We start from the raw sequence: 72,089 nt of genomic DNA on the forward strand, positions 1-72,089 counted from the left end.
TCTCGGGAGCGCGCACGTCGGGCTGCAGCGAGCGACAGGGAAAGAGCCGGCGGCCATCTTGGGGAAACTTTTATAAGTTGCTGAAACGCTGGAACGGTAAGTACGAACCAGCTAGGAAAGTCATTTACAGGGGTAATTAGTAATGTATGTTTAATTAGGGGGACTGGGCAAAAAAAAAAAATCACTGCTTCCTCGAGACATCTCCTTTAAATTACTGCCTATGGTTCTTCAATATGGTGCTTTGACATGTAACGTACGCCAATCGACAAGAATGTTGATTGGCGCTCATTTCATTTCTTTTTACAACAGGCTGAAAATCTGCTTATGGGGATGAGAGAGAGAGAATAAAAAAAAGCTTGGCACGTCAAATACAAAAATGCTCGGGTGCTCGTTATTGGAGTCGAGCTGTGCGTAATCCGCAGCGGATCCAGCCCAGGCAGCAGCGTCCGTGCTTTCTTTTTCTTCTTTCTGTATTGCGGATGGTTCACACGACTTGCCGTTGGACATGTGCAGTACGGATCTTTTTTTTAACTCCTGCTTTTCCCACGGAATACGCTGACAGGACGCAGGTCGGACAGCTTCCATAGACTTCAATGGAAGCCGTCCGTGCGGACACCGCAGGAGAATGGAGCACGCTGCATTTTTTCATCCGCAAATGGAAACCGCAATAGGAATCCAATGGTTCTAATGGCCAAGTGTTTTTTAAGCGTGTGATTTTTGAGCATGTAGCTCCCTGTGTGAAGCCACCCATGGTATGACCGCAATAATCGTGCAACAGCCATTCCAGCGACTATTGCTTCTATGGTTTCACACATGAGCAAGAGTCTATCAAAGAATGGTGCCTTCTCCCTCCATTCACTGCAAACAGGCTCAAAGATTAAGCCAAGAGAGAGAAGCCACTTAGTAATCATTCCACTTCAAAGAGTTGAAACGAGACGACTAGCGACTACTGATTGACTTCTTGCTCAGTGCCCTGTAGGGGGTACAGTCGCTCAAAATCATGATTATTCGGGCAACTATAGGCCCTAGTAAAGGTACCTTATCTTGCAAAAGCATCTAACTAGTGATTACGTGCCTACTGCAGTTACTTTGCATTATGGTAACAGCTCAGCTCCATTGTTGTATTCTTACTAACAGGTAAGAAGATGCAAATGCCTGTAACCTCACACAAAGTATCCCTTCTTTATAAGGTGAGGTGATAATATACAAATATTTCTTATCGGTTAATACACCTTTTGTCCCATTTATCCTTATAATGGTCATTTGCATAGAGCCATTGGTAATAGTGTGCTTTCACTTATCAGCTTGAATGTTCCAGCTGGATTGTGAGGTCATATAAAAAGTGATAAAAAAGGTTTATTAATATCTCTTATTAAAAGTCCACATACGTTATCATGTAACATTTGATATCCACATAAAAAGTTAACAACCTGTAATAATACTGAATGCCATGCAATAAATATCTTAATCAAGGGCGGACATACTGCCTGTGCACAGGGGCCCAAGTAATGAGAGGGCCGGGTTGTTGAGTTCAACATGGCAGCCAAGCCCCGAAGTTTAATTTTTCTAGTGGGAGAAGGATAAAATAAAACAACTACCACTTCTCACTTCCGTCGCTACCCTCTCTGCCGCAGGAAGCCCATGCTGCTCTGCTCACTTCCAGGTAGTGTGGGGCATGTGTTGCTATGGCCAATCACCAGCATCAGCCAATGCTGAGGGCGGAAATTGGCTGTAGCAATCACAAGCTCATTATGTGATCAGCTACCTAGAAGTGAGCGAGGGAGCAAGTGTGGTGAGTGCAGGTAGTTCTTTATATTTTACAGCACATAAAGGGCATTTTCACTAACTGTGGAAAATGGGAGGTATTATTAGAGATTGTGCCAAAAGGGGGCACTTTGGCTTTGAGGGGGGTTAACCCCTTTAGGATCAGACAGCTTTGGTCCTAAAAGACCAGACACTTTTTAGGGATTTTACCCATGTGGTGGTTTTACTGCCCTTCTTTTTTTTCCTTCGGCTACCAAAATGAACATATTGGGCTATCAATAGTCACTGACAGCGCTGATCTGGGTCTTCTAGGACCCTGAAGCTCTGCTCTACCAGGGGGCACCTGGCGGTCACATGATCGCCATGTCGCATAGTGGAAGTAATACTTCCACTTTCACTCTTTAAAGCTATGTACCTGGGAAAGGAGAAGGCAGAAGTGTTAGGAGGAAACTTACCAGCAGCACAGTCGGGTCTCGGCAGCATGCCAGTCCAGCTGCAGGGGTCCAGGCACGACGTTCTTCCTTCCGGGTCCGGTTCCCTTAGGGCGGCAGCGCGGCTCTGAGAGCCTTTTCTGATGTGAGTGGGTGGGTCTTCTTCCTCCACCCACCAGCATGTCATTGTCTCCGCCCCCTTGCTAGGGATAAAAGGCAGCAGCTGGCTAGGTTCATTGCCAGTGTTTGTTTGTACCTAGTGAGGTTAACTAGGTCTCCCTGGTCCTCTTACCCTTGCGTCAAACCCTTGCGTCAAACCCTTGCGTCAAACCCATGCGTCAAACCCATGCGTCAAACCCATGCGTCAAACCCATGCGTCAAACCCATGCGTCAAACCCTTGCTGTAGGTTTTTTCAGCCTCGAGTTTCTCTCAGTTTTTGTGCTTCTTTTCCCCTTTAGGATCTGGGTTCCCTAGACAGTATAGGGACCGCTGACCAGTTGTCCCCCTGGGTTTAGCCAGGGCGAGGCAAGTAGGTAGGGTCAGAGGGGTGGTTGGTTTTTAGGGACTCCCAGTCTTCTTATGTATCCACCTAACAGAAACACTGGCCATATAAAAAAAAACAAAAAACAGGAGGAACCTCCCCCCCCCCTCTCCCCAGCGCTCAGCGCTCCAGTTTTTGTTTTGCATGGATGCGCTTACCACTCTTGCTGAGCAGGTTAGAAACCTAACTGGTGTGGTACAAGAATTGTCCAGCAGAGTTGTTTTCCAAGAACAGACCATCTCTACGATGCCCCGTCCGCTTTCTGAACCCAAGATTCAGTTGCCGGACATTTTTTTCTGGGGATTGGCGAACCTTTTTTTCGTTTCAGGAAGGGTGCAAATTGTACTTTAAGTTGCAGCCCCATTCTTCAGGTACTGAAGCACAGAGAGTAGGTCTCGTTATTTCTAGGTTAAGAGGGGGTCCCAAGAATTGGGCTTTTTCCTTGCCGGCCGATTCTCCTGCGCTATTGTCGGTTGATAGTTTTTTTAGAGACCTCGGTCACATTTATGATGAGCCTGATCATGCCGGTTTTGCCGTCAGCAAACCTTTAGAATTGCGTCAGGATAGACGTTCTGCAGATGACTATTGTTCTCTGTTTAGACAATATTCGGTGGAATCTGGGTGGAATGACCACGCTCTTAAAGATCTGTTTCTCATTGGATTGTCAGATTCACTAAAAGATTTGCTTTTGTCTCACCCAGAGCCCAGAACTCTGGAACAGGCCATGACGTTAGCAGTCAGAGCTGACCGTCGGCTTCGTGCTAGACGCAAGCCTCCCAGGGGCCCGGTCGTTACACCTCAGCGGAAGGAGCCCCAGGATTCTCCTTCGTCCACAGCTGAACCTATGGATGTGGATTCCATGTCCCCACTAGAGCGCAGAGAGTTTCGCGTCAAGAATCGGCTATGTCTGTATTGCGGCAAACCAGGCCATGGGATCGCTGCATGCTATAGGAGGAGACAGCAGGAAAACTCCCACTCCTAGACGATTTGTGGAACGATCATCTAGGAGAACAGGTACTTCCGAGATTTTCTAAATTGTTTGTTTCTTGCGTCATTGCATTCAAAACTTTCAAGTTAGAGGGGAGAGCCTTTATTGATTCGGAGGCAGCCGCAAATTTTGTCAATTCCGATTTTGCAAAGTCTTTGTCATCTTCCTTTATTTCTCTCAGGTCTCCTATCCGATTTTCTGGGATCGACTCAACACCACTCCAGGCTGGCTTCATTACCAAGAAGACTCCTGAGGTCTTATTTTCTGTGGGGGCTTTACACACTGAGACGTTTTTCGTTAGGGATAATTTATCCGTGGATGTAGTTTTGGGGTTACCCTGGTTAAAGCTCCACAATCCCCAAATTGATTGGGTAAATTCTGAGTTAGTACGCTGGGGGGTTGCTTGTCGAGATCACTTAACTCATGTACTTTTCCCCTCCATATCAGGTACCGAGGTTTGCCTACCCTCATACATTAAAGAATTTGCGGATGTGTTCTCTAAACGTTTGTCTGAGTCTTTGCCTCCACACCGAGAGTGGGATTGCAGGATTGACCTCATTCCTGGTTGCAAGATCCCCAAGGGAGGGATTTATAATTTGTCTGTTCCCGAACGGACACATCCGACCCTCTAAATCACCCGCTGGGGCGGGATTGTTCTTTGTTGAAAAGAAGGATGGTTCTCTCCGTCCCTGCATGGACTACCACGCGTTAAACGAGATCACGGTTAAGAACCAGTGCTCGTTGCCACTTATTCCCGATTTGCTCAATCAGATTGTTGGAGCCCAATGGTTTTCTAAGTTTGATCTTCGAGGAGCATACAACCTGATTCGCATAAAAGAAGGTGATGAGTGGAAAACTGCATTTAATACGCCCTTAAGGCATTTTGAATGTTTGGTCATGCCTTTTGGCTTGTGTAATGCTCCTGACATTTTTCTGAGTTTCATGAATTCTATCTTTTATGACATTTGTGGGTCCTTTTTGGTGGTCTATCTTGATGATATACTGATTTTTTTCCCCCGACTGGGAAACACATGTAAAGCACCTATATATTGTGTTATCTCGTCTTCGCACTCATAACTTATTTGCCAAGTTAAAGAAGTGTATTTTTGGGGTTCAAAAGATTTCCTTCTTAGGGTATGTAATCACTCCTACTAACATCCTAATCAATTCTGACAAGGTCAAGGCGATTTCTGAATGGGCACAACCCACCAACTTGAAAGCCTTACAACGGTTCTTAGGGTTTGCAAACTTTTATCGTAAATTCATACGGAATTTTTCCACTATAGCCAAACCTTTAACTGATATGACTAAAAATGGGGCAGACTTTAACGCTTGGTTGGTAGAGGCATTCCAAGCCTTTTCTCAGTTGAAGAAGGCCTTTTCTTCGGCACCAGTTCTTGCCCAACCTGATTTTGATCGGCCATTCGTTGTTGAGGTTGATGCATCAGAGCATGGTGTGGGTGCAGTTTTGTCGCAGGAATTCCAAGGAGGCTCGGGCTTGCAGCCTTGTGCTTTCTTCTCCAAGAAATTCAACCCAGCCGAGTGAAATTATGATATTGGCAATAGGGAGTTATTGGCCATAAAATGGGCCTTTGACGAGTGGCGACACTTTCTTGAGGGTGCCCGGCATACGATTACAGTGCTTACCAATCATAAGAATTTAATTTACTTGGAAACGGCTAAACGCCTTAATGCCCGACAAGCCCGATGGACACTTTTCTTTTCTCGGTTCAACTTTATGGTTACGTACATTCCGGGTACTAAGAATGTCAAGGCAGATGCCCTGTCGCGCAGTTTTGAGGCACCTGATTCCATGGAGTGCCAACCAGTAAATATTTTACAACCAGGCACTGTAGTGGCTACTCTCTCCTCTAGCTTGGCAACTCAACTTCAAGTGGAACAACAGACAGCACCAGAAGGTGTTCTGGAAGGAAGGTTATTCGTTCCCAGTACCTTGAGATTAGTGGTTTTGGAGGAAATGCATTCGTCAAGATTAGCAGGGCACCCAGGCATTAGAGGAACCCTGAGTTTGTGTTCGTGTCTTTATTGGTGACCGCAAATGTCGCGGGATGTTAAGAGCTTTGTTAGGGCCCGTTCAGTCTGCGCCCGAGGGAAGGGCGTTCACAGACCTCCGGAGGGTCCGCTTCTGCCTTTACCCATTTCTAAAAAACTGTGGTCGCACCTTTCTATGCATTTTATCACGGACTTACCGGAATCGTTAGGTAACTCCGTCATCCTAGTGGTAGTCGACAGGTTTACCAAGATGGCTCACTTTGTTCCTCTTAAGAAACTACCCACTGCTTCTGAGTTGGCCACCATTTTCACCAAGGAGATTGTTCGGTTACACGGCATTTCCACCAACATTGTTTCTGACTGTGGTGTCCAATCATCATATTCAGGAATTTCAAAAGATTTGGAATAATGTGCGTATTAATATCGAAAAGGCATGTAATGAAATGCAGGATCATAGCAGAAAGAGGTGTACTATTTCTCAGCCTTTTTCAGTGGGTCAATTGGTATACTTGTCTACCAAGAACCTTAAATTAAAGGTACCTTCCTCTAAGTTCATGCCTCGGTTTGTGGGACCATTTGTTATTACTCGGGTCATCAACCCGATGGCCTATGAGTTAGATTTGCCCAAAACCTGGAGAGTCCATAAGGTGTTCCACAAGACATTATTGAAGGAATTCATTCCTGCAATGGTGCCCACCTCCAGTCCCCCACCCTCGTTCAGGGAGAATTAGAGTACAAGGTGGAGAGGATATTAGACTCCAGGATGCTTTGTGGTTCCCTTCAGTATCTCATTGCATGGAAGGGTTTTGGTCCGGAGGAACATTCTTGGGTTCCTGCCAGAGAAGTCCATGCTCCTGCGCTCTTTTCATAGGAGGTTTCCTCGGAAACCTGCCCCTAAGATCGGGGTTCCGGAGGTCCCCCGTAAAAGGGGGGGTAATGTTAGGAGGAAACTTACCAGCAGCGCGGTCGGGTCTCAGCAGCATGCCAGTCCAGCTGCAGGGGTCCAGGCACGACGTTCTTCCTTCCGGGTCCGGCGCCGGTTCCCTTAGGGCGGCAGCGCGGCTCTGAGAGCCTTTTCTGATGTGAGTGGGTGGGTCTTCTTCCTCCACCCACCAGCATGTCATTGGCTCCGCCCCCTTGCTAGGGATAAAAGGCAGCAGCTGGCTAGGTTCATTGCCAGTGTTTGTTTGTACCTAGTGAGGTTAACTAGGTCTCCCTGGTCCTCTTACCCTTGCTTCAAACCCTTGCTTCAAACCCTTGCTTTAACCCTTGCTTTAACCCTTGCTTTAACCCTTGCTTTAACCCTTGCTTCAAACCTTGCTTCAAACCTTGCTTTTACCCTTGCTATAGGTTTTTTTCAGCCTCGAGTTTCTCTCAGTTTTTGTGCTCCTTTTCCCCTTTAGGATCTGGGTTCCCTAGACAGTATAGGGACTGCCACCCAGTTGTCCCCCTGGGTTTAGCCAGGGCGAGGCAAATAGGTAGGGTCAGAGGGGTGGTTGGTTTTTAGGGACTCCCAGTCTTCTTCTGTATCCACCTAACAAGAAGCGGTTAAAAAACGCTTCACCCTTCTCCTCTGGGTCCTCGGCTGTGTCTGACAGCTGACAACCTGACCTGCTCCTGCTTGAACACGGACTTTTAATCCTACGCTGTACATCTACTATCAGCGGGGATTAAAGACCAGGGCCAAGTGCCGTATATTCACTGCGCCTGGTCCTTAAAGGGTTAAGGAGACATTATTACTAAGTGGGCCAAAAAGAAGCATTATTATTGAGTGGGGACATGAGTGGCATTATTATTTAGTGACGGCACTTTAACTATGTGGGTGCACTAAAAGCGGTACTTACTGCATGGTGCCTTCAAAGGGCATACACAGGTGGCTACTATTTTTGTGTAGGACACCACAGACGATATTACTTCTACCTTGGGCACTGTAGCTGGGGAAATTGTGTACAGGCATTGAAAAATAAGGCAGGTTGATGGAAAACTGAGGAGCTAAAGAGAAGTCTTGGGGGGAAGTCATCATTGGGATCTGACCGAAATGGAAAAGAAAAGGGAAAGTGAATGACTCCAGTCAGAGGGGATGTCACCTGTGATCACAGGTTTTAACCGTACTGCAAACATTTAAACGGTTCGCAGAGCGCCTGTGTAAAGCTGGTGTCTGTCATTGTATGGAGGTAATATTGATCTTTCTAGTGTTCTTCATTTAACGGTAGTAACAGTATGCTGTTAAGACTAAACTAAGGTCTAAACTAAGTTATGGTAATGTAAGGGGACATGACGGGCAGACGGGTGATGTATTTTTTTATATTCATCCGCTCCCACCATCCAATGCAGTCATCCTCTGGAAATCGAATGTCGCTGGATAATGAAACTGTTCTTAAAGTCCCATTTGCACTCTCCTACTATATTACTCTATGGGAGAAGTGACAGAGCTGGATCGTAGGACTGGGTGAGTATAAAAAAAACAACACATTACCCGCTCCCTGTCACCTCCCCTAATAGCACCATAACTTAGTTTATGGTGCTGCGGGGACGTGACAGGTTTCCTTTAAGACATTTGCCCAGTTCCGAGTTAACTACAAAGACAAATGGTGTACTACAATGGGAGTCCGAAATAGTTACAATTAGAAGGAATTCCGAATTCTTACCATAAAACATCATGTATACAAAACAGTAAATACACACAAAAAGTTCCAAAACATTAGTGAAAAGCCTTCACAAACTTCTGCCAATTTGTATGTTAGTCCGGGTCCTAACAGCCCCAGGGATGCAATGCTAATGCAGACTGATTAACACAATGGCTTAATATATGACTCTGTGGCAGGAATACAAGCACTCACTGTATTATTTTCCTCTGGGGGTGAGCCTGTTGCAGCTTGTGCTGTTGCTTCTGCCAGTTTTTTATCTGTTGTCATGTGATAAAATCAACCAACAGAACTTCACAATAGGTGGATGTCCCACATCCGATAGTATCAGTGGTTTCATTGGATTAACAATGGCTTATAAATTGGCCATTCACAGGAGCCGTCCCCCTATATTTTTATTTATTAGCTAGTGATAGTCCCTTGCTTATCGCCCATCAACAGGCTGCAAATGCCATCCAGTACATGAAAGTCAGATATACAGTAATAGTGTTGCGTCATGCCAGCTGCAATCAGGAAGTGTAGCTGGGGTAAGTTCACTATGTCAGCCCCGGCCGACATGACCGTGCCTTTGGTGCATGTGCCCTGTCATTCAGCACTAGACACCGATGACTGCCATCTTTCTGTTACTGTAGAAGGCGCCTGATGTGTCATCCGTCGGAATTCTCTCAATGGGCTCAGGGTATAATCTGCCCTTCTTTACAACCCTGCTACAATGTCTCCTGTGGGGTATGGCCGGATTGACTGAAAAGGAGGTGTTTCCCCATGCCAGCCAATCAGCCGGGCCCGCCCCTACATGGGCGCCAGTTATTGTTCTGCCTGAGGTGTTTGGTGAAGTAGCAGACTTCTGTCAACTACCGTAAGTACCTGTGGCTATTTATACTGTGTTGTATACTTTGTGTTTTCTTTCTGCATTTAATCTCTTCCCTTTCCCCCATCTAGATACAGACTGGGCCACCTAGGTTCCTGACGTGGGGCCGTTTTTATCACGTTGCTGCTAAGGCAGGATTTGCCATACCAAAGTTGGTTAAGGATAGCCTTCTCATTCCTTGCTATTCCTGCGTTGTAGTGATACATGTCTGTCTGTATTGGTCCTTTGTGGACATTTATTACGTTTTGGTCTGACATGTTGGTGACGTCTGTGGAGGGCGCCGTACTTGTGCCCTGCATAAATGTAACACCTATCGTATATTTTTAAACAGAATGTACACCAAAGGTTCTGCATTGCAAATTGTACAGGAATTGGAAAAACAGCTACAGTATATGGAAGAAAATGATTCAGAAGAGCAGCTTACAATTAATATTTCTGCCACCAGGTGGAGTTATTCACATTCAGAATACACTCCCATCAGCACTTCTGTGCAACTCTGGATACAGAGCAGAAGCAGAAAGTGGATTCTGCTCAAACAAGTAACTCTGTTTCTAAAAAAAATAATATAAAGAGGCGCACGTTATGATATTGAAAAACAAAAATCACTGCTCACCACTTCAGTCTGCAGGCAATCCATGCTCTGGCGGTCACCCATGGTCTTTCTTTATGACTAGTTAGAGATGACATGCTGTGATCAGCTGGTCACTGGCCTCATCAGTCAAGTCATGTGCCTTACTTGCTGGCATCATGGTGCCAGTAGTTTGATACCTGACCACCAGAGCTACTGATTGGCTGCAGAAATCACATTGTGACAGTTGGTAAACAAAGACAGTCAGGGGCCGTTGCGGTATGTGCTGAAGACCCAATGCCCACGGCTGTATTTGCACTGCGGGATCTGGAGCGAGCGTTTACCTCCAGATCCCACAGTAAATACTTCCCATAAGACATACAAGGAAAAACGCTTTTTCCTGGCCATTAGTGGAAATCAACTGGGAAATCGCAGCATGTCCCATTCTAGTGCGTGGCTTGTATGGACGGCTTCCATTGCAGTCAATGAAAGCCGTCCATCCAGCTGCGAGTCACGGCGGATCTGCGTCATCTCTAGCGCGACTCTCTGCACTGCGCATGTGTGACGGCGCGTCAGCCGGCACATCTGCAGAGCAGAGAGAGAAAACAAGACAGGTACACCGTGGTCAAGTCCAGCGCACAGGGTTTGCAGCTTTTTTTTCTCTCCTTAATAGCTACTTTAAGGGTACGCTTTCACGGGGAGGAGGTGCTGTGGAAAAGCAACCAAAACGCAGTCAAGTTCCGCATCGATGGCGTGGTTTGACTCAAAATCAGCTGTGCATTTGGCAGATACAGCGCTCACCTCCCAGTGCTTCGCGCTATCAGTGCAGCCACAGGATAAGGGATAACTTGCTTATTGATGGGGGGCTCAGAGCCCTCCCCTGATCTCGAGTTCGGGGTCCCGAGTCCCCCTTTGCCTGTCACCGCAGAGTTGCTTCTCCCCCTTTCCCAGTGACGTTAGAATGAATGGAGCATGCTGAGCATTCGCAGTTGGCGCTCCATTCATTTCAATGGACTGATAGAAATATCTGAGCGCTTGAAAATGAATGGAGCAGCAGTGTGCATGCGCGACCAGTGATGCATTCAGTTTCCTCCTTATTGTGGTGGGTGCAGAAAGTCTGCAATGAGGAGGATGGGGGAAACAGGACCCCACCCCCACCCCCGCCCATTCTTGGGATCATTGAGGGTCTCAGCATGAAACCCTCACTGATTAGCAAGTTATTCCCTATCCACAGAATAGTGACCGGCCTGTTGTGCACCTTCAAAGGGTTTTCTAGTAAAATACCATTGATGGCCCAGACGGGTTTTCCTCCAAGTTCTACAAAATATTCAGAAACGAAATCACTCCATGGTTGCTGGAAGCATTTAACGCAGTGAATGGGGGTTGCGCCTTTCCGTCTCAGGCTATGCAGGCACACATAGTGGTTCTGCCAAAACCGGGAAAAGACCCTGCAGTCTGTGGCAATTACAGGCCCATATCACTTTTAAATATTGACATCAAGCTCTTCGCCAAGTTAATCGCGACCTGCCTGCAACCCTTCATCCCGAAACTGATCCATAGGGATCAGGTGGGGTTTGTCCCGGGAAGGGAGGGTAGATATAATGCCATCAAATCCAGATCCTTAATCTCGAGGGCGCGGGAGGTGGGGACCCCACTCTGTCTCATGGCTGTCGATGCCGAAAAGGCCTTTGACAGGGTGAGATGGAGCTTTTTAGAGGCATCCCTGCAGAGCATGGGATTAGGACCCCGTATGAGAGAGAGAATCAAGGCCTTGTACACAAAACCCACAGCTAGGGTGAGCGTTAATGGGGTACTGTCGGACTCCTTCCCTATCCATAACGGAACTAGACAGGGATGCCCACTGTCACCCACCCTCTACATTTTAACGATGGAAACGTTAGTCAATGCGATCAGAGGAAACAAATCCATCAGAGGCGTCAGAGCAGGACATGCGGAGCATAATCTATCCTTATTTGCCAACGACCTCCTGATTTACCTATCCTGCCCAAGTGTCGGCATCCCGGTCTTGTTACAAGAATTCAACAGATTCAGTAAAATTAGCAACTTTAAAATTAATCTCCAAAAGACAGAGATTCTGAACGTCACGGTCCCATGGGCGGAAGAACAAAGGCTGAAAGGACAATTCCCATTTAGGTGGCAAAATAGCGCCATAAAATACCTAGGCGTCCAGCTCCCCGACGACCCCTCCCACATATTTAACCTAAATTACAAACCATTTCTAGAGAGTCTAGACAAAGACCTAAAAAATTGGAACCCCTTATTCCTGTCTTGGAGCGGCAGAATTAACGCGGTTAAGATGGTCTCACTGCCAAGGTTCCTATACCTTTGTCAGGCCTTCCCCATACGCCTACACAGACAATTCTTGATGCATATACGCTCCTTAATCACCAAATTCGTTTGGCGAGGGCGGAGGCCCAGGTTAAAGCACAGCACGCTAGTCAGAACCAAAGATAGGGGAGGATTAGGCCTCCCGGACTTCGCCCTGTATTATAAGGCTAATATAACTAGGTGCGTTCTTGATCTCCTTAAGCTCAGCAAGTCCAAAATCTGGGTTGAGATGGAGTTAGATCTGGAGCCGAGCCTGACCCAAGGGATGTTCTGGATCCCAGGAGGCCTACTTAGAGACTCACCTAGAGTATCCCCGATGCTGAGACTACTGTCTGAGGCATGGTCGGGCTTCACCAAACGAGACGGGCTGATCTCGATTCCGGGACCCCTCACCCCACTTCTGGCGAACCCACAATTCACAGCTTTCGAGCATAACAGAACCTTGTTACTAACCCCAATGATCCAGGTACCCCGAATAAGGGACGTATTAGGTCACTCAGGGATTAAAACCTTAACAGAATTTTTCAAGGAGACTAGGGCTCCACCGGGAGCCTGGATGGTTTACTTACAGCTGAGGGGCTCGCTGGATGCCCTGGCACCCGAGTCGGGTCTACACAAGGTCCTCACTCCCTTTGAGGAGTTATGCACGTCTCCCGAGGCCCCTGGACACTTAATCTCCCGGCTATACAAATTAATGCTGGATCGTGAGATGGGGGACGAACTCCCGAGGTACACGAGAGTTTGGGAGGACGAGCTGGGGAAAGGCTTCTCTGCTGACCTATGGCAAAAGTCTTTCACTTTAACACACAAGGTCACAGTTCACTCAAAACTACATGACCTCAACTACAAGGTCCTATCCCAGTGGTATACAACCCCGGAAAGAATGCATAAAATGTTCCCTCAATCCCCCACCCAGTGCTGGAGATGCGCAAGTAGTAGGGGAAATATGGTACACATTTGGTGGGAATGCCCTCCGGTGGCGACATTATGGAGAGATGTAGAGGCTCTATACAACAGGCTGTGCGGTACGGTTGTTGAGTTCACACCCGAGATGGCACTACTATCCATATTTCAGGAACCCATGAGCCACGTTAAAAAAGGACTCCTAAGATACTTCATACTGTCCGTACGGCAGATCATCCCAAGATTCTGGCGAGCCACTTCGGGGCCCACAAGGAACCACTGGGTAGAAGCTATTAACACCTTGGCCAGATTCGAGGAAATGAGGGCAGAGGAGGAGGTAACGGTGGAGAGGTTTTACGCAACATGGCGACCGTGGCTGGACTTCAGACTGTCATCTGGATTGGGGGAATGGATCTCCCGGTAGGCAAATTTGAAGCAGCCTCAAGGCTACCCGATAACGCCGCATATGGAGGCTAGAGAATACAGGCCCTCTGCAGGGACCGAGGTCGGTGGAACAGCTTGTGTTCAAGCACGCCCACCCTGGTGAGACACAAGTCTTAGCTCGCTGAACAAATAACCGGACCTACAAAAGGAAGGTCATTACTTCTCCCTGAGGTATCCCCTTCCTCCCCCCACCCTTACCCCCCCATACCATCTCCCAGCTCGTCTGAGCTATTCTATTGGTTAACCCCTCTTTCACCCTTTCCCTCTCTTTCTATCTCTCTTATCCACACCTCCTGGACCCCTACCTGGAGGTGGGGAAAGTCTTTGTCGGTTAAAGAAAAGTTTAAAAAATTTTTTGGAATGAAAGCGGATAAGCCACAGTCTCCACAGAGCCATATGAGTGGAGCAGTCAAAGGGTGCAACTTAAATATGCTCATGTTACAAAGGTCTCATTGTCTGATGTACACCTTATGTGGGTACGATTTATTGTATGCCTTCATATTCCAATAAAAACTTATTGAATAATAAAATACCATTGATGACCTATCATCAGGATAGGTCATCAATAGTTGATTGGCTGGGGTCTGCCGCTCGGGACCCCAACCGATCAGCTGAGCGGGTGCATGCTATCAGTGCTACAAATACACAGAGGTCGGAGTGGAAGCCTCTGCGCCGATCTCCTTATAGTGGCTGGTGTTTATAACTGCAGGCACAGCTTGCGTTGATTTCAATGAGAGTCATGCCTGCAATTACAAGCGCTGGCCACTACACGGAGGTCGGTGCAGAGCATGTTCAATTTCACCGCGTATCACACACAAACAGCCCAATTATTTTCTATGGGTGGCATAAACAACACTGTTATGAGACAGAGTGGGGAATTTAAAAAACAAAAATGAAACACCGGCTGGTAAAACGCTGTGTGACTCACGCAGCGTTTTTTACGCATATAGCCGTGTGAATGAGTCCATAGCCTTGTTTTTTGTAGGTCAGATTGTATCTTCTGATGGTACCACTTTGGGGTTTGTACAATGTATTGTTTAACAATCAAAAATAAACATAAAACAAACAAATCACAAAGGCATTATCCAAATCAGGCAGCTTCTATAACATATGTGATAAACTTGTATCACCTTGTCTGCTGAGAGATCCAATATAATGTTAGAATAATTCCATATACTTCCTGACATCTAATGCTGGTAACAACATGTTAGTCGCTTTTGGAACATTATATAGCAATAAGTAAAGCATTTATAACCAAACTATCAGGCAGGCACCTAGTAGAGAGTACATAAAAGCTGTAACACACTCAGTGATCACATCATGTTTGTTTAGAAGAGGGGGAATATACAAGATGACAGATAATATACACAATTTCAAAGGGATATTTATTGCAGATTGAGTTTTCTTGGTATGTATAAACATTTCTGAAGTGGAGATTGTGCAGCTGGACCGAGCTTTTCTGTAGCAGCCTCTCCCAGGACAGGCCCATCAATAACACTCCAGTGCTGGATCTTGCTTCCACTTTATATCACCATTACTTTACTTAGAAGCACTAAGGGGCCGTTCACACAAGGAGTTAAGCATCTGTAAATTTATACTATAAATTAAAAAAAAAAAATATGAAGTTGTAAAGCTTCATGTACCGATAGGCTATAGTGGGTCAAATGTGGTTAAAAAATGCAAACTTCTGACTACATTTCACCTCCTATACATACATTTGTGATTTTTTTTTTGGTGGGATGGAAAAGCACAGCCTACTACACTTTTCAGTCCAACAAAAAAAAACCTCATGGAAACGTATCCTTTTTTTTAACTTTACAATCAATGCACACGTGTCTGTACAGTTCCATACATCCAAGGCTTCATTCATGCAAGAGAGGCGATTTTACACCGGCTACACCGCAGCGAACCAAGGGGAAAAAAAAAAGCTCGGGACCCGGCGTTCCACATACAAAAATGCTCAAGTCTCTCATTGTAGTCAATGGGGTTCGTTACTCAAGTAGAGCTCTCGAATTTTACGAAAAGCTCGACTCGAATAACGCGGACCCGAGCATTTGGGTTCTTGCTCATCTCTACTTCTAATGCTTAAATAGAGCCAACTGTCTTCTTTCCCGAGCACCGGACGCAGGTAAACTCTCTTCCTTTTTTCAGCTCCCGTAGTAGTCTATTGGAGCCCCCAGCATTTTTTGTCAAAAGATAGGTCAAGAGTAAAAAATCGGCGATGGAAAATGGTCAATGATTTGGCATTTTAACGGTGCGGTTTTTTCACGCCCATGTGAATGAGTGCATTGGAGTCCAATGCTTCATATGGTTGCAGTTTTTGGCCAATGTTTTGGCCACTCCCCTTAGTGAGGAGACTGAATGGAGTGATGGCTATGCAAACACAATGCCACTCCATTTAGTTTCAATGGGACTGCCAGAGATAGCGCTCAGGTATTTCCGTCAGCCCCATTGAAATGAATGGAGCACCGACTGTACATGCTCGGCAAGCGCTACATTCATTATGACATTACTGAGGGAGAAAAAGTGACACTTGCAGAGACCGGCAGAGAGGGACACAGGAGCTCTGTTCTCGAGATCAGTGGGGGGGCCTCAGAGGTAAGACTCACACCGATCAGAAAATTAATCCCTATCAATCTGGTATTGATGTAACTGTGATCCTATTACAACTCCTTTAAGAAAAAAAAAGTTTACTGTGAAAAAGTACACTTTTTCATTTAAAAGTGGGCAGGAACTTACGGCTATCCGTTTAATGCGTAAGTGTTAAGAACTTACAGATGTGCTTTAAATGGCAGGTAGGTTTGTATACGTTTTCCGGGTATGTTTAACCTATACGTTAAATATAAATCAGAATCCTAATGTGAAGAGCCCTTTCGGCCGGATTTACACGAACATATATGCACACGAGGAATTTGTATGTGCAATACAGAGAAAATAGAACCTATTGATTTCAATGGATTCGTTCACATGCGCGTATTTGGCGTGCGCAATTCCTTTGTGCTAAAGACCTGCAGCATGCTCTGTTTCCCTGTGTATCTGTGCAGGGGAGGAACCCTTTGTGAACTCAAACTAACTGGCCGATTCAATAGCTGATAGCATCGGTGTGTGTATTTATTAATGTGCTCCATAGCGCATGCAAAACGACAGTAAAAAATGTTGTTTCGCATGCAAATACACAATGCCTGATATGCAAAGACATGGTGCAAATATGCATATACATACGCTCGTGTGAATCTGGCCTACAATGACCTATCCTGAAGAAAGGTCATCAGTAGTATAGAAGTGGACAACCCCTTTCACTGTACTAGTAGTGATTTTGGCTGGTACATGGTGACCACAAAGATTATGGCCATGGTATCTCCGGGTACAATGTGCCCACTCCAGGAGGTTTAGTTGGATGGCAGAACATCAGGCACAAGTAAAAATGTCATCACATTGCACAATCTATTACTATGTTTGCTCCCTGTTTCTTCCATTAGACTGCATGACTCACAATACTGCTCTGTTGACACAAGAAAATATTGTAGCTGCCTAATGTCCAAGTGTGGACATGATGGTCTGACAGGGACGAAGCAGAGCACTGGCTTCCGTACCGCGTCTCTATTTTATTCTAGTGTTCCCTCTTGTAAAAGAAAGCGATGCCAGCAGCAGTGAGCATATATTAGGATGCTGCTACAGTACATAAGTACTTTGATGTGCTAAATAACCAGCATGTTATAGAAACTCTATGAGCAAGTAACCTTTTCCGCTACTTGTGAACATACCCTTATAGAACAAGTACATTCAGGGAGAATCCAGCACTTGTGATAGATGTGACATCACACGCCCCAAGCAATCCAGAGCACTGGATAATTTATGATAGACTAGCGTACCCGTCGCGCGTTGCTGCGAAGACAGACATACATACATACATTCGTTTTTATATATCTAGATGACGGCAGCAGCGACCACTGAGGTTTTGTAGGCCGCTGCTTTCCCCTTGCAGGCTGAATAAAATAGCCGTTGGGTGGAACATCCAATTTATCCGGCTGCTGTGGCTTCTTGGGAAGATAGCCTAGTACATGTTTGCCCACTTCCAACTCCAATGGAGACTGACTGTAAATGGCTGGCGTGCTCTAGTATTTATGGTTTCAAGCTGTACGTGTCATTGCATACAGTCTATCTATCTATCTATCTATCTAGGTTATTGCATACAGTCTATCTATCTATCTATCTATCTATCTATGACATCCGGAAATGAGAGAATTAGATTCCGTACATAAAATTTGAACGCTAATTCTTTGGCGCTTTGAATTGAATAATCGAGTTGGGACCCATTAACTTTTCCTATTTATGACATAATCAATGCTCGTGCCAAATTTCAAGTTTCTATGACATTGGGAAGTGAGAGAATTAAATTCCGTACATAAAATTTGGACGCTAATTCTTTTGCGCTTAGAATTGAATAATCGAGTTGGGATGAGACATAAGGCCTTGCCCATAAGCATTCCCCAACCTCCAAGAACTGAACCTACCTACCTGAATGAGATTTTGTAGGCCGCTGCTTCCCCCTTGCGGGCTGAATAAAATAGCCGTTGGGTGGAACATACAATTTATCCGGCTGCTGTGGCTTCTTAGGAAGATATCCTAGTACTTGTTTACCCACTTCCAACTCCAATGGTAATTGGCTGGCGTGCTCTAGTGGTTCCAAGCTGTACGTGTCATAATAGAGCCTTAATGACATCACAATGCAGCTTTATAGAACATGTTGGGGCATGTTCAAGGGCGTCCGATGTTGATGACATCAGTGATGACATCACAATAGCAGGTGGCTTACTTATTCGATCTACGTGGGGGGGGGGGCGTAACTTTCGACGACGCTCGCGCGCCATTTATCGTAGGATATTTGTACTATGCCTATAATCTTCCCAGGAGTGTACTTAACAACTTCCCAAAGTTTCATGGCGATCGGATGAATGGTGTAGTAGCGCATAAAGGACAAACAGACACGCACGCACGCAGACACGCACGCACGCACATGTTCAAGGGCGTCCGATGTTGATGACATCAGTGATGACATCACAATAGCAGGTGGCTTACTTATTCGATCTACGTGGGGGGGGGGGGGCGTAACTTTCGACGACGCTCGCGCGCCATTTATCGTAGGATATTTGTACTATGCCTATAATCTTCCCAGGAGTGTACTTAACAACTTCCCAAAGTTTCATGGCGATCGGATGAATGGTGTAGTAGCGCATAAAGGACAAACAGACACGCACGCACGCAGACACGCACGCACGCACATGTTCAAGGGCGTCCGATGTTGATGACATCAGTGATGACATCACAATAGCAGGTGGCTTACTTATTCGATCTACGTGGGGGGGGGGGGGCGTAACTTTCGACGACGCTCGCGCGCCATTTATCGTAGGATATTTGTACTATGCCTATAATCTTCCCAGGAGTGTACTTAACAACTTCCCAAAGTTTCATGGCGATCGGATGAATGGTGTAGTAGCGCATAAAGGACAAACAGACACGCACGCAGACACGCACGCACGCACGCACGCAGACAGACATACATTCAATTTTATATATATAGATGTGGCAAATAGAAGAAGTTGATCTCTTCTAAATTTAAGGGGTTTTCCACTGACAATACCATTGATAACCTATCCGCTGGATCAGGCATCAGCTGACAGTGTATGTATATGCTGGGGTTGGAGCAGAAGCTGCTGCTACGACCCCTGTATAGTGGCTGACACTTGTAACTGCAGGTGCAGCTCCCACTGATTTCAAGGTAGCCGCAGGTTACCCGTTGAAAGAAGTGAGAGAGCGCTAAGACTTTGGAGTTGAGATCAAGCGAGGTATCTTCTGAAATCAGCTGCATAAGCACAACTGATTTAGAGTCCAAATCCGCACTGATAGTGTGGATATTGACTCTGTTTTGGATGCGGAAATGCAGCGGAATTTGCCATGGAATTTTCTGCTACGTGTAAACATCCCCGTAGGCGGGATTCACATGGGTGTATTTGGGCAGTGTCGTATTGTGCTTTTTAAGCGAACAAATCGTTCACATTTGTGCATGCAGAAAAACATGCAACCCAATTTGCAGAAAAATACGGCATGCTCACTATTTTTTGGCACATACATAATGCGTGTTAAATACTATTCTGTTATTCGGCGTCCAATGTTCAACTTTATCCAGATCTTTTTGAATCCTCTCTCTCTTCTCCAGTGTTAGCCATCCCTCCTAGGTTTGTGTCATCGCAAACTTGATCGGCTTCCCCTCCTCCAGATCATTTATAAAAATGTTGAACACTGGGCCCAGGACAGAGCCTTGTGATACCCCACTTGAGACTTTCTTCCACTTAGATATGTAGCTATTTATGACGACTGTTACCATGCGGCGGTTGCTGGTCCTCCCGGGGTGGCGGTGTGCGGGGTCCCGCGGTCGGGGCTTGTTGTCCGGCTGCCGGGGGCGCAGGTGCCTGGCTGGCGTGGGCTGCGTGGAGCTGGTGGTGTGCGCGCGCACCTGTTAGTGCAGCTGCCGTGCACGAGCTCTCTGTTGTTTGTGTTCTGTTGGGAGTTGGCTGTCTCCCTCTCTCCGCCCCTGGGCGAAGGCTTTTGTTTAAAGGTCGGGCAGAGACTTGCAATCACTGCCCGTTTTTGGTTTCCCTCGGAGTGCTAGCTAGTCTGCCTCTGTTGGTCTCCTGCTTCTCTCAGCTTGTCTGCTATACTTTGCTATTATCCGCCTGGTTTTTCCATCTGCCTCAGTTCTGCTTAGTATTGTTCATGTTGGTTATTTACATCAGCCTTTTCTGTCGGTATTCTACCCCTTCCATCCAGGTACGCCAGCATCCCTTTTTCGGTCTCTAGTGAGAGTAGGGACCGCCGCCCAGTTGCCCGCTTAGGGTTAGCCAGGAGTGGAGGCAAGCAGGCAGTATCACGGGTAGTATACCATAACAACCACTCTTTGAGTACAATCACTCAGCTTCAGTTATGAATCCACCTAACAGTTGCCATATTTTTCAATAATGATGGTATGACATACTTTGTGAAATGCTTTAGTAAAGTCAAGATATACTGTATCTACTGCATTTCCCTGATCAACCCAGTCAGTGATTCTGTCCTAGAAGGAAATTAGATTAGTCTGGCATGACGTATTTGTTACAAACCCATGCTGGTTCGGTTAGTTACTCCGTTCTCATTCAAGGTCTTGTATACAAGCCATTTAATAATTTGTTTAAAGATTTTTCCCAGTATTGAATTCAGGCTCACTAATTCTGATGTCTTCTGGCGTTTTTAGACGCGCTTGCGCAGAAGGGTCTTCTGGCTTCTGTTTGGTCCGGCACGAGCGGCGTTCTGGCTCCGCCCCCTTCTACGTGTCATCGCGTAGCTCCGCCCCGTCACGTGTGCCGATTCCAGCCAATCAGGAGGCTGGAATCGGCCATGGACCGCACAGAGCCCATGGTGCACCATGGGAGAAGACCCGCGGTGTACCATGGGAGAAAACAGCAGTGCATCCCTGGAAAAGGACCGGCGGCCATCTTAGGGAGAAGATTTTTTAAACTTCATATTTCGTCGGATCGGTGAGTAGCAAGCGGCTTAAAAACCGCTTTAAATTGCTATTTTATGCCAGGGGGGGGTGACAGGGGGAATGGGGTAATGTAAAATTTTGATGTTTGCCGCGAGACAACCCCTTTAATTCAGAAAAATAGCCTGAATAAAAAAAAATGCAGTGTATTATTTTCGGCCAATTATCAATGTGGGGTCTCCCGCATATCGGACGGGATATCCAAGTGCTATCCGATCCGAGTTGCGTCTGAGAAAATCAGGCGCAACTTTTTAACAGTCCGTGTGCATGCATACTTCGGTTACTTGCACATGGATGAATAAGAAATTGCGCCCAGGATCCTCAGGTGCAACTTTGATGGGACAGCAGATGGGCAATCCCATCTGTCCGACGTACAGGAGACCGCAGATTGACACGCGCTATTCTCGTCCAAAAATCGCATTAAATATGCAGTGAAAAAAAAAAAAACATGATTGTTTTCCTGCGCATTTGCGCACCAAATGTCCCCGTAGAAGTCAATGATGTGTGAAGCACTGCACAATTGTGCTGGAAATTTTTTTTTAAAAAGTCTGAAACCAATGAATCATTTCAATTGGTGCATTTGTTTGGCGCGCAAATATACATGCCCTGTGGGCAGAAAAAGCATGGTAAAATATGCCGACTTGCACGCAAAGAAAACTCCCTCGTTCAACGTTGCGCTGAGTTGCACGCAATTGCACAAACGAAGCCGGCTTTAGGCTACACGCACATGGACGCCTAAAATGTTGCACCCCAGATTCCCGTATCGCACAGTCTACGGCCGTCCGGCCTGCGCGCTGCCTGATGTGCGATGTGTACTATTTTGGGGCTTCTATAGACGGCCGTGAAAAGTGACAAAACGAAACCATGGATTTCAATGATTTAGTTTTGACTATCGGGAGTCTTACACGATACTACTGCGCGCCAGAAACGATACGGCAGGACGCAGCTTCCTGCTTTTTGTTTTTAAACCTGCGCACACAATGGTGCGGAGATTGAATAGTCAAAAAACAAAATCACTGGTTTATGTGCAAATACGCTCCGTAGCGCCAAACGTGTTAGTGCCTGCGCCCGTGTGTTTGAGCCCTTCATCCGAGAATCAGACAAAAATAGGATGTGCTGTAATATATTTTTTACTTGGACTTCCCGTTTGAGTAAAAAAAAAACAAAAGTGGCCCATGGGAAATCAGCCACTTGGATGTATCCTAAAAAGTGGGTGAAAATCGCACAGAAAAAAAATCACATAAAAAGGCAAGAATGTTCAAAATAGCGTGAAAATACAATCAGGGGGATTTTTCAAGACTCAAAAAAAAAAAAAACCCTGTGTAAACAAGCCCCTAGGCCGGATGTCCATGGCCGTTGCGAATTCCCGCGGCAGAATCTCTGCCGGTCAGCCCTATCTGATAGATAGGCTGGCTGCGGAGAATCGGGGCAATTCACAGCATGCTGCGAATTGCCCGCCGCGAGCGGCTAATCGCAATGATTTTCCGCTCGTGGACAGGTGCCGGCGCTTTCCATAGTAGTGCTATGGGAAGCGTCGGCCGGCATGATTACACGTCCGTGGACAGGGGGCCTCAGGGTTAAACAGACGGACGTGATTTCGCCAGGTTTTGCTGCTGTGAAAATCTTCCTCACGCATAGCTTTCTACATGTGGGAAAAGATGGCGCAGAACACGTTTTTTTTTAAACCACACACAATAGCGCAAAATTTAAATGGTTGAAAAAATAATCTGTCCGTGTTCATGCGCACCTACACTGCAGCGGCGAGCCAATTTGCGCATGTGCTCATCTGTTTCAGCCCTCAGGGCTTCTTCACACCGGTGATCACGCTTGTGCTGCGAAAAAATCCCGTCTTTCTTCCCGCACTGAGCATCAGCGCTTTTTCTCGCAAAAACATTGCGTTTTAAACGTGCCATTTTACCGCCATTTTTTAACACGAACGTCAAGAGGACTTTCTAATGTTAAAAAAAAACGCATCGCAAGAAAATCGCAAGTTCATGCGTGGCGGTGCGATAAAAAGGAGGCTCCATGGGGAAACATGGGAGGTAAAAAAGAATCGCAGATCGCAAAAAGATGGAGCCGGCAGCGATTTTTTTTTTCTCTCGCAACATCGCATGACTGAAGGAAACCATTGAAAATCATCGGTTTCGCATTTCTGTGTCTTTACTGTGGCGTTGCACAATTTTCTCGCCCCTGTGAAGGCGCTCTCTTAAGTAGGCTCTAGAGTGCGCCAAAACAACGGACGCGAACGCGGGGCACAAGCAGTACCGCTGCAGCAGAAGCCCTGAGGGGCTACAGAAATGGCTGGACCTCTGCTATGGAGTGTTCTCGGCGCTAATACGTCGGTCAGAGAAGAAGCAGCCACAGCAGTCACGTCCATGGCCGCCGCTTATCATCACCTCACACTGCCAGACACACAAAACCGCTTCCCGCCATTTCAGCCCGACGACGCGATTGCGTGACGCAGAGCGCCCCAGCCTGCTGGTGTCACGTGACGCAGAGCGCGCCAGCCCATTGCTGTCACGTGACCGCGCTGCGGCCGAGGGGGGGGCTGTTCAATGGCGCTGCTGCAGGAAGTGCTGGAGACGTGTGGACAGGCCTGTATGTTATGTACGTCATTGCGTGTGGGTGTGATATATCACTGCTGGTGCGGATAACCTGTATCATACATCATGCTGGTTTTTATACTGCTTGTACGGGGCTCTTTGGTGCACAGAATAGAGCAGCTCCTACATTTTTTGCACCCTTGAGGCACAAGAAAATGCGCTGCGAGTCAGCGGACAGAAATCAGCGGGGTCCATTGAATATTTTTGCAAAAAAAAATCCTCAGGCCGCTCTTACATATGCGCTGTTTACTGTAATCGCGGTACGACACCGCCATTGATTTAAATGGGGCCTCGCTGAGCTGCGGCGTTTTCTAGTGCTGCAATTTTCAAGCGCTGTCTGCTCTATTTTACGGTTTTCGCACCTTTCAGCGCACCTCGTTAGCATCGCAATGATGGGGTGCGGTAAAAAGCGCTGTGAACACGGTGCCGTGCGTTTAAAAATGGTTTCGGCCTGCGTCCTCCGGAGAAGTAGAGAGCCGGTCCTGCTGCGTCCGGCCCTCGTGGCCCGCGGGTCCTTAGTTTGACCCGTGTATCGGTGTGTAGGGTGCGGTAATAGTGAGTGCGCTATAGTTCAGTGACCGTCTTACACGTGCGGTACGTTCCCGCTTTGAAAATGGTTTAAAAAAACCAAACTCCTTGTCCTCGCACGCCGACGCAATTTACGTGCAAGTCTATTTTTTTTTGGGGGGGGGGGGGATGTCGTAAGAGATAACGGGCGATTCTGGAACAAGTTTCACCTAAAAATAAGACCTGCTGCGATTCTTCTATCTCAGACTATAGATCCACGCGGACGCCGAGACGCTGAACGCAATGGGTTCTTTTCTCATGTAAGCTCTGCCCATGTCACGATCATGCACGGGATATCAAAGATACCTTAACCCCCTCCCAGTCCAGGACGTACATTTACGTCCTGGAGTGTCGGGGTATGTATGAAGAGAGGTCGCGGGGCAATCTCTCTGCATACAGCAGCGCGGGCGTCAGCTGGTTATTACAGCTGACACCCACGGGCAATAGCCGCGATCGGGCGAGGGGATAAACCCTTTAAATGCCGCTGTCAATTCTGACAGCGGCATTTAAAGCCCCCGAACGCCCCCCTCCCCCCGCGGTGAGATCGGGGGAGGCGTGCAGGTGTCATGGCAACCAGGGGCCTTTTGAAAGGCCCCAGGGCTGCCTCGAGAGACTGCCTATCAGAATGCGGTATGACGTAATGCTATAGCATTACGTCATACTGCAGGAGCGATCAAAGCATCGCACGTTGTAGTCCCCCGGGGGGGCTTAAAAGTAAAGCAACAAAAAGAGCAATACATTTTTTTTTTTTAACTGTAAAAAAAAGGTTACAAAAGTTTAAATCACCGCCCTTTTGCCATATCTATAATTAAAAAGTCTAAATATTAAAATAAAAATACAGATTTGGTATTCGCCGCGTCCGTAAAAGTCCGCTCTATCAAAGTAGCACATTATTTTTCCCGCACGGTGAACGTCGTCCGAAAAAAAAAAAAAAAAAAAAGAACGCCAGAAATACACTTTTTTAGTTACCCTGTCTCCCAGAAAAAAACGCAATAAAAAGCGATCAAAAAGTCGTGCGTATTCCGAATTAGTACTAACGGAAACTACAGGACATCCCGCAAAAAATGAGCCCTCGCTGAACTACGTTGACGGAAAAGTAAAAAAGTTATTGCGCGCACAAAATGACCGCAGAAAATAATTGAAAAAAATTAAACTTCTTTGAAAAAAAAGAAAAAGTAGTATAGTAAAAAAAAAATGCTATACAAGTTTGGTATTATGGTAATCATACCGACCCATAGAATAAAATTATCATGTCGCTTTTTGTGCAGTTTGTGCGCCGTAGAAACAAGACGCACTGAAAAATGGCGGAATGTCTTTTTTTTTTTTTTCATTTTACTCCACTTAGAATTTTTTAAAAGTTTTTCAGTACATTATATGGTACAGTAAATAGCACCATTGAAAAATAAAACTCGTCCCGCAAAAAACAAGCCCTCATACAGCGACGTCGATGGATAAATAAAGGAGTTACGATTTTTTTTAAGGGGGAGAGGAAAAAACGAAAATGGGGAAAAAAAAGGGCTGCGTCATGAAAGGGTTAAAGGTGTTTTCCGAAACTTTTAAAAATGTATCAGAAGGCGTTTAGGTATAAAATGCAGGGAAAAAATCCTACCCCGCTTTTAGTTGTCCTGCTGTAGCAGTTCATCAATCGTGACTGCTGCAGCCAATCACTGCCCTCAGCAGTCATGTGATCATGAGCGGAACGTGACTCCTGCAGGAAGTGATTGGTAGTAGCAGCATATGAACAGCAGGGAGCAGACCCGCAGTGCTGTATCGGTCCCTGTATCAGTGGAGTATTTAAAAGGGGAGCATGTTTTTTTTTCTTTATTTTATGCACTGGTAGGATTTGTAGATCTTTCAGTCCTGGTGAAATCTGCGGCCCTTCGCCTCCACAGCGGACGCGGTTTTGGCCGCATGAGGCCTTATAAACGCGCTTGCACTACAGGCGTTCTTCTGATGTCTATCCTTACATTTTCCAGGTGAAAGCCATGAAAATTTCTAAAAAGTTGTGTCAATAAAAACTGAAGATGTCTGGATTCAGTCCGGAGCTCATAGATTACCTGGAAGGGAAAATATCGTTTGAGGAATTTGAGAAACGTCGAGAAGAGAGGCAGGCGCGTGAGAAAAAGGTACAGTATAAAAGGAGACCGTAGTAAGTACCGGGGTCTGGTTATACAGGGTGTTTGAAAAGTGTGGAAGCGCCCATATAGGATAAGGCCTTGCATCCATGGACCAATCGGTAAAACGCTGCCGGTTTTCCCTGCAGTGGCCAGGTTTGGTATTGCACAGAAAAATCCCACTTGATTTAATTGGATGAGACCATTGTTTTTTCTTTTTTTCAATTGGAAGGCCAGTGATAGCCAAACACTTGAACTTGGCTATGTATTACAGTCCCAATTGAGGATAATAGAGCGGAGGTGCACTGAAAAATCAGTTTAAAAACCTGAAGTGAGCGATTTGTGCATTTACACCGCTCGATTATTGCTCAAATTGATTTGTTTGAACGTATTTTGAGCGATAATCGTCCCCTGTAAATGGCCCATAAGCGGTTACTACATCATGCTGTGTTTGTAAATTGTCTGTTTTAGGCTGGATTCAGACAACCGTATATCGGCTCGGTTTTACGCCCAGCCGATATACGTCGTCTCTCTCTGCAGGGGGGGGGAAGCCTGGAAGAGCCGGGAGCAGTGCTCTGAACTCCCGCCCCCTCTCTGCCTCCTCTCCGCTCCTCTGCACTATTTGCAATGAAATGAGGTGGGGTGGGGCGGGGCTAAACTATGAGAATTAGCCCCGTCCCGCCTCTTCTTATTGCAAAGCGGAGGCAGAGAGGGGACGGGAGCTCAGAGCACTGCTCCTGGCTCTTCCAGCCTCCCCCCCTGCAGAGAGAGACAACGTATATCGGCTGGACGTGAAAACCCAGCTGATATACAGTCGTCTGAATCCAGCTGCCTTCACACTTGCAATAAAATCACGCAATGCGAGAGCGAGTGAAAATGCAGAATTATGAAACCCTAAATTTTCAATAGTTTCGTTCCCAATTGCAATGTTTTCACTCATGCGATGTGTTTAAAAAAAAAATTGCAGCATGTCCAATCTTTCTGTGTTTTTGCAATTTTTCCCTATGTTAACTTTTTTTTTTTTACCGGATCGCAATGCATCAGCTTGCAATTTTCAGGTGATGTGATACATTTTTAACATTAGAAACTCCTATTGACTTTTGTGCAATAAAATCACGGGCGGCCGCGATGCACAATTTTTCACAAGAAAAAACCTCGCCGAAGCTCAAAGACCGTCAGAACAAAACTGCCATTTTTACCACTATTTTGTTGTGGCGATCGCCATTGTGAAGTAGCCCTTATGTTGAGATGTTGTTAAGTTACAATCAAGTGAGCCCCATCCTACAAATGCCTTTATTTCTACATGCTGACCAGGATGGCTTTACACAGTTCACATGTCCTTGTTACAATGCCGAGCGGGTTGCGTTGCATTCCTAGACTTGGCGATTAGTTTTACTTAAAGGGGCCCTGCTACGTCAGAACAGGAACATAAGCTAAGTTATGGTGCTTCTGTAGTGAGTTGGGGGACGCTGCGGTGCCCGCTGGTGAAGATTGCGCTGGGATCGAAGATATGACTCTTCTCTGAGTTACATGTGCATGCTAGCCCATAGACTAGTATGGGAGAGTGCACACACGTGACTGAGAGAAGAATCGTATCTTCATGCCCAGCATGATCTTCACCGGAGGGAATCGGTAAGTATAAAAATGACATCCCCCAACTCCCCGCCACCTACATGAACAGCACCATAGCTTAGTTTATGATGCTGTTCCAACATGACAGGTTCCCTTTAATCATACATATGAGTATCTATATAATTTTCAGTTTGTGTAAAATATCAGTCTGATTTGCATATTTTTAATGCCTTCTTATGTTTTTTTTAAGGATTCTTCAAATCTTGAAACTCCTGAAAACGTAGAATGTGACACAGATGATCCTGATGTTCCATCCACCTCAGAAAAAGTTCTTTCAAAGTCTAACGCAAACGACGAGGATAAAGGTATTGATAATTATGTCCTCATATACTAGTTATTGTTAGTTCGGTTTCACATCTACGTTGGAACCTCCAGTCGGAGATTCCATCGCAGATCTGCATCAAAATACTAGAAGAGAAAGCACTGCCTGTAGCGCTTTTTATTCCATTCAAAAGCCAAGCAGATGGGCAGAAAGCGAACGGACTCCATTATAGTCAGTGTGGTCCATCCGGCGCTGTTTGCTTCCACACAGAGGTAGAGCCGTTCGGTGCATGGATTCCCCTTTCTAGCTCTCTAAACTGCTAGCGCAGGTGTGAAACCAGCCTTAGGCCAGCCACACACGACCGGATTTCAATTGCGGATACTGCAAGCGTATGCTCCGCGGTAATACGCAGGCAATCAAATGCATTGATTTATACAGTTCCGATCACATTAGCGTGCCGGAATTGCCAAATCCATGAGCGGAAAATAAAAAGCAACATATTCTATTATACCACGGATATAGGCTACATAGAGCCTACTGTTCTCTATGGTCGCGTATATATCCGCAGCCCATACACAAAAAGAAAAAAACAGGTGTACTGCGCATGACCGGATGTGTGAGTACGCAGTCATACGCAGTACTATTTCACGGCCGTATGCAGGGTCACGGCTGGGCTAACGGCTGCAATCTGCTACAGGCGGCCCACAGTGGATTCCGCTAACAGCCGTATGAGCCCGGCCTTACTCAACGCTCATTTTGTGAGTTTGGTGTGTTTGTAGCTGCTGTTATTTTTATTAAGCATTATCTGTTTTGAGCTATTACAGTGAAATCATATTAAAAAGTATTTAACGTGAAAACTAGTTTTCCATTTTCACATTATAGGGGGTAACTTGATTTGTGGATCTCCCAGCAGTCAAAACCCCTGCTGTCAGCAAGGTATGCCCTATCCTGTGAATGGGGGATAACTTTTTTCATGGTAAAACCCTTTAATACTCTTAAGCTGCTGTCCCACGGCCCACTTTTTACCACAATTAGCGCAGTGGTTTAAACGCTGCGCTAATCGCGGAAGAACGCCTCCATTGATTTCAATGAGACTTTGTAGACCTGCGCTATTTTCAAGAGCTGTCTGCTCTATTCTCGAGTGTTCTAGCGCTTAACACACCTCGTTACCCATCACAATGATAGGGTGCGTAAAAAACAAAAACGCTGTACAATGTGTTCAAAAACGCTGCTTGAAATCCCGGTAAAATGCGTTTTTTATGAGCGCGTGTGTGAGAGCGGCCTTAGGCCTCATGTCCACGGGGAAAATCAGATCCGCTGCAGATTCTCCATGGAGAATCTGCAGCGGGTCCCTCCTGCCCCGCGGACATGAGCGCCGAAAATAGCAATTTAAAGCATTTACCTTTCCGGCGCGGGCGACGAAGGTCAGCTGTTCCTCACGGCCGGATCTTCATTTTCGGCCGGCGGATGAATTCCTGACGCCGGCGGCACGTCGCCGGCACGTCGTCGACGTGCCGCGCGCATGCGCCGGGCACATCCGCCGAGCCGAAGCAAGGGAGATGCGGCGGTGAGGAAGAGAAGAGCTTCGCGGTCCGCTGCGGGTGAGTAAATGCTTTAAATTCCTATTTTAGGTCTCCCGCGGATCCGGACGGCTTCCATAGGCTTCAATAGAAGCCTGCGGGAGCCATCCCCGCGGGAGACCCGCATGAAAATGGAGCATGGTCCAGATTTTTTTCATGCTCCATTTTTTTTAAAATCACTTTTATTGACGATCCGCGGGTATTTATGTACCCGCGGGTGGTCAATGCATCCCTATGGGGTGCGGATCCGCGCGCGGGAGATCCGCTGCGGATCCTAAATCCTATTTTCCCCGTGGACATGAGCCCTTAGGGTTTAGTAATTTTAGCTCAGTTTATATTTCCACAAACTTATTTACTGGTTGTTTTCAGATGAGGAAACATCAGATGGTGTCAGCAAATCGGTTCAAAGAGTATTTGCATCAATGATTGGAGAAGATGATAAAGATGATGGAGAGGAAGATGACGAGGAAGATGATGCAGAGGAAATGTCTGAACAACCATCGGCTGGTGATGTCTTTGCCCTGGAAATGGAAATTAACAGAGAAAACAGGAAGATGATGAAGGTATTTTTACAGCTCAGACAAATACGTAAACTCTAAAAACAACTAAATGTCATTAATTTCATTGAACACCCCGTATACGTTTGCACTAAGCCTACTGTACACACGTGAAGATATGACACATGAAGGAAAACAATATTTTATTTAATGGGTTAAACATTCTAAAACCGTTTTTCCATATTGCGCTATGTGTGTCTGAAACCCCTCCGACCCAGAGCAGCCAGGGGGCACATCTTTGCCGGTAGAAGGGCAATGTTACCGGCAAAATCCTTAGCTGCCATAGATGGATGAGGTTTCGGATTAATGCAGTTACTGCGGCGTATAAATCCACCTTCTGTTGCTCTGCATAAATGTTTTGTCATCTGTGTTGTATATGATGGGTATATTTGAGTATCTTACATGAAGGGCAGTCTGTAGGCACAAAACGCACATTTATTTTTTTAACTTAAATGTTCTTAATTCTATCAGTTTCTTCTTTAATCCTAATGCATTTCTTTACCGTTCATCTTGTCAATGATGTTCAGGCTTATACGATGTAACTGATCCTACATATTGTGCATTTTTCTGTTCAGGCAAAAAGACCTCGCAGTAAGCTCCCTAGAGCCCTCCGAGGTCTTATGGGAGAGGCCAACATCCGTTTTGCCAGAGGAGAGGCAGAAGAAGCTGTATTGATGTGTATGGAGATCATTAGGCAAGGTATGCAGTCAGGAAACAAATGTGAAGGCTTGGAGGTATCTCTTTGTTTCCAGGCCGAAAATTAAAATTGCGCATATCTGGTAACATTGTGAATGTTGAAGCAGCTGTAAATCAAGTATCTATTCACCCCATCTCATGTCTAGCAGACATGTCATGATAGATCTGTAGGGCCCCAATGCTAGTCAAAATGAAGCACAGCTGACCCGACAGGACACTTAGGCCTCCTGCACACGGGGGTATTTGTATTGCGGAGTCCGCGGCGGGCGTTTGCCTCCGGACTCCGCAGCAAATACAGTCCCATAGCATTCAATGGCAAATGCCATTTCATCTCCAAGAGCGAAAATCGATTGCGATTTTTCCACTCGCGGAGAAGAAATCGCAACATGGTGCGATTTTGTGCGGGTTACGCATGGCCAGCTTCCATTGAAGTCAATGAAAGCCATCCGTCTCGCGGCACTTCTTCTGCAGTGCTCGCTACGGAAGTATCGTAGGATATATGTCAACCACCCCACCCCTAGCGACGGAGTGCCTGCGGGCACATCCGCAGCGCTCGCAGAAGACGCCGGACAGGTACGCAGGGAGCACTGAGTCGAACTCCGCTGCGGGAAACCTGCATGCGGGGTCCAACCTGGCCATGTGCAGGAGGCCTTAGAGTGAGACAGATACTATAAGGCTCTCTTTAGATGAGACTATTCTCGTTTGCACTAGCATGTAACATCATCGCTAGCTCGTTTGCTCTCGTGTAGCTTGTTTAGACAGGTAGATTCATCATTTATTCATTCAACCAGAATCGTTCAGTCTTTCACATAGCGCTGTTTAAACGGAGTGACAAGTGAACGAGCCAATGATGATTCTTATGCCTGCATAAAATGAACGATGACCGATTCTTGTTCAGTCATTGGCTCGTATTTACATTGAACAATTATCATTCACTTTTGCTCGTTTGAACGTTTTTTTGATTGATAGTCATCCCGTCTAAAAGCACCTTAAGAGCTCTCTCAGAATATGATCGCACTCCCCACCTTCTGAAAGAAGACAGATAAACTGAATGACAAGCTAGAAGCGAACAAATTCTCGTTCGCCGTTCATTTGGGGAATGCATTTGCACTGAATGATTTATCAGTCCCTGTAAAAGGGCTTTTAGTCTTCGAGTTATAGGAGTTGATGAACTATTGCTAGTATATGCTAATGATGCTTAAACAACATTTATCTATGACACCAGGAAATCACCTTGTTAGGCCGGGTTCTCACGACCAAATGCTCATTACATATTACCTGTGCAACTTTTGCGTGCGTAATACGCAATGGCAAAATCCCATAGACTTTAATTATGACGCTCACACGAGACACTCGGAATACACGCATGAAAAACACTGCGGCCTGCACTCCCTTTCTGCATATTACGCACACATATATGCTGAGATAGTGTATGGGGTTGGCGGCACGCAACAAGTACACATCATTGCATGTTCGCATGCGGCACACAGGCAAACACTGTCATGTGAGCCCGACCTTACTTTCTTTTCTCTCGACTCCTCTTGCCTTTTTTGGCAACCATTAATCATTAGCTGTCTCTTAGCACCTTCTTTCCTTAATTTTCTGATAGCTTATTCTTAAAAGTTATCACATGTGCGTACATGAGGAATAACACTTTCTGGCCATTATATGACTTATATCCTGCATTTCTACCCATTTTCCCCCTTGCATGCTGTATATCTGATTCTCCATCCTCTCAGGACTAATGGGAGGAGCTGCTACTTTGCTGTCTTCTATATACTGTACACAGAGAACTAGAGAGATCTTGCATTCTAAATTCCTATTACACACACACAGACATAACCTCATCAGACAGGAGTGTACAGAAAGATTTAGCAGACTACATGTGTATAAACAGCATAAGATTTCACCATTGGCTCTATTTGCAGCTCCTGGTGTGTGAGCATCTTTCCCTTTTCCTACTCTGCATACCAGTCAGCACTCATGACTCATCCCTTACTCCGTCCTACTGTCCCCCTGTCGGGAGCTGGCACGCGGACTATCATAGAAGCACAAGTTGTTTGAAAAGTTACTGCCCTTTAAAGTGACCCTTCGGTCTTGGACAAATTAAAGATGGCCACACCGGTTCTCTGACTACCTGATGCACACTGAACTAATATGCATCATTAGTCTAAGGCGGTATCTTTCAGCATTCAGACTGTCAGAGGTAAGCTCGCAACATGCAGCCAAGATGCAATGACCTTGCATCCTGGCTGCGTGCCACCCATTGCCATGTACTATCCTGGCATGTATGCGTGCGTAATACTCGCCAAGATAGAACATGCTGAGATTTTCTTGTGTGCGTATTTGTGCAAGTTGTGTGAGCAGAAACATGGCTGCCTATGGGAGATTGGTAAGGTATATTCCGCACACGGAATATACTGTACCGACACGCTCGTGTGAGCCTGGCTTAAATCCCTGCAAGCTGCTTTGATTGCCCAGTGCTGCCTATGTGAGCTGCACTGACCAATCGGAGTAGCATGTAGTGTCTTAAACTAATGATGCATCAGGTAGTCAAGAGAACTAGTGCGGCCATCTTTAATAGTCCAGGACCGAAGGGTTGCTTTAAAGACGTTGTTCAGGAATTTTACTATTGATGACATACTGTCAGAATAGGTCATCAATCGTTCATTGGCAGGAGTCGTTTGCTCTGAATCTCTGCCAATCAGCTGATGTGCAATACCGCTGTCATGGCGGAGAGTGCTGGAAACGGATAGCACTGTCCATATTGTGTTGGCTTGGTTGAGGTCAATAGAAGTGCCTGTAGTACCAAACTAGGCCTCAATAATGTTGACAGTGCTATCTGCTTCCAGTTCTGTCCACAGTGGTGTCACAAATCAGCTGATCAATGGGGATCTCTTGCGACGGACCTCTGCTCATCAACTATTGATGATCCGGCCAGGACCAGGTATGCACAGATTTACGACCAAAGCTCTGCAAGATAGATAATGAATTCTTCTGCATGTAGATGAATAATTCCCCCCTCCCTCACACTTGTATCTGGTTATGAATCCATTTGCTGTAACACATCTCCGTCTGTAAGTCTCCGCCGCCTGCAAGCCAAAAATGGAATGAGTTAGGAGAAAATTAAACATTTGTTTTTCAGTTCAAATTCAATTACAGTTAATGAACACGTCGGCATATCAATCACCATCTAAGTTGTTGCTGAACATATCCGTTCATTCTTTTCAGCTCCCCTGGCTTACGAGCCATTCTCAACACTCGCAATGATATATGAGGACCAAGGCGACATGGAAAAATCCCTGCAGTTTGAGCTGATTGCTGCCCATTTGAATCCGAGTGACACAGAAGAATGGGTCAGGCTGGCGGAGATGTCTTTGGAGCAAGACAACATCAAACAAGCTATATTTTGCTATTCCAAAGGTTGGTTCACAATCTTGATGGATGAATCCAATATATTGGGTTATAGAAACTTGCTTTAATAATCTAAAACCCAATTGTATGACTATAAGAGGCAAGATCCTCGGTAAAGGGCTCTGCTACTGTTCATGTTGATCAAGACCCTCTGCTATGCTTAGTGACACTTGGATGATAGCCATTAGCTGTTCCCGAGTCCCTGCAGACACTGGCATTAGTGATATAACCTATCTGTCATATTTTCCAGCTCTAAAGTATAATCCTACCAATGTTCGATATTTGTGGGAGAGATCAAGCCTATACGAGCAGGTTGGAGAACATAAACTGGCCATGGATGGATATCGGCGCATCTTGAATCTGTTGTCTCCTGCTGATGGGGATCGTTTCATGCAGTTGGCAAGAGATATGGCTAAGTAAAATATTTTCAGCTTTTTATTTCACTGTTATTCACAAGTCTGTAAGAACTTCACTTGTGAAAATAGTATGATGGGGCAGTAGAAGGTGGTAGAGGTCCTTAAAGGGGTATTCCAGTAAGTTAAAGTTATCCACAGGATAAGGAATATCTAGCTGATCTTTCGCGGTCCGGGCGCTGGGACTCCCATCAATTGCCAGAGCAAGCGTCTCTTGTCCCCAAGGCAAGACTGACAAGTGAATGGAGCAGTAGTGCGCATTTTTTTGTCACTGCTTCATTCATTTCATTGGGAGTTTCGGAGATAACTGAACGCCTCAATATGGCTATCTTCAGAGCTTCTATTGAAGTGGATTGAACAGTTGCCGAGCATGCACGTGGCTGCTCCTTTCATTGCCAGTCTCTCAGCAGGACACAGGGCCCTCATTTTAGCAATTGACGGGGTCACAATGGTTTTTAAGAATTTCTGACATAGCATAGCGACGCGTCAATATATCAAGAAAGGGAAGTGGCAGCAAGTATGGTGCCAAATATTAGAAGTCCATTTTATCCCTCCACATTAAAGTCAGCGACGTTTTGACTGTATTAGTCTTTGTCAAGCTTGATAAAAGACTAATACAGTTGAAACGTCACTGACTTTAATGTGGAGGGATAAAATGGACTTCTAATATTTTGCACCATCCTTGCTGCCACTTCCCTTTCTTGATATATTGGACTGTGCATATGGAAGTATTGGCCTGGATTTCCTAGTGGCATTGCAAGAGAATATAGGAGCCTCAGCAAAGGAATTTTGCTTGATTTAAACAGTGTGCTGCTGATAATACTAAGTGGAATAGCATAGTGACATGTCAGAAGTTTTTGATCTGTGGTGGTTCAGGTGTTGGGACCCCCACTGATCTTTTAAAAAAATGGTAGAAATGCTCATCTGTGCCTCTATGGCTGTTATGACAAACAATTTACAGGCTCCATAGATTTTTTTTTTCTTTCTGTCGAGCCCACGGCCAAATGATTCTGTCTCTGGGCAAAACCAAACAGCGCCAGGCGGATCCCATTGACTATAGTGGGGTCCGCCCAGCTGTCCGGTTTTGGGCCGGAAGAATAAAAAGTGCTCTCGCAGCAGCTCAAAATTTCTATGCGGGCAGTCGGATCCGTTCTGCCATAACTACATTCCATTACGGCAGGCGGCTATAGACCTCTCCCACCCAGCCCCCACTGCCTTCTGAACCGGAATGAGCAGGCTCCCTGTCACAGGCGGTCTCTGACATTACCAAGGCATCTACCACCATTAATAGACAGGCTGGACCAACCTACCTGTCAACCGTACCCAAACGTGTGATAGAGAAAACTTTTCCACACATGTGGTAGACTATGGTAGCGGACTAGACCCTCTCACTCAAGACAGTCGTAAAGATCCTTGCATCGTTATCCCTTCCATCCCCCCCAGGACAGGACGTGTTCTGACCCTTTTCCAGAGACAATAGTCGCTAAGACGGCAACTTATCTGAGTCTCTCTCTGGTTCCCATCTGAATGAAGAATAGGCCTCAAAACTCTCCACTATGGTCAATAGCCTAAGGGCCCTTACCCACTGGCGATAGACTTTCCAGCAATGCGAGAGTGAGTGAAAAAGCATGAAAATGAAACCAATGATTTTCAGTGGTTTCATTCTCATTTGTGATGTCTTCACTCAACCCTCGCAGCGCTAATAAAAATCATTCTCCGAAAGTCTTTCCCTCTTATACAGAATTCAAGGACGTTTTGGCCAGGGAATGGAACCTTCCCGACAAATACTTCACCAAACCTAAGTGTTTGCCTCTCATATATCTCTTTCTAGAGGAGTTGGTGAAGAAATGGTGGTTTTCACCGACAAAGGATTCCCCAGCACTCCTCTGGAAGAATTGGCAGACATTGCACATCAGATAAACTTTCCTGCGTGGCCTATCTGTAAATCTTTCTTGGATACAGCCAGATGGCTAAAATCCTACAATGTCCTTCCTCAGGACAAGGTGGTCCTGTATCCTATCTGCTCCTTACTATCTAAGGTGGTTTTGGATTCCACCTCAATGAGAACATCATTTTGCCCCTCCGTAGTTCATCTAAGTGAGCACGCTGTCCACAAACTGGATTTAGTGCGAGCCTTGCGGACCTACCTCTTTCAGGTGCTCTGACTCTTTTCGTTATCACTGATGGCCCAAGATGTGGCTTTGTGGCTTCCAAGGAGGTCATCTGTCACTGGATCCGATCAGCAGTTTAAGAGTCTTACCCCGCTAAGGCCAGAATGCTTCCCTTCTTTGTTACTGCACATTCCACTCGGGCGGTGGGTGCCTTGTGTGCGGTACACAATGTGTTTCAGCTATTCAACTGTGTACGGCTGCTACATGGACCTCTTTGTACAGCTTTTCAGAGTTTTACTGGGTGCCTCCTTTTGTATCCGCAGACGCCTCCCTCGGGTTGAAGAGTTTTATAGCCGGCCATAAACTGACCGCATGCGTCGTTGTATACTTTCACCGCCCCCGAGGGACTGCTTTGGAACATCCCACGGTCTTCAGTTATGTCCCCCAATAATATTGATGTGAAAATACGATTTTTGTACTTACAGTAAAATCTTTCTCGTCTCTTTCATTGGGGACACAGCACCCACCCAGTCTGATCTTAAGGCTTTCATACATCTTCCTCCTTGTTGGAGAGTTCTCTTTGGGGTTGCAGTTTTTGACTGTTTTTTATATCCTACTTGGCTGCTCCTACTGCTTGTAGAAGGAGCTAACACTTTTTCTGCTTAGTGTCCACCTCACAGTCTTTGGTTTTGTCCTCTAATGAACAAGACGAGATATTTTACGGTAAATACAAAAATCTTGATTTTGCTCTTTTTTGCTTTCAGGATTTATTATGAAACCAACGATGTTTCCTCGGCCATCGTTATTATCGAAGAAGCATTTTCCAAACATCAAAGTCTGGTGGCAATCGAAGATGTTAATATTGCTGCAGAGCTTTACATCTCCAACAACCAATATGAAAAGGCACTTGAGGTATTGCTAGATGATTACTGTTTTACTTTGGGTTTCCAAATAAATTGGGTATTCCAGGAGTTTTTCTTTAAGATCTATTTTCAGGTCATCCAAATAACTTTCCTTTTTTTTTTTGTCCCACGAGTGGTCTTTTAGTTTTTATCTTTGTATTATTATAATGCATTGGAACATATTCCAAAGTATTACTGCCATGCAAGCAAAATGCACTGCTAGCTTTTTGGCCTTACCCCAAGATAGTCATGGGTATTAAAGATTACCACTGGCCATGTGACTTTCTGACGTGTCAGTTTTTGGAGCAACATTTACTAATACACAGCTTCAAAATCCATGCATATGGCCTCTTGCTTACTAGCTTATTTTTTTTTTCACCCATGTGTAATCTATTAAAAAAAAACAAAAACAGAATACATACAGACCAATATAAGACTCAACCGTTCAAGTCCCGTTCAAGTCAATGCAAGGCATACAGAGAAAAAAAAAACTGGCACATGGACTGAATAGTATCAGAGTACGGAGGCCACACATGTCTGAAAAAAAATATACAGTTTTTTTTTTTTTTTTTTTATAAAGACGCAACACACTTTTTTTTTTTTTTCATACAAGCATGCAGCTAGTCTAAGGCCGCCTGCACACGAATGGGTCGGGTTCTGGATTCGGGATCCCGCACTGGAATCGGACCCTGTGCCCTGCCAGCGACCCCGCATACCCTTTATTTGTCTTCTATACTGTGGATGGTCCGGCTGGCGAGCCATCGGACATGCGCAGTACAGGTTTTTTTTTTTTTAATGTTTTATTTTTTCCCAACTTTTCCGTATTGTCAACCATTGAAGGCCCGCGGGTCGGACGGCTTCCAGTGATTTCAATGGAAGCCGTCCATGTAGAGTCCGGGCAAAAATGGAGCATGCTGCGATCTTTCCTTCGCGAGCAGAAAATTGCAACTGATTTCCGCTCGTGTGCAGGAAAAATTGCTTTTCCATTGCATGCTGTGGGCAGTATTCGCTGTGTAACCCGGGGGCGGACACCCTCCCCAGATTCCGCAATACAAATCTGCTCGTGTGCAGGCGGCCTAAGTGTACAGTTAAATGATGCAGTTCTGTGTGTAGCTTCTTCTCGGAGGAGCTTACTGCATACTGTTTACTATTGAGTACAATGCATGAACTGAATGCCGCCAGCTCTTCTGATTCACATTTTCACACTCAGATTTACTTAGACACTAAGGTGAAGAGAGCCAACTGCGTTAAAAGTTTCAAAGTCTCATAAAACTTTTGTTGCATCTTCGGGATTTCTGTTCATCAAATCTACGCCAGCTACAAACTGATGAGGTTTTGGCTATAACTCACACCAGCTGGCGTAAATCTTAACAAATTTGATAGGCTGTAAGCAGCCACGTCTCCTAATGCTAAGCTCTACCCACTTAAAAAAAAAAAATAATCATAGTGCGGCGGATGCAAAATACCAGAAAATAACAAGTTTTTGTGCACAAGATGGTGAGCGCCAAAATATGCAAGCTTTCTATGCCAGTTTTTGGTGTTAACCCTTTCCAATCCAATTTCCATGCCACCCGCCCACTCCCCAGCTCTCATTTATTTTGGATGCAAAAGCGCTTTCTGGATTCCTTGGAATTATTTGACAGAAGCGTATAAAAATGTGTTTTTCATGAAGGTTTTATTAGCAATTTAAAAAAATAAACATTTGTTATGAGAGTTTCACATCAGGAAGATCTTAAAATAATCCTGTAAATATGTGTATATTGATGTAACTTATGTGGGAGAGTTAGCTAAGGCTGGGGTCACACTAGGCGTATTCCCGCCGGAAATCCCGCGGTTTGGCCGCAGCAAAAACCGTGAGATTTCCGCCGGGAGAACCGCCGCGGCTTTGAAGCGGCGCGGCCGCTCGCTCTTCCGCTGCGGCCGGCGCTCCCATAGAGGAGAGCGCGGCCGCAGCGGAGAGAAAAAAAAATAGACAAGCTGCATATTCTGAAGCCGCGGCTGCGGTTCCAGCCTGATTTACCGGAGCGGATTGGCCGTCCCGTGTGGACGAGATTTCTCAGAAATCTCGTCCACATGGCTGGCTAATCCCGAGATTAGCGGCGGTGAAATTCCGCGGCAAATCCGCCCTGTGTGAACCCAGCCTAAAGGTAGAGCACGGGGTTGCAGTGTAAATGGCAGTCAGAGACCACAACAGATAAAGTCCATACAGACTTGGCCTGTGCTTATTAGAAGGCGTAAAATAAACAAAATGCAGCCTTAACTTCAGGCATAAACAAAAATCCTGCTTATCCAGCACTTACTATACGGAGTTCTTCCCTGTCTATACGGACGGCTCACTGCAGCCGCACAAAAACCACACAGTCCAGTTTGTCCCTTGAGAAGGGATAAGGCGTCTCATAAGACCAGCATCTAGCTGTACCCGGACTCTTCCCTGCCTGCATAGCTGACTTTATGGACTGGGCTAATTACCCAGCCTCTACACCTGGGGAGCTTGCTTCCCCCTAATAAGACCTGGAGTGGAGGGGGTGGAATGGACAGCCCCACTACCAAGCCTGCCATTCAAAAAAAAAAAACAGGCACAAGCATGTTTTATAAACACATCTCCAGCAACTAACTTTGCTGAAGATCACGTTACACCCTGTTTTTTCCCCGTGTCTCACGAAGTGAGACACAAACTCCCTTTACCTAATAGGCGTAATACCTGAACCCCGGCGAAATATAGTGACCGTCCACAATTAACCCCTTCAGTGTCTCACACTTATATAATAAGACTCCATTCATTTCTGATTTCTTTAATGATTATCTCTCTATCTCTGTTGTACAGCGCCCTACAGAGGCATCCTATAACTGCATACAATCTGTATAGCATATGTTTCGGAGGCTGTTATACATAAGTATAACTCATTACCTTCATCCACAAAGCTCTCCACTTTTGTCATTCTGTATCCCCCTGTTTTTGTATGCGCTGCGGAATATTGTGGTGCTATATAAATGATTATTACTATTAACAGCCTGCTCTGTCCTGCTTAGCTTAATATACATATACAGAACAGTCTCTGACATCGGAGACCTGTCCTGCATCGTGTTAGAAACATGTCAGACCTCGCCCTACATCAGAGTAAGGCTTCCTACACAGGGGCGAGCACGATATCGGGCCGTGGCACTTTGCCTGATTCCGTGCTCGCCAACGTGCGATTTACTTTTGGATACAAGGTGTTTTTCTGTTAAAACCTCCTCCCATCACTTCTAGGAAGTAGCAATCCTCCAGCATGGCTTTGAGAGGATCGGCAAGTGTTTCCCATTGTTTTCAATGGGAAACCTCGCATCACGCTTGTGTGCCCATCACATGCCATGCGATGTGTGTTCCTGACCAATTGAAAACAACAGGCAATACGTTCTGAGCAACGCGAAAATATAAGACATGCCGTAATTTTTTTCCCTGTGGTGCGAGAAAAAAAATCGCTTGTGTATAAGACTCCGTTCAAAACAATGCGGTTCATATTCGTGCGCGATTTTTGCGTCTCACGCAAATCTCATGCGATTTTTCTCGGTCGTGTGAAAGCGGCTTAATGCAGGGAAATCTCAATGTCAGATTAGGTCTGACACTGGATTGGAAAGAGTTACGTAAGGCCTCCTGGTCACGGCACACGTGTGGATATTTCATGTAGATTTCCATAGCGAATGCATTACAATTGATTTGCGGGGGATCGCGGATTGCAGATTTTTTTCTACACGGATGCACTGTGGATCATTCGCGTGGAAAAAAATTTGCAACCCCCACCTCCCAGCCTTTTCCCTACCTCCCTAATTGCTTCTAACCTTCAAATCTGCAACGGATCCGCAAATGCATTTAAATGCATGTTCAGATGCACTGCGGATCCTGAGTTTCCATAATGATGAATGGAGCCAGATCCGTGGTAAAATGGAGCATGCTGTGATTTAGTATCCACCTGTGGCATCCGCTAGTCATTTACAATAAAATACGCAGGACTTGTGCTGATACCCAATGCTTCTCTATGGGCGGTTAGAGCTGCGAATATCCCGCGCGGTTTCAATAAATAAAATCCGCCTGTGCACATTAAGCCTTAGGCCGAATGTGCACAGGTGGATTTAATTTGTGGAACCCGTGCTGGGCATCCGCAAATCGATCCGCCAATAGGGATGTATTAGCATCCGCAAAACAATAAAACAATTTAAAGCATGCAGATGTGATTTTTGCAGCATGCCCCATTTTTCTGCGGATCCTGCAGGGACGGATTCCATTGAAATCAATAAAAAAGCCGTCTGATCCGCGGCACAGGCACAGCTGTCACTGTGTATGTGCCGCGGATCCGTGCGAAAGCAGGATATTTCAAAAAAGAAAAAATTGCACCTCGCATGCATCCGGCACGTCTGCACGCATCCCCCGTGCTGAAGAAAGGATCCGGCTGGCACTAAGGAGACCCGCGCTGGATTTGGACAGGTAAGAAAACGTATTTTTCTGTCCATGTCCGCGGGCACTGCTGCATTCCTCTGAGATTCAGCAGATGGAACCCGTGCGTGCCCGTGGACATGAGGCCTAAGTCTGCCCCTATGTTTCCATTGACAGCAGGTTTTCTTCCTCTTTTGTATTTCTGTGCAGCTCTTGTTCTGGGGTAAAAACAGAAAGTGCTAAAATTAAATGACTGATAAAATAAATGATTGTATTTTAAGATAGACCCTAATGTGACATAACGGACCTTGTGGTTTCACCTGACCTTTTAATTTAATTTTTTTAAGGTGATCACTCAACATTCTGGAATTACATTGAATAAAAAGGACGGCTGTGCTCCTGAGGACAGTTCAGGTACCCTTCATGATAGTGCATGTGTATGATGTGTTTGTTTTAATACGGACATATGGTCAAGTGCTTTTTACAGTGCTCACATCTATGGTTGATCTATAAGATCCTGCATATAACCTGAGTTTATCAACAATTGGCTCATTTGTTTCTGTAACTCATGAACGTATACAATTATTCCTCGTGTCCAACTGTTGTCCAATGTACCGCAGCCTTGTTGACTCCTTACATCTTCCTTATAAGGCTGCATTCACACGAACGTATATCGACTCTGTTTTCACGCCGATATACGTCATCTCTCTCTGCAGGGGGGAAGCCTGGAAGAGCCAGGAGCAGTGCTCTGAGCTCCCGCCCCCTCTCTGCATCCTCTCCGCCCCTCTGCGCTATTTGCAATGGGGAGAGGCGGGACGGGGGTGGGGGCTAATTCTCAGGACTTAGCCCCACCCCCGTCCCGCCTCCTTTCATTGCAAACAGTGCAGAGGGGCGGAGAGGGGGTGGAGAGGAGGCAGAGAGGGGGCGGAAGCTAAGTTCCTGCTCCTGGCTCTTCCATCCCCCCCCCCCCCCTGCAGATGAGGACGACGTATATCGGCTCGGCGTGAAAACCGAGCCAATGTACGTTCGTGTGAATCCAGCCTAAGGGTGCGTTCACATAAGGGATTTTTTTGCAGCAGAAAAAGCAGCACCAATTGGGTACAGATGGTGAATTGGATCCGCAGCAGACTTCACACCTTCAATTAGAAGAGCTAAAATCTACTGCGGATCCACGTCCTCACCAAATGGTGCACATATTTTCGTTGCAAAAAATCTTTACCAAATCTGCTACGTCTGAGCAAAGCCTAATAGTGTGTATCATCTGTGTGTAGATGACACATATGAACTAAAGGAGGGAGATGCAGCTAGAACTTAAATCGGGATCTCTTCACTGTATTAATGCTAGACTGTACAAATAATTGACATTATTACGCATGGAATGGTGAAGGAACAGAAGTGCTTTTTTTCCTTTATTTTTGAACGGTTTATGAATATATTGCATGTCACCTGATATTACATAGTTTGTCACTAGTACTGTGTTTACACTATCACACCAACTCAATACTGTGGACTAGAATTCGGCGCTGTTGGTGTGGCTACTGGCATCTTATAACCATTCTGATTATCTGCTGCGACAGATTTTAAACCACATACTTGGGTTATAGATTGGCATCTCACTTCTACGTTTAACAATGCCTATTTTTGTCTCCTTTGTAGAAGTCATGTGTCATGTTCCTGAAGGAGTTCCAATAGATATTACAGTGAAAATGATGCTTTGCTTGATCCATCTAAATATTCTGGAACCTGTCAGTGTAAGTGACAGTCAGTGCAAGAGTCTTGTGTATTCATCAGGCAGTTATCGGTCTTCCGATTGGCAACAGACAGACAATTCTTCAAACGCTAAGTGTCTACACCGTCTAATGGCACGTTTACATCAGACGAGCTGTTGGGCAAATAATGCCCGACAGCATGTTCCATTGATGCTCGCCCCTGTGCTGTTAGTGCCAGCAATGTCCAGTAAGAAGTGAAAGCCAATGCAAGACCAGGTGCCAGTGGAAATGGACATGTGGTGGCTCAGATGAGGTGAATGTCTGTATTTATTTTATGTTTTTCCACCGCACTGACCTGGTTTGGATCTTCTTTTCTCCCTGGATAACCCCTACTAAAATAGACCCCCACTCTTGTCATTGTGGACTTGCTGTGGCTCCTGCAATAACTTGGAATTCAATGGAGCAGGGGTTGCACATGCACAACGCTGCTCCATTCATTTCAATGGGGCTGACTTAAATAGCTGTACAAGCGCTCGGTTATCTTTGGCAGTTACATTGAAAAATAAGGGAGCAGCACTGCACATGCGTGACCGCTGTTCCATTCAATCTCCTCCTCACTGCGGAGGGTCCAATGAGCCTTCTGTGAGGAGAGAGAGGGACACAGTATCAGTGGGAAGTCCAGCAGACCCCCCCCCCCCCCCCCTTCTCCTTTCTCTCCACACCATTGTTTTTTTTTTTTGGTGAAATGCTCTGCCAGTTTTATATATCGCACACCTACCTTCCCATCGGCATAATTGGCATTGAATACATGATGCCAGCATTCAAAATGGCTGACATCCTGGTGACATGGTCTAATAGTTTTCCCCCTTACACTGCAGTTTGCAAAATTGGATCACCGTCTGCCAAAAACTTATTTTATACATTTTATATGGTAATTTCCTCACTTTTGAGATGCAATGTATTTAATGCATTTCCTTCTGTTTTGTTCCTTTAGCCCATGCTGACCTCTTTAATGGAGCAAAACCCAGAAGAAATGGGAGACTTGTATCTAGACGTCGCAGAAGCTTTTATGGATATTGGAGAATATAACTCGGCTTTGCCGCTGCTGAGTGCATTAGTGTGCTCTGAAAAATACAATCTGGCTGTTGTGTGGCTACGACATGCAGGTAAACGGATGTATTAACCTCATAGACCAAGGTCGTGATAATGGACCAGAAAGCAGGTTAGAACATGCAATGCAAACCACTATAATGAAGACGGGGTCATGTAAGGCCAAAGTTTTGCTACCGGAACAAAATCACTTAACTTACAGATAAAGACTGAGAAAGGAAATGACTATCTCTATGATCTGTATTTTATGATTGAAGCCTCTTAGAGTACAGTACGGTCCATCCGTTTATCATGTGGAAAGTATGCAACGCCCTACCTGACCTTGAACTGCCTTCTTTTTTTAATAGACTGTTTGAAAGCTCTAGGCCACATGGAGCAAGCAGCGGAGAGTTACTGTAAGGTGGTGGACATGGCTCCTTTACACTTGGATGCAAGGATCTCCCTGTCTACGCTTCAGCAGCAACTTGGCCACCCAGAAAAAGCTTTGGAAGCACTAGAACCAATGTATGATCCGGATACCTTGGCACAGGATGCAAATGCTGCCCAACAGGTAGAATTTGTCCTCCCTAGAAGGGATACCCACCATCCAATAATATGCTTTACATTTCCTTAAGACAGTCTCTAATACAGAAGAGAATAATCCAAGTAATGTCTGCCATCTTGTTTGTTAAAATTGCTGTCTGCAGACAGTAGCTCTGGAAACTACATGTCTGATAAGGCGTTAAAGGGTTGTCCAGTTACTAGACAATATGCCCCCTGTGCTAAAGTAAGAGGAGCTATACTTGCCTTTTCCCTGCTGCCCCACTGTAGTCCCAGAGTTTGCTGTGAGAGATGTCACCGGAAGTCAGGTGATCGCTGCAGCATCACCACTCCTTTTCCTGGCATCAGTGCTCACATCCTGAGTGTCACGATGCAAGGAGTTGAGGAACGTGACCCCGCAGAAGTCACTTGACTTCTGGTAATGACATCTGTCACAACAACAATCACGGGGACCAGAGGAGGCATTAAAGGGGGCATGTTGTCCAGTTACCAGAAAACTCCTTTAAGCCCCCTTTACATGAACCAACAACCAGGCACTTAGATTCATCAGAACACTTATTTTGACAACTGTCCAACTTTGTGAAACTGCAGTTTATGAGCTCATTAATGAGCAAATACTAATTGGCTGATGGCACCTTTTGTGCAACTGGAAAAAAAAGTTGTTGGCCGCACAAATACCTGTGAGAATGGGGGGAAGTGCTGCTGGCAGCGATGATTCTTTATGGGGTATGAACGATTGCTTGTCCTTCAGAGTCTGAATTAGGCTGCGTAGACGAGCACCAAACTCATTGATTGGCGCTCGTCTACTGAAACAAATAGCTCCATGTAAAATGTCCTTTACCCAAGCATCACATAGGGACATGTAACCAATCCACATCTAAGAGAAAGAAAAGAAATAACGATTATGCCAAATTGTGAGCCATACATTCACAGCTAGGCCTAAATCGTAATAGGACGTGTGATCACGGGTTGTACGCGTTTCCATACAGCCACATCATTGGGCATGTTACATACACTCCCTTTTATTGGAGTGTGTCTTATCTATAAATCTACATGTGCAGAACCACAAAAAAGGGTCAAACTGACTTCAAAATAACTTTTGAACATTCTTTTAGTTTTGTTTTTTTTTTGTTGTATTCACTTTTTAAAATTTTTCCTGAGTTTTTTTGTTTTTTTTTAACGATTTTTGTCTTTCAGGAACTGAAACTATTGCTCCACCGGTCAACCCTACTTTACTCTCAAGGAAAAATGTTCCACTATGTGGACACTTTACTTACAATGCTTGCCATGTTACTGAAAGTAAGTACAAGTTGTATATTGTCAGAGAGGATTTGTCTCCCAAAAGTGGTATTTTTTAGTAGATCAGAAGTGCAGTTAGGGCAGCAGTCGCCGTTTGGTAATTAAAGGGGTTCTCCAGGAATGGGGGGGGGGGGGGGGACTGCCATCCATACAGCCTGTTAGAAACTCGTTCTAGAATGTAACTGCCATGTTTTGAATGCAGCTTCAGACTGGAGGGGTGGAAGTGGAGCTTGGAGGTTAGAGCCTAACGCTACACCTTCCCTGTCAGGCCGTATGACACTACACAATGGGCTCACTCACACTAGCGTATGCATATTTGTTCTGCAAAATACTGCTCACTGCTCTTTATGACTTATGTGGCCTCACTTTGGTATTGTCTTCGATCCTTCTTTTTTTAATTTTTTTATTTAAGGCATTGAAGGTAAAGTAAGGGGGGGGGTTTGGTTTTGCAGATCCAGCTCAAGGTACTGGAAGGAAAAGTGCAGCATGCAGCAATTTAAAAGCTGTGCAGCTGAGCGGAATCTGAATGGACCCCATTACAGTCCATTGGGTCTGTTCAGCCATGGGGATTCCCCTTTCTTGCTCCCCAAACAGAACAGGATAGCGGATCCCCTCTGCAGCTGTGAAGCCACCCTAAAGCAGTTTGTATTAATGGGTTGTTGCTTGGTTACAGATTGCAATGAATCGAGCGCAGGTCTGTTTGATTTCCAGTTCAAAATCTGGAGAAAGGCATTTATATCTGATTAAAGTCTCTAGAGATAAAATCTCTGACACCGATGAGCAGGAGACGGCAAATTCTGATGCAAAGGGTAAGAACTATTTTATTTTTTTTCAAGATGTTGTTGTCCAAGGGTTTTAAAAAATGAAATCCCCGCTGCAAATAAATTACTGGCCTATTAATTCCCTGCTAGTCCAGCGCTGATGATCTGGGGGTAATTTATAAAGTTTTACTTGAATGGGGTTGAGCTGCAAGACTGCTACTGTTCCTGAAAGAAAAGCACATGCTTTTCGGACATTCCCAAATATTGAATGGAGAAACTGAAGCACAGCCCTTCTGCATGCCAAAGAGAGACACAATGGCAATCATGTGCACCTAATGAAGCCAGTAGGGGCCATAATTGGTATGCGCCATTTGAATGATGCCTAGTAGAGATGAGCGAACGTACTCGGTTCGGGCGTTTTTGCACTCGAGCTCCGCTTTTTCCGAGTAACTGACTACTCGGACGAAAAAATTCGGGGGGGCGGCGTGGTGGAGCAGGGGGTAGCAGTGGGGAACAGGGGGGAGCTCTCTCTCTCTCCCCACTCCCCTCTGCAACCCCCGGTGCCACCCGAATCTTTTCGTCCAAGTAGTCAGTTACTCGGAAAAAGCGGTGCTCGAGTGCAAAAACACCCGAACCGAGTACGCTCGCTCATCTCTAATGCCTAGCACACGCGTGCACTAGCACTTGCTGAATTGTAAAGCCATGAGCAGCAATTTGATTGCTTTTTGTTAAAGGGATTTTCCCGCAACTTAAAATTGCTTTACAACCTTTCTGTCCTTCCTGGTTGTTGCTGACCACAACATGTGACTGCTGCAGCCAATCGCTGGCTATAGAAGGTCATGGCTGTGACTAGTGATTGGCTGCAGCAGTCACATGTGTTTGTCAGCTGATGCCAGAAAGAACAGAGTCATTGTTAAGCAATTTTAGGTCGTGGAACCGATTCCCGTTAAAGGCTTTGGAACCTTTTGAGGTGCAATATTTTTTCACTTAAGTACATGTATTTTGGACTGACATCACTTTTTGCCATTAAAAATTTTGCAGTGTTGGTTTTCTGCAGCTTCTACATATCGCTGTATATGGAAACCGCAAACCGAGTTACAGTAGGAGATCCGTTAGTGTGCTGGACTGACTGTTTTGTCATCAGCACTTATCTCTCCTCTCTAATTTATGACCACAATAAACTGTGTTGAGGTAATAAATTAGCTGATAACTAATAATAGCTGATAATTCAGAAGAGGAGGGAGCAGAGGGAAACCAAACCGTCATTCCAGCCTCACTGGTGGATCTCCTATTCAGACTCAGTCTGCAGTTTCTGTGTACTGTGTAAAAGCTATATTCCACCAAGAAAAAAATGGAGCTTTGAACTACCTACAAAAGTAATATTTATTGCAATAATCAACACTTATTTAAAATGCCAAACTCGCCATAATATCAGGATGAATAAATTAAGAGGGGATTATAACTAGTACTGCCACAAATAGATATATCATGTAACCAGTTGCATTGATAATACATGAATATTCAAGTACATCATTAAATAGTAAGCTCTGATTGGCTGAGACAGTCAATGAAGGGCTGTGATTGGGCATCGAGCCAGCGCCGACAACCAATCACAGCACTCTATTGCTGGAGGCGGGGTTCTCAAACCTGACCTACGGCAATAGACTTGTGAGTGCAGGGGAAGCCCGGATTAGCGGCAGAGACCAGCGGCCGCGACCTGGACTGCAGCGGCTAGGTGAGTATTACTTTCTTTTTTTCTTTATCTAGCCTAGCTGGGACTGATTTTCAGGGTAGGGCTTCAATTGCAAGCCCTCCCCCCGAAAATCGGTGAGCGGTTAACGCTGCCAAAAACACGGCACCAAGTGTTGCCGCGTTTTCAGCAGTGCTGAAATTGCTGCCCATTCATTTCAATGGGCGACACAGGGCTGAAAACACCCAAAAATAGAACATGCATCCTGGAACTTTAACTCTGCACTCAAGTGGCTGCATTTTCTATTACAGTCATCGTCCTGGGATGGACTATCTCTACTAGTAAAATATATTCAGAGCAACACTCAAAGCTGGATATAACATATAGACTTGAAATACCCCCCCCCCCTCCCATAGTGGACTGGCGCAGAGTCAAGGGTGGGGCATAGGGATCCGTGTTACTGCAATCATATAGTAAGATGCATCCAGCACCGACCGTGATGTCACCAGAGGGCCCAGACATGTGCACCAACCTATTCTGATGTCGGCCAGGAAGCCCCCATTTCCATCTAATCCGCACATGCATACCACTGGCCCAGTAGTTTTGGTAAGCACAGCAAATAGTTCAATGCAATTACTAGCACCCAGGTAAATGTGACAGCATGAAAGTTCCCATATTCAGGCATATATTAGTCAGTCAACAGATGATGAACAACAACCAATAATATACTGTAGCTGCAGAAGACAAACTGTGCAGAATTTTTTTTAATTAAGCAAAATGCAAAAATGATTTAGGTCCCATATATATATGTACTAGCTGATATACCCGGCTTCGCCCGAGTTAATTTGGTACTGGTGTTTATCTAGTGTTCACACGGAAAAGCTTATGAAGTCATGGTTACTTTAGAGATACTGAGGAAAAAAAATATGTTCACCATTTTGCATAGTTCTCTGCGTTACCCAGGAAACCCCACGTGGAGGCAACCATGCGACGTTTCCTTCATATAAAATGACATCAGGAAGTGAGAGAATTAGATTACATACGTAAAATTTGGACACTAATTCTTTTGCGCTTAGAATTGAATAATGGAGTTGGGACCCATTCGCTTTTCCTATTTATGACATAATCAATGCTCGTGCCAAATTTCCCGTTTCTATGACACCGGAAAGTGAAAAAATTACATTCCGCACGTAAAATTTTGATGCCAATTCTTTTGCGCTAGAATTGAATAATCGAGTTGGGACCCATTAGCGTTTCCTATTTATGACATAATCAATGCTTGTGCCAAATTTCACGTTTCTATGACACCGGAAAGTGAAAAAATTACATTCCGCGCGTAAAATTTTGACGCCAATTCTTTTGCGCATAGAATTGAATAATGGAGTTGGGACCTATGACCTTTTCCTATTTATGACATAATCAATGCTCGTGCCAAATTTCCTGTTTCTATGACACCAGAAAGTGAGAAAATTAGATTATGTACGTAAAATTTGGACGCTAATTCTTTTGCGCATAGAATTGAATAATCGAGTTGGGACCCATGAACTTTTCCTATTTATGACATAATCAATGCCCGTGCCAAATTTTAAGTTTCTAAGGCATTGGGAAGTGACAGACTTAGATTATGTACGTAAAATTTCGACGCCAATTCTTTTGCACTAGAATTGAATAATCGAGTTGGGACCCAATTTCTTTTCCTATTTTGGAGATAATCTATGCTCGTGTCAAAATTCATGTTTCTACGATATCGGGAAGTTGGAGAACTTTTAGTCAGTCAGTCAGTCAGTCAGTCCTTTCAGCTTTATATATATAGATATGCATTTAAGTGGTAAAAACTGTCCCTCCACCACTCCACCCACAAGGTTTCCATAGTCTTTACGTTTACTTTACACATTTTTTTATTTAGAACTAAACTAATATTCTTGTATTGAAAGTGTGCTCCTATTTCAGTTTCTCCTCTAGTAATACCTGTATTGGTTTTACTCCACAGCAATATTCGCTATACTCACCAGTGTACTATCCAAAGATGATTGGTGGAACCTTCTTTTAAAAGCAATCTATGCTTTATGTGACCTCAGCCGGTATAAAGAGGGAGAGCTGCTGGTAGACTCTTCTTTAGAGTATTATTCGTTTTACGATGACCGCCAGAAACGGAAGGAGTTGGAATATTTTGGACTTTCCACGGCTATTCTAGATAAGAACTTCAGAAAAGCCTACAATTACATAAGGTCTGTTATATACCAAAATAAGTTCTGTTACCTGTCGCATAATATGATTTGGTTGTATAAAGAAGACTGTAAAAGCCATGGCATGATGGGCACTGCCAGGCGTAGAAGAGGAAGACTTTAGATTTGTTTGTTATGGGCCTCATGTGGCACAGAGTGTTAACGCAGCGGAATGCAGTGCTAAGTTCTGACTCACGACCTGAAGGTTGCCAGCTCAAGGTTGACTCAGCCTTCCATCCTTCAGAGGTCGGTAAAATGAGTGTCCAGCTTGCTGAGTGGTAATAAATTACCTGAAAGCGCAGTGGAATAAGTTGGTGCTATAGAAATAAGAAGTCCCGTATCCCCCTTCCTTTGTGATGGATCAACCTTCTTCAAAAAAGGGAAGAAGATGGATGCAGGAAACTACAGGCCTGTGAGCCTGACCACTATACCGAGAAAGAAAGATCTCTGAACAAATTTAAACAGCATGTATGCAAGTACTAGGATAAAAATGGAGTAATTAACCAGAGCCAGCAGGGGGTTGTAGCAAACAAGTCATGCCAGACTAATCTAATTTCCTTCTATGATAGAATCACTGACTGGGTAGATCAGGATAAAGCGGTGGCTATAGTATATCTTGACTTTAGTAAAGTATTTGACAAAGTATCTCATACCATACTTATTGAAAAAAGGACCAAATATGGGATTGACAAGGCAACTGTTAGGTGGATTCACAACTGGCTGTGTGATCATACTCAAAGAGTGGTCATAAATGACTACACATTAGAGATGAGCGAGTGTACTTGGTAAGGACAGATACTCGAGCGAGTATCGTCCTTACCGAGTACTTGCCTGCTAGCCCGCAAAGATTCGGGTGCTGGCGTGGGTGAGCACTGTGTTGCGAGAGTAAGCGGGGAGGGGGGGGAGGGAGATCTCCCTCCCGTTCTCCCCTGCCTACACCCGAATCTTTTGCGGGCGAGCAGGCAGGTACTCTGTAAGGACGATACTCGCTCAAGTATCTGTCCTTATCGAGTACACTTGCTCATCTCTACTACACATCCAAGTGGAAGAATGTATCAAGTGGGTTACAACAAGGCTCTGTCCTGGGCCCAGTGTTGTTCAACATTTTTATAAATGATCTGGAGGAGGGAATTGATGGGAAACTGATCAAATTTGCAGACGGCACAAAATACTAGGAGGGATAGCTAACACTAGGGAAGAGAGCGTATTCAAAAAGATCTAGAAAGGCTTGAACAGTAGGTGGTGACTAACAGAATGGTATTTAATGAGGAGAAACGCAAAGTCTTACATCTGGGCAAGAAAAATGAAAAAAGCACATACAGAATGGGAAGAATTGGGCTAAGCAGCAAATGTGGAAAAGACTTTGGTTTACTAATAGATCATAGACTGAACATGAGTCAACAATGTGAAGCAGCAGCCAAAAAGGAACGAACAATTCTGGGATGTATTAAGAGAAGCATAGAGTCTAGATCACATGAGGTCATTATCCCCCTCTACTCTTCGTCAGACCTTATCTGGACAACCCACTTATTATATTCTGATTTCTCCTGTGAATGTATTGTTATATCTGATGCAGCTAATAAAATACTTTTGAACGATAAAAAAGACAGACAAACTGGAGCAAGTTCAGAGAAGAGTTACCAAGATGGTGAGCGCTCTGCAAATTATGTCCTATGAGGAACGGTTAAAGGATCTGGGAATGTTTAGCTTGCAAAAAAGAAGGCTGAGAGGAGACTTAATAGCTGTCTACAAATATCTGAAGGGCTGTCACAGTGCAGAGGGATCAGCCTATTCTCATTTGTACAAGGAAAGACCAGAAGCAATGGAATGAAACTGTAAGGGAGGAGGCACAGAAATGTACTTTTCAATGGTATCATAAAATGTACTTAAAAACTTGTAAAAATTTGTAGGGATGGTATCGGGCAGGTGATGAGCAGTGCCAGGTTTCCTCCAAACATAACACTTAGAATTGAAGCCAATCAATTCAATCTTGGTTTCATCAGACCAGAGAATCTTGTTTTTCACAGTCTGAGAGCCCTTAAGGTACTTTTTGGGAAACTCCAGGCTTTCATGTGTCTTTTACTGAGGAGACGCTTCTTTCTTTCCCCTCTGCCAGATAGCCCAGATTAGTGGAGTGCTACAGTGATGCTTGACCTTCTCGAAGCTTCTCCCATTTGGACACAGGATATTTGGAGCTCAGTCAGAGTGACCATTGTGTTCTTGGTCACCTCTCTTAACAATGCCCTTCTCCCCCAAATACTCTAGTGGGTTAGCCATGGCCAACTCTAGGAGGAGTCCTGGTTGCTTCAAACTTCTTCCATTTAAGAATTATGAAGGCCTCTGGGCTCTTTGGAACTTTCAGTACAACAGAAATGTTTTTGTAGTCTCTTCCAGATATGTGCCTCCAGGCAGTTCTTTCCTTCTCATGGCTCTGATACATATTGTGAGCTGTGAGGCCTTATATAGACAGGGGCGGTCTTTTAAAATGATGTCCATTCAAGTGAATGTACCACAGAAGACTCCAATCAAAGTGTAGAAATATCTTGAAGATGATCAGGAGAAATGGGAGACCCTCAGAACTAATTTTCAAGTGTCATACCAAAGGATGTGAATACTTATGTCTATGCAAAATGTTAGAAATCTCTAACATTCTGTTCTCACTTTGTCATTATGGGGTATTAAGTCCAAAATGCTGGGGGAAAAACTTGATTTTCTTTTAATTTGCACAAGGCCACAACATAACAAAATGTAAAAAAGAAAGGGAAAGGCTCTGAAGACTTTCTCGATTCCACTGTATATAGTCTTATCTGTGTTAGGAAGGGGTTAATGGTATGAGCTGGCAGAAGCCGGTTATAGCATGCTAGTGCTGCCGGTCAGTCGCTGATGGCAGCAGGCATTTCTTGCCAGTGTGCTTTATCTGCATGCTTGTTGCAGGTGACAGCTCCCTCGGCATTAATAACTGATAGCCTAGAACGATGTCTAGCATCTCAACTGTTGCAGAGTTTTGGGAACTTTTCCGTGTAGTTATATAGTGAACTTTAATAGTCCTGAAGCGCGTTACAACGCAGAGGAAGCCAAGGAGCACATTAAGTGTTACTAGAACAATCATTTTATGTTTCCTTTCCCAGAATAATGCTGATGGAAAATGTGAACAAACCTCAACTGTGGAATATCTTCAACCAAGTTACAATGCATTCTCAAGATGTGAGGCATCACCGCTTTTGCCTGAGGTTGATGCTCAAAAATCCGGATAACCTCGCACTGTGTGTCCTTAGTGGTCATAATGCATTTGTATCCGGGAGCTTCAAACATGCACTTGGTAAGTGTACTGGAACTCTTCACAAACACTACAGCCTATGAGATAAGTAAGGCGGTGGCCACCGATTAGAGGGAGCTTCCATTTCATATCTACAGACATGAGTGCATGTGTTACTGCTGTTTTCCAGGATCGGTCGTAACCAGTATGTATGTGTGTATCCATGTATTTATGCAGTACTGTGCAAAAGTTTTAGGCAGGTGTAGAAAAAAATGCTGCAAAGTAAGAGTGCTTTCAGGAATAGAAATGTTCTAGGTTTTTTTTTCAATTGGCAAAATGCAAAGTGTATGAACAAACAGAAGAGAAATGGAAAATCCCATCAGTATGTGGTGTGACCACTAGTGCCTTAGTGAGTAAGTATGCTCGCTCACTCATTACTCGAGCGAGTAGTGCCTTATTCGAGTACCTGCCCGCTCGTCTCTAAAGATTCGGGTGGCGGCGGGGGAGAGCGGGGAGGAACGGAGGAGGATCTCTCTCTCCCTCTCCCCCCCCCCCCCCCCCCCGCTTCCCCCTGCTCTCCGCCGTAACTCACTTGTCACCCGCGTCGCCAGCCAAATCTTTAGAGACGAGCGGGCAGGTTCTCGAATAAGGCACTACTCGCTCGAGTAGTTTGCCTTATCGAGTATGCTCGCTCATCTCTAGTGACCTTTATCTTCAATAGAGCATAAATTCTCCTAAGTATACTTGTATACAGTTTTTGAAGGCACTCGGCAAGGCAGTTTTTTTTTTTGTTTTTCTTTTAAAAACCTTTTGGACAACTAAGCAGAGATCTTCTGTGGATGTAGCCTACTCAAATCCTTCGGTCTCTTCGTGTAATCCCAAACAGACTATGATGTTGAGATCAGAGCTCTGTGGGGGCCATACTATTACTTCCAGGACTCCTTGTTCTTCTTTCCACTGCAGATAGTACTTAATGACATTGGCTGGATGTTTGGGGTCGTTGTCTTGCTGCAGAATACATTTTAAACCGATCAGACACCTTCCTAATGGTTTTTCATGATGGATAAGTATCCGTCTGTATTTCTCAGCATTGTAGACACCACAAGTCTTGACCAAATCCCCTACCTCATATTGCTGAAATGCATCCCTAAACTTACCTGCAGACACTCATTATTGTACCGCTCTCCACCATGCTTCACTGTTGCCTGCAAACCTGCATTATTGTACTGCTCTTCACCATGCTTCACTGTTGCCTGCAGACACTCATTATACTGCTCTCCACCATGCTTCACTGCTGTTTGCAGACACTCATTATTGTACCGTTCTCCACCATGCTTCACTGCTGCCTGCAGACACTCATTATTGTACTGCTCTCCACCATGCTTCACTGCTGCCTGCAGACACTCATTATTGTATCCGCTCTCCCCATGCATCACTGCTGCTTGCAGACACTCATTACTGTACCGCTCTCCAGCCCTTAGGCAAACTACTCTGTTACAGGTACATATTTCAAATATTGACTCATTAGTTCAGAGCACCTGTTGCCATTTTTCTGCACCTCAGTTCCTACGTTTTTGTGCATAGTTGAGTCGCTTAGCCTTTTTTCTACATTGAAGGAATGGCTTTCTTCCCACAATTCTTCCATGGAGACCACTTATGGTTAGACTTCTCCAAACAATAGATGAGTATACCCGGGTCTCACTGGTTTCTGCCAGTTCTGAGCTGATGACACTGCTGGACATCTTCTAGTTTCAAAAGGAAGTTGGCATGATATGTCTTTTATCTGCTGCGCTAAGTTTCCTTGGCCGACCACTGCATCTACTGTCCTCAGCATTGCTGATTTCCTTGTGCTTCTTCTAAAGAGCTTGAGCAGCACATCTGGAAACCCCAATCAAAATGCTAACGACCACCTGTCTGTGAGTGACTGTGTGAGTTACATGTGGTGATATTACCGTCATGTGATCATGGGCGGAGCTGAGAGCCCTAGTGACTGATCACATGACTATGTCTATGGAGTGGGTTTGGCTCCCAAGCCTGCTCCATACACAGCATATGCTGTAGACCTCTTAACTGCATGGGGTATGTGCAGTGAGGCTGTATATAGCCGTTTGTATGATGGGAAGGGGTTTGTTTGCGAGTGTTATTTTAGTATTTGTCTAATAGAATTAAATTGCTTCTTACGTTTTGTAGCCCAGTATGTCCAAGCCTATCGGATCAAGTCTGATGATCCAATGTACTGTCTTTGCATTGGATTAACATTTGTCCACATGGCATCACAGAAGTTTGTGTTGAAGAGGCACGCTCTGCTGGTACAGGTAATTAAAGAATATATGTGTCTTTTTACAAGTATGTAGGCAGATATATTTAAGGGGTAGTCTTCATGAGTTCCTATACTAGTATTCCCTGTATATTGGAGTCCTACAAGTAACTTAAACCAGTTCAGTAACGGACTTTCAACATTTTACACCTATTATTATACTCTTTGTGCTTTTTTCCATAGGGGTTTTCCTTTTTGAATAAATACATTGATTTACGGGGCCCTTGCCAAGAGACTTATTACAACCTGGGCCGTGCATTGCACCAGATGGGGCTGACACATTTTGCAATACACTATTATCAACAGGCACTTGAGCTGCCACCACTTCAGTTAAAGGTACAGTAAGTAAAGTACATTAACAGAACTGAAAACCTGTTTGCTATTCAAATCTATAAAGGGGTTTTACCAGAATAACAAGTTATCCCCTTATAATGTGGATAGAGATGCAATCAATATATTATTTTATTTTTTATTTTTTTTTACTTTTGTAGGGGATTGATGAGGACCAAGTTGACCTTCGGAGAGATATTGCTTTCAATTTATCTCTTATTTACCAGGGCAGTGGTAACATAGAAATGGCTCGGAAGCTCTTGTATACCCATTGTGTTATTTAATGTATGTTATCTTTAATTTTCATCTATGCAATATTAAATGTGTTTAATCAAAACAATGTGACTCCTGTTTACTTTGAATGCGAAGTGACTTGCCACTTAGAATAGTAACATGCACCTATATGTATGAATTCCACTTTGGATGTGCTGTCTGATTTCCTTTGCAATGAATATTTGGAGGTGTGACGTCTTCCATATTGTTTGTGCATTCCACCCAATCTGTCCAAAGGCCCATTTACACTGGACGAGTGTCGGGTCCAGCTTAAAATCCTGAGCGGCCGCTGCTTACTGTGAATGGGGAGAGAAGTCTCTGAGCAATCCAGTGAAACTCACTCCTATGTAACAGCATGGGAGCAAGTGTCGGGCATCCTTTGCCAACACTCATCCAGTGTAAATGGACCCTAAGGTTTTTACACACCCTAGTTCATTTGGAGGCCATATGCCCAAAGAGAGGTCAGTGTGTTTAAGGTCACGTCTAATGAAGTTGCCTTGTCTCTGTCAGACAAACTCATAATTTGTAGAAAAAAGATAAAATAGGTCAGAAGCAGAAACCAAAAAACAGCAACAGAATACATTTAGGGCTTGGTCAAATGGGCACATCAGCGCCCGTGTTACTGCAGGTAGAAGACGGCCGCACGTCAGGACGGACGTCTCTCTGCAGTGCCGGAAGAAAAAACGTGACCGGCTTCATTGCCGGTCATGTGTTCTTTCATCAGGGCTGCGGGGAGTCGTCCGTCTTGAAGTACGGCCGTCTTCTTCATGCAGTAAGGGCTCAGTCACACGGGCGTTGCGGGAGCAGGAGCCGACAGACAGATCTACGCTCTGACAGATAGGCTGACCGCGGAGAAACGCGGCAAATCACAGCTTCCTGCGATTTGCCGGCCGCGAGCAGAGAATCTCAATAATTCTCCGCTCGTGGACAGGGCGGCTGTCACTGCGTTCCCCACGGATTATCACCGCAGGGAACACAATTAACGGAATTTAAACCCGCCCGTGGACAGGCAGCCTTAGTGTGATGTTATACTATTTACATGTTTTTATTATGCTTGGAAGAGAATACTGCCAAAAATTTACAGCACTGCTACTTTTTTTTTTTATCGAACAACAAGAAAAGCAAACTGGAGCGCAGGACTTATTAAAATATATAGATTTATTAATTATAGAAAAGTCATACAAAGAAGAAAAACGCAGCACACACATAAGCATAAAAACACATTTTGGCCCAAGGTCCATGGACAGTATTGAATTGCGAAATCCGGATGATCCGCAGTTCAAGCCGCCCGTAGAGAAACATTGGCGTCTGCAACTGAATTAAAGCATGCAACGTTTTTTCCGAACCTTGTGGTCCAGAAAACAAATCACAACATGCTCCATTTTGCTGCGCTTTCTGCACGGACAGCTTCCATTGAAGTCAATGGAAGCCTTCCAATCCACAGCCCATCAGCAGTTGACGTGGACATGAGGCCTAAATCAAAAAAATGCCCACCTAATGATATGAATCCCTGAGAGCATAATACAAACTGAAATAGATGTATACCACTAGATATGTCCAGGGCAATAGCCATCAATGCATCTCCAGTATAACCCCCATTCAGGAGGAAAAAGTAAAGCACATGGCACCTATAATGCAAAGCATTTTAAATGCCTATTAATGGTGTAAGGCTTCTTCTTCACACCTTTATTTTCTTTTTGAATATTTTTAAGGCCATGCGGATGCAGTATACTCAAATGATTCTTTGAAAACCAGCGTGTAAATCACAGCTTGTGGACACACTGTGCCACTGACTGATTTAACTTTAGACTACTCCTGAGGGCTGTTTTCATAGGTCCCTGGTCTTCACCCTTTAACTTCTTTTTAGAGGGATCTTGTCTTCCCTACAGTTCACTTCTCCAGAAGTAGTTTCAGTACAGTGGCATCTGGCCTGGATGGGTCAAAAAGCACTGGAGTGTGGTACCAATGGAACGGGCAACGCCATAATCTGTATATCTGGTCGAGGTCAAGACAGGCAAATTTCACGATAATTAGACAAAGTCAGGGAAGGCTGCAATTGGGCAAAGTATAGTCAATATAATGAGCTGAGGTCAGGACAGGCAGCGTTCAGGAAAGATGGGAAATCATGCAGGGAGTCAAAACTGAAAATCGAGCAGAATACAGATGAATCTTCACAGAACTACTTGCTCAAGCGCCTTTCAGTGGGGAAAGGGGTCTTAAATAACCCGAGAATGATTGGGGTAGGATGGGGATAGGAGTGCTGGGTGCAAAGCAGCAACTAGAGCAAAAGTGCAGTGTCTGCAGCACAGAAGACCAGGAGGATACTAGCAGCTGCAGGAAGAGGTAGATATGAGAGGGCATGATTGGCAGCCATAACACACAAGTCATACCATTCCTACATTTTTTTACTTAGAGCAGAAAGCCAATGGGGTTAATTCTTAGAAACCTACATGGGCACAATGCATATAAATGATATTTATAGTTTATCCTTTAAAAACATTTACGGTAATTAGACAAAGTCAGGGGAGGCTGCAATTGGGCAAAGTATAGTCAATATAATGAGCTGAGGTCAGGACAGGCAGCGTTCAGGAAAGATGGGAAATCATGCAGGGAGTCAAAACTGAAAATCGAGCAGAATACAGATGAATCTTCACAGAACTACTTGCTCAAGCGCCTTTCAGTGGGGAAAGGGGTCTTAAATAACCCGAGAATGATTGGGGTAGGATGGGGATAGGAGTGCTGGGTGCAAAGCAGCAACTAGAGCAAAAGTGCAGTGTCTGCAGCACAGAAGACCAGGAGGATACTAGCAGCTGCAGGAAGAGGTAGATATGAGAGGGCATGATTGGCAGCCATAACACACAAGTCATACCATTTCTACATTTTTTACTTGGAAAGAGCAGAAAGCCAATGGGGTTAATTCTTAGAAACCTACATGGGGACAATGCATATAAATGATATTTATAGTTTATCCTTTAAAAACAATCTATATATTCTTCAATGGGATTACGTTGCTTTCTGTGCAGTAGTCAATATTCATGGAGCAAGAAGGAGTTGAGTTGTCTTCACGTCATTGTAATCCTGCACTCTAATGATGATGAAAAGACTGCTGACTGTTAGAGTGGCCAATGTGAGAACTGCAGTATTTCAAGATGTATTTTAATGTAGTGATATGGAAAATTTAAGAATTACATTTTAACCATTGTTAAATATTTTAACACATATTTACTTTTAATTTTGGATATATTCCGTTCAGTTGCCTATCAAGTTCAAAATATCGGAATAAGAAAGAAATAGGCCGGTGCTCCTATTGTGTTATGAAACTATTAAAAGGCCAACGTGGCTAAGGGCGGTCAAACACCACAAGCAATCCAGGAAGATGGGATACAGCTGTGAACACAACAGAGCTGCAAACGCAGCCAAATGGATAATACCCTCTCGTCTAGACAAAATGAGTGAAAAGCGCCAAAGTCTGCAGCCAAGAGCAGCTACTGTTACTTTTCTGTGGTCTGAAACAATACATGCCCCATGGTCAAAGTTTGGGAAGGCATGCGCTTTTTTAACTTACTTTCCCTCAACCTTTAGATCCATTTCTTGCAATGCTGGTGGTGGTAAATTGTTGAAAAGTCTTAGGGCTCATTCATACGGACGTATTTTAATTGAATATTACGCACGTACAATACTCAGTACATCGCAGCAATTCAAATACCTTATTTTTCGCAAATCCCACTCACAAGAGCGGTTTTACATTGCATATAATACGCTCATAAAAAGAACGCCTCATGTTCTATTTTACCACGTATTACTCCCTGGTATGCAGTTGGCAATCCGCTCCTAGCTTTAAACTTTTCTCATGTTGATGTGTCCCTCCCAGTAATCCAGTACTCCATACTTGATATAATATCTGTATGTCCGGGATTAGAGATGAGCGAGCATACTCGCTAAGGACAATTGCTTGATCGAACATTGTCCTTAGCGAGTATCTCCCCGCTCGGGAGCAAAGGTTCGGGTGCCGGCGCGGGTGACAGGTGAGTTGCGGCCATGAGCAGAGGGGAGCGGGGGGGAGGGAGGGAGGCAGAGAGAGATCTCCCCACCCCCTGCCGGCACCCGAATCTTTAGAGACGAGCGGGCAGGTACTCACTAAGGGCAATGCTCGATCGAGCAATTGCCCTTAGCCAGTATGCTCGCTCATCTCTATCTGGGATGCTTCTGGCTTCACCAACGCTTCTGTAGAATCACAGCTACATTTATGTACTAAATTCCTCTGATCCATGAGGGATCCCTTCTCCCTTACGCTCTGACACGGAGGCTTTGGGGTGTGTCACCCACTGACGTTTTCCAAGGGCCATTTTAGACTAACCAATTCTTGTTTGAACAAGCGAGTGACGTCACCGCTAGCTCGTTCGCCCTCGTGCAGCCGGATTACACAGGTAGATGCATCACTGGCTCGTTCCGACGAGAAATCTGAAAGACTAAACGAGCGCTGTTTAATCCGAGCGATAAGTGAACGAGCCAACAGCGGTTTTTATGCCTGCATAAAGTGAATGATGAACGAAAAGCGAACAATTATTGTTTGTCCAGTCGTTGGCTCACATTTAGAACCAATCACTGCGGCAGAGGGATCACCAAAAATAGAAAATTAATCACTGAAGTAATCACCTAAAAATGAACTTTTATTAGATTATTTAAAATGTATAATGCCCCATAGACATACAAAACGAGAAAAACATAACACACAAAACGTCAATTCTCTGGTCCAAACTCTCGGACCGGTACACATGGCTCACCTCCGTACGTTCTAATGGGACTTTTCCATGTAACGACTGCCAAGCCTTGTACCTTCATTGGTAGAGGAGAGAATTTCCGGAGTGCGTCCACCGGAACCTCCTATAAAATTTGTGACTTTATTAACACTAAGTCAACTAACCTGGCCTACATTGCCACATGTGCCTGTCCACTAAATTATGTTGGAAAGACAACGCAATAATTTAGGAGACGAATCCTAGGACATGTAGGCAACATCAGGAGAGGAGAAAATACACCCCTGGCCAATCACATGCGGCAAAAACATGCAGGGGACGAATTCAACATCAAGTTTCAAGGTATAGAACTTATACGTACCTATGGTAGGAGAGGTAATATCAATAAAAAGGTCCTACAGAAAGAGACACAGTGGATCTACAGAATTGACTCAGTGGATCCCAAAGCCCTTAATGAAGTACTTTCCTTTAATTGATTTCTTTAACACCCGTTCCCGCGAGGGGATCCTCAATATTTTGCTACTTCTTTTCTTGTCCGTTCTTCATTGATATTTAATATCATATCATTCCTATTCCATAGTAGGGGCTCTACTAGTTTTATCATCCCATTACCCCTAGTTTTTGTAATCCATCAACTGGGTATGGTTTTGGTATACTTTAATGGCTCCCATTCATTTCAATGGGGCTGCTTACACAGGGCTAAAAGCGCTGCATGTTCTATTCTTGGGCGTTTTCAGCTGAGTCTCCCATTGAAATGAATGGGCAGCGTTTTCAGCTGTGCTGAAAAGGCAGCTGAAAACCGCTGAAAAGGCAGTGTTTTGCAAACGCCCTGTGTGAGGGAGGCCTAACTGTGTCTGACATCACAGCAGTTACATGCCGCTGTTATCGTTTCAATTATGTAGTTACCATTAATTTTGCCATACGTTTGGTCCCCATCAAGTCCCATAAATAATTACCACTTTACATACCTCCCTTGCCGGGATTACCTCCTAGGTTTATTTATTTACAACGGTGTTGCCACACATACGTATATTTTTCAAGAGGTTGTAGATTATCCACTATTATTCCAGGACCTATATATGAATAGCATTATCTCTAGAGCATCTGCGCCGCTCAGATGTAACCTGTTATACTTAAACCGACCTCTTCAATACTATGGGGGTATGTAGCTCTATCACGTCCGGACAGGGCTTAGCTTACCAAGCCGGCATCTCCAGCACCATGGTAACCGGCCATGTCATTCTGCTCTGACACGGCACGCCACATCAGCCGGCGTCCCTAGCACCATAGTAACCTGGGCGGTACCGCGTCATCACGTTTGGACGTGGTGACGTCACATGTACACAGCACGGCTATCGGGCTGTACATTAGGCGATCGCCGCATGTCATCTTTAAGAGGTTTTCACCATCGGGTAAGCGAGAGTTATATATGTAGACAACGTCTGTGTAATACATTTTGTTGGGGCCGCATCTCCGGTTGATTCCTTGAATGGTAGGAATGGTACCGACAGTCCCACCCTGTTTTGGGTGGAGTTCAGCGCCCTGACTAACGTTTATTAGAGGTTGGACATCAAACCCATTAGGGGCGTTATCTAGTCTGCCCCATTTAAGGAACGCACCTACTTGGTATCCTACTTGCTCTCCAGTCTACTTTCTGGGCTGGAGAGGCTGCCATGCTCTATATCCCTTTACTTTGATAGGCATTAATTAAGATCTGTTTAGGGTCATTATCGCTGCCAGACTAGATCTCATCTGACTTTTAATGCCTTTGGTCATCTTAGCTGTAGGTAGGGATAGTAAGGAGGGTTAGGACCATTGATATATTAGTCTAGGTTATTTATACCTTGGGGCTATATTTGTCCATACCCCCCAAGATTAGTAGTTTTCAGAGGTGCCACAGTGTTCCGTGTGACCACCAGGTGGATATAATGTGGTCCACCGTTTTTTAAGCTGTTGGGTGCACTCCTAAACGTGGCTAAGGCCACATTCTCTTTTCCAGAACCGTTAGTTTTCTGGTTTGAAGGTAGCATTTACTGCGGTAGGTTCTTCTCAAATACATCAAGAGAAAATATACTGTTAAATCACAAGGGTACACTGCTCTGAGCCTTATTTTTCCCAACCATAATTTGGCAAGAATGTTAGGTATTATAAAATGTATTTCTTCCGTCAGAATCAAACCTACAGTTCTTATTGAACCTACTCTATCTATTTTTCAAACTAAAGCACTCCTGTTGATAATCCTTGTTGTATAGAAACATTAAATCAGCAAATCTACCCCGGCCAGAAGATTTGGGTTTCTATGGTTCAGGGACACAAATAAACCCTAATAGGCCATTATATCGGAAGCTGGCCACTAGGATTATCAACCAGCTATCATTACTTATTATTCTTTGGTCTGTTCAGGTACCTCGAGATATGCTAGACTGATTTTTGCTGGGTGTTATATCATCAGTTACTCAGATAAATCATACTCAGGTCTTTCGTGACCCATTTATACGCATATTACGAGGACCATTTAGGTCCATTCGTGTACCTCCCGTACTTATTCCTACCGGTCCCTATATGGAATAAGTCCCTTTGTATATATCTTTGTTCATTCCATTGGACCAGAGAATTGACGTTTTCTGTGTTATGTTTTTCTCGTTTTGTATGTCTATGGGGCATTATACATTTTAAATAATCTAATAAAAGTAAATTTTTAGGGGATCATCCCGTCTACAAACACCTTTAGGAAGCCTGTTAAACGGTTTGTCAAAATTGAATTGTTTGTGTCTAAAGTGGGACATGGGACCAAACCATCAAAATATACAGTATGTAGGTAGACCTTGAAAAAAGTACATGATGCAATCATCACATAAAAGGATTCATTCGGCAGAAGGATAGTAACCCAAAACACTACAAAGCTGGGCAAGAACTATCGGAGTGCTGACTGTGCATGAGGAGGGAGTTCCTATCTTTAGCATGACCATCACAAAACAAGATCGTGCCTGTACTGCACCTAAGATCGCGTGAACGGGTGAATTCCATCTTTTTGAATTTCCCATTCATGCGATCCGAAGGGTGTGGTGCGTGTTATCCAGCTCCCGTAGGAGTCTATGGAAAGCACGCACCAAATATGGGTCAGGTCTAGAGATGAGCGAACGTACTCGTCCGAGCTTGATACTCGTTCGAGATGCTCGTTACTCGTAACGAGCACCACGCGATGTTCGGGTTACTTTCACTTTCATCTCTGAGACGTTAGCGCGCTTTTCTGGCCAATTGAAAGACAGGGAAGGCATTACAACTTCCCCCTGCGACGTTCAAGCCCTATACCACCCCCCTGCAGTGAGTGGCTGGCGAGATCAGGTGTCACCCGATTATAAAAATCGGCCCCTCCCGCGGCTCGCCTCAGATGCGTTGTGACATAGCTGAGGGAAAGTGCTATCGTGTTGGAGCTGCTGTAGGGAGAGTGTTAGGAGTTAGTGTAGGCTTCAAGAACCCCAACGGTCCTTCTTAGGGCCACATCTAACCGTGTGCAGTACTGTGGAGGCTGCTTTTTGCAGTGTTGCACTTTTTTTTTTTTTTGCTATATCGGCCGTGCAGAGCATTGCGCCCTGCAGTAATACTCCAGGGACAGAATTGTGTAGGCAGGGCCAGAAGACATATATTATTGATTGAATATACGCAGTTGGCCTTTTCAAAAAAATATTGGGCAAAAAATCTATTTGGCCTGCCTGTCACTGTGCTGCTCAGTGTTCTGGGTCTGTGTGTGCTGGGTGTAGTAGTTCTACAAATAAATACGCAGCCAGCTAAGTGTTACAGCAGGCATGCGCCAAATTATTTCCTGGCGTTCCGTAAACGAAGTCAGCCTCCAACCACAGGCCAATAAGCGGCACATTTAATTACAGCGTTCTGTTTCTGCACTTCTGCTAATACACCATGCTGAGGGGTAGGGGTAGGCCTATAGGACGTGGGCGAGGACGCGGAGGCCCAAGTCAGGGTGTGGGCACAGGCCGAGCCAGTGCGGTGGCCAGGGGTAGAGGCAGGGCCAGACCGAATAATCCACCAACTGGTTCCCAAAGCGCCCCCACGCGCCATGCCACCCTGCAGAGGTCAAGGTGCTCTACGGTGTGGCAGTTTTTCACAGAGACGCCTGACGACCGACGAACAGTGGTGTGCAACCTTTGTCGCGCCAAGATCAGCTGGGGAGGCACCACCACCAGCATGCGCAGGCATATGATGGCCAAGCACCCCACAAGGTGGGACGATGCCCGTTCACCGCCTCCGGTTTGCACCACTGCCTCTCCCCCTGTGCCCCAACCTGCCACTGAGATCCAACCCCCCTCTGAGGACACAGGCAGTACCGTCTCCTGGCCTGCACCCACACCCTCACCTCCGCTGTCCTCGGCCCCATCCAGCAATGTCTCTCAGCATAGCGTCCAGACGTCGCTAGCGCCACTGTTTGAGCGCAAGCGCAAGTACCACGCCACGCACCCGCACACTCAAGCGTTAAACGTGCACATTGCAAAATTGATCAGCCTAGAGATGCTGCCGTATAGGCTTGTGGAAACGGAGGCTTTCAAAAGCATGATGGCGGCGGCGGCCCCCGCTACTCGGTTCCCAGTCGCCACTACTTTTCCCGATGTGCCGTCCCAGGCCTGCACGACCACGTCTCCCGCAACATTGTACGCGCACTCACCAACGCGGTTACTGCCAAGGTCCACTTAACAACAGACACGTGGACAAGCACAGGCGGGCAGGGCCACTATATCTCCCTGACGGCACATTGGGTGAATTTAGTGGAGGCTGGGACAGAGTCAGAGCCTGGGACCGCTCACGTCCTACCCACCCCCAGAATTGCGTGCCCCAGCTCGGTGGTGGTATCTGCGGGGGTGTATGCTTCCTCCACTAAACCACCCTCCTCCTACGCAACCTCTGTCTCGCAATCAAGATGTGTCAGCAACAGCAGCACGTCGCCAGCAGTCGGTGTCACGCGGCGTGGCAGCACAGCAGTGGGCAAGCGTCAGCAGGCCGTGCTGAAACTACTCAGCTTAGGAGAGAAGAGCCACATGGCCCACAAACTGCTGCAGGGTCTGACAGAGCAGACCAACCGCTGGCTTGCGCCGCTGAGCCTCCAACCGGGCATGGTCGTGTGTGACAACGGCCGTAACCTGGTGGCGGCTCTGCAGCTCGGCAGCCTCACGCACGTGCCATGCCTGGCCCATGTCTTTAATTTGGTGGTTCAGCGCTTTCTGAAAAGCTACCCCCACTTGTCATACCTGCTCGGAAAGGTGCGCCAGCTCTGCGCACATTTCCGCAAATCCCACACGCACGCTGCCACCCTGCGGACACTGCAACATCGGTTTAATCTGCCAGTGCACCGACTGCTGTGCGACGTGCCCACACAGTGGAACTCTACGCTCCACATGTTGGCCAGACTCTATGAGCAGCGTAGAGCTATAGTGGAATACCAACTCCAACATGGGCGGCGCAGTGGGAGTCAGCCTCCTCAATTATTTACAGAAGAGTGGGCCTGGTTGGCAGCCATCTGCCAGGTCCTTGGAAACTTTGAGGAGTCTACCCAGATGGTGAGCGGGGATGCTGCAATCATTAGCGTCACCATTCCTCTGCTATGCCTCTTGAGAAGTTCCCTGCAAAGCATAAAGGCAGACGCTTTTGAATCAGAAACGGAGGCGGGGAAAGACAGTATGTCGCTGGATAGTCAGAGCAACCTCATGTCTATATCTCAGCGTGTTGAGGAGGAGGAGGAGGAGGGGGAGGAGCATGAGGAGGAGGGGACAGCTTGGCCCACTGCTGAGGGTACAGATGCAGCTTGTCTGTCATCCTTTCAGCGTGTATGGCCAGAGGAGGAGGAGGAGGAGGATCCTGAAAGTGATCTTCCTAGTGAGGACAGCCATGTGTTGCGTACAGGTACCCTGGCACACATGGCTGACTTCGTGTTAGGATGCCTTTCTCGTGACCCTCGCGTTACACGCATTCTGGCCACTACGGATTACTGGGTGTACACACTGCTCGACCCACGGTATAAGGAGAGCCTTTCCACTCTCATTCCCGAAGAGGAAAGGGGTTCCAGAATGATGCTATACCACAGGGCGCTGGTGGACAAACTGATGGTAAACTTCCCATCCGACAGCGCTAGTGGCCAAAGGCGCATTTCCGCGGCCCAGGTAGCAGGGGAGGCGCAGAGATCAGGCAGCATGTACAGCGCAGGCAGGGGAACACTCTCTAAGGCCTTTGACAGCTTTATGGCTCCCCAGCAAGACTGTGTCACCGGTCCCCAGTCAAGGCTGAGTTGGCGGTAGCACTGTAAAAGGATGGTGAGGGAGTATGTAGCCGATCGCACGACCGTCCTCGGTGACGCCTCTGCCCCCTACAACTACTGGGTCTTGAAGCTGGACACGTGGCCTGAACTCGCGCTGTATGCCCTGGAGGTGCTTGCTTGTCCTGCGGCTAGCGTCTTGTCAGAGAGGGTGTTTAGTGCGGCTGGGGGAATCATCACAGATAAGCATACCCACCTGTCAACCGACAGTGCCGACAGGCTTACACTCATCAAGATGAACAAAGCCTGGATTTCCCCAGACTTCTCTTCTCCACCAGCGGACAGCAGCGATACCTAAGCAATACGTAGGCTGCACCCGCGGATGGAAGCATCGTTCTCTCTCACCATCCAAAACAGGGACCTTTTTGCTTCATCAATCTGTGTATAATATTCATCCTCCTCCTCCTGCTCCTCCTCCTGAAACCTGACGTAATCACGCCGAACGTGCAATTTTTCTTAGGCCCACAAGTCTCAGTCATATAATTTTTCTAAACAATTTTTATATGTTTCAATGCTCATTAAAGCGTTGAAACTTTCACCTCAACCAATTTTTATTTTAAATGGGCTGCCTCCAGGCCTAGTTAGTTACCAATTAAGCCACATAAACCAAAGCGATTAATGGGTTTCACCTGCCCTCTCGGTTGGGCATGGCCAATTTTTCTCAGGTACATTAGTACTGTTGGTACACCAATTTGTGTGGGCCCTCGCCTACAGTGTAATCCAATTAATTTTTTGCCCACCTGCATTACAGCTGACGTAACATCCGCTGTGTTGGGCAATGCAATGGGATATATTTATGTACCGCCGGTGGGTTCCTGGCACCCACCCATGCTGTGGGTCCACAGGGAGTTGTAAATACATCTGTGTCCACTTCTAAAGAACCCCAGTCTGACTGGGGCATGCAGTGTGGACCGAAGCCCACCTGCATTAAACATGACATTATTACCTCAGCTGTGATGGGCAATGCAATGGGATATTTTTATGTACCGCCGGTGGCTTCCTGGCACCCACCCATGCTGTGGGTCCACAGGGAGTTGTAAATGCATCTGTGTCCACTTCTAAAGAACCCCAGTCTGACTGGGGCATGCAGTGTGGGCCGAAGCCCACCTGCATTAAACATGACATTATTACCTCAGCTGTGATGGGCAATGCAATGGGATATTTTTATGTACCGCCGGTGGCTTCCTGGCACCCACCCGTGCTGTGGGTCCACAGGGAGTTGTAAATGCATCTGTGTCCACTTCTAAAGAACCCCAGTCTGACTGGGGCATGCAGTGTGGGCCGAAGCCCACCTGCATTTCATCTGACGTTAGCTCTGCTGCCCAGGGCACTGCAATGGGATACATTTATGTACAGCGGGTGGGTTCCAGGGAGCCACCCATGCTGTGGGTGCACACGGAATTCCCATTGCGGAGTTGTACCTGCCTGTGACTATTTATAAAAAAACGCGGTCTGTCTGGGGCATGCAGACACCTTGACAGAATGAATAGTGTGTGGCACATAGGTTCCCCATTGCTATGCCCACGTGTGCAGCTCCAGATGGAGGTGGCACAGGATTGGATTTCTCATTGCTTCTGTACAGCATTGTGGGCTATCGCCCCGCCCCTTTTAAAGAGGGTCGCTGCCTAGCCGTGCCAACCCTCTGCAGTGTGTGCCTGCTTTTCCTGTGGCAGACGCACTTATAAATAGACATGAGTGTGGCGTGGCATGAGGGCAGCTGAAGGCTGGGCAGCGACAGTTTGGTGTGCGCTGTGGACACTGGGTCGTGGGGGGGGGGGAGGGGATTTGGCAGCATGTAACCCAGGAGAAGTGGCAGCGGAGTGTCATGCAGGCAGTGATTGTGCTTTGTTGGAGGTAGTGTGGCGCTTAGCTAAGGTATGCATTGCCAATGAGGGCTTTTCAGATGTAAAAGTTGTTGGGGGGGGGGGGGGGCCCACTCTTGCTGCTATTGTGGCTTAATAGTGGGACCTGTGAACTTCATATGCAGCCCAACATGTAGTCCCTCGCCTGCCCTATCCGTTTCTGTGTCGTTCCCATCACTTTCTTGAATTGCCCCGATTTTCACAAATGAAAACCTTAGCGAGTCGCCCATTGACTTCAATGGGGTTCGTTTCTCGAAACGAACCCTCGAGCATCGCGAAAATTTCATCTCGAGTAACGAGCACCCGAGCATTTTGGTGCTCGCTCATCTCTAGTCAGGTCCCATCTTTGCGCACACCACGGAGATTAGATGCGACCTTCCACTCGCATGTCCTGTCTTTGATAGGTGCGAGGATTTAGCGCATCCTAAATTCATTCATCTGAACGGTTCTATAGGAAACCATTGGTTATTATAGAAGTGCGTTCTGTGCACCCTCACAGCACTCCTGTGAACGAGCCTTTATGGGGTGAAGAGCGATAAGCATTTAAAAACATCACAAGGTGGTATTTAGTACATTCTCAAATGATAGGATATATAGAGAATCGGATGTTTCTGGAACCTTGTAGAGTTCATGCCAGCTGGCACGCATGCCGACGGCTGCTCACCACTGTAGTGATTACTGGCCGGGCTGCGGTAATCACGCAGTGACGCTGATCCCATCGCTGCGTGATTACTGGGCAGCTGCACTTTGACATCAGTGTGTACCCATGATCCTCCTCCCCTGGGTTCTCTCCTCCTTTGTTTCGTAGGAGAGGACAAGGGAGGAAGTGTTCCGGGATCAGCACCGAGAAGAGGAGGAGTGGCGCTGACTACAAGCAGGTGGTAAGTATATGGGTTGGGAGGTTAGTATTACTGTGGGGTTAATATTACTGGGGTCTTACCTACTGTGGGGTTAATATTACTACTGGGGCATTAATATTACTGGGGCTACTGTAGAGTTAATATTAGTACTGGGGCCACAATAGAGGTCGCTATTACTACACAGGGTCAATATAGGGGACGCTATTACTACTGGGGCCACCAATATAGAGAGAACACCTGTGGCAATGCCTGAGGCGCTGACAATAATTACATCACCTGTGTAACACTGAGGAAATCCTGAAAACATGACCTGTTGGGGTCCCTGAAGACTGGAGTTGGGAAATACTGCTATACAGCTTAAAAATTCTGTATATTTTTTTCTGTTGTAGTAAAGACGCCTCTCATTTCCGTTGCCGGTGTTTTGTAAC

At 45.6% G+C, this 72,089-nt stretch overlaps 1 protein-coding gene across 2 annotated transcripts; it reads left to right on the forward strand.

Moving 5' to 3' along the window:
* The first annotated feature begins 23,611 nt into the window (after nucleotides 1–23,611).
* On the forward strand, nucleotides 23,612–57,921 carry GTF3C3 (general transcription factor IIIC subunit 3). Of its 2 annotated transcripts, none has more exons than XM_066580826.1 (19): nucleotides 23,612–23,698; nucleotides 26,238–26,387; nucleotides 28,198–28,312; nucleotides 30,219–30,412; nucleotides 30,982–31,105; nucleotides 34,334–34,525; nucleotides 34,767–34,932; nucleotides 37,805–37,952; nucleotides 42,701–42,767; nucleotides 44,010–44,104; nucleotides 45,057–45,228; nucleotides 45,520–45,722; nucleotides 46,910–47,011; nucleotides 47,685–47,820; nucleotides 51,453–51,690; nucleotides 54,816–55,006; nucleotides 57,134–57,258; nucleotides 57,444–57,596; nucleotides 57,752–57,921. In XM_066580826.1, the coding sequence occupies exons 2-19, from the start codon at nucleotides 26,286–26,288 to the stop codon at nucleotides 57,872–57,874; spliced, it is 2,646 nt and encodes an 881-aa protein (XP_066436923.1). In that variant the 5' UTR covers nucleotides 23,612–23,698; nucleotides 26,238–26,285; the 3' UTR covers nucleotides 57,875–57,921. The 2 variants fall into 2 exon arrangements, with proteins under 2 accessions (XP_066436923.1, XP_066436924.1); XM_066580827.1 differs by having other exon boundaries at nucleotides 23,612–23,689.
* The last annotated feature ends 14,168 nt before the right edge of the window (nucleotides 57,922–72,089 follow it).

The sequence above is a fragment of the Eleutherodactylus coqui genome, chromosome 10 (genome assembly GCF_035609145.1).
Source record: "Eleutherodactylus coqui strain aEleCoq1 chromosome 10, aEleCoq1.hap1, whole genome shotgun sequence".
Taxonomy (NCBI): Eukaryota; Metazoa; Chordata; class Amphibia; order Anura; family Eleutherodactylidae; genus Eleutherodactylus; species Eleutherodactylus coqui.

Excerpts from the sequence above, each read along its gene's own strand:
- GTF3C3 (XM_066580826.1), top strand. The coding sequence starts at position 26,286 with ATGTCTGGATTCAGTCCGGAGCTCATAGATTACCTGGAAGGGAAAATA. Across the intron at positions 45,723-46,909 it reads ATGCAAATGCTGCCCAACAG|GAACTGAAACTATTGCTCCA; the intron begins GTAGAATTTGTC and ends TTTGTCTTTCAG. Across the intron at positions 47,012-47,684 it reads TGCTTGCCATGTTACTGAAA|ATTGCAATGAATCGAGCGCA; the intron begins GTAAGTACAAGT and ends GCTTGGTTACAG.